The sequence below is a fragment of the Xiphophorus couchianus genome, chromosome 19 (assembly GCF_001444195.1).
Source record: "Xiphophorus couchianus chromosome 19, X_couchianus-1.0, whole genome shotgun sequence".
Taxonomy (NCBI): domain Eukaryota; kingdom Metazoa; phylum Chordata; class Actinopteri; order Cyprinodontiformes; family Poeciliidae; genus Xiphophorus; species Xiphophorus couchianus.
The window spans coordinates 11592964-11653911 of record NC_040246.1 but is presented as its reverse complement, the minus strand read 5'-3'; the positions used below and the strand labels follow the sequence as shown (position 1 = coordinate 11653911).

Below are 60948 nucleotides of genomic sequence, written 5' to 3'. Positions count from 1 at the left end.
AGTTTTTATTCCAGCTAACATGTCAGCATTTTTTTTTGTTATGCGGTTTCAGGAAATCTCACTGTCCACCTTTAAAGGAGCTTCCTACTAATTTGCACCCTTTGAATCACAATCAGTTGTATCCTTGAACATCTGATTGTTGTTCAAGGATTCTTAAGAGTCCAAATGCTGTTGCACTGCTGCCTGTTCTTTAATGGAGAACTGCTGCTCTGCTCTGACATTTTGTTGCTTTTGCAGATTAACAAACCCTAAAAGCCTTGGTATTGTGTTGATTCCTACCAGCCATAATGTAACAACACTATAAAAAGATTTTTCTTTTCTTTTTTTTTTTGTTTGTTTGTTCGCAGGTTTGGTTCACCAGGTCATCAGTGCTGGCAAGTTAACCTGCACTGTCAGCCATAATGGTGACAAGACAACTTACACCATCTCTCCAGACCCTGGTACGCCTAACATGGATATGTCTAACTGGGATTTTTCTTGGATTAACGGAACTGTAAGTTATGACTAGTAAAATTTCAACATTTGAACTTCCTGCTCAAATTACCTGTTCTCCCTCTGCTGTTATTACTGTTGTTTACTAAAAAATCAATGAAAAAAATTTCATTGATTAACTAACATGTTCAATATTATCATTTGATAATATTGTGTATATATATAGAATATATAAACATGTATATATATTTTTTTATACTTTTTGATTTTAGAACTTCACAATTGCTGACAACTCGGGACAAATTCCTCCAGTGTTGAGTGGCAGCATCTACGCTCTACATACCTCAAAATGTCTCGAGGGCATTGTTAGCACTGTTTCAAAGGTAAGCTTTACTCAAATTGGAAGACAATGCAGCATGCTTTTCGTTCAAGAACTTTAGTTTACATTCAGATAATGTCTAAATTAAAAGTGTGTGCTGATAATATTTATCTCTGTTATGTGTTTCCCTCAGAATACTGGAGCAAAAGATGAATTCAGAACCATCTGCAAGGGTATCCCTCACTCTGTTAATACTTTCCCCCATTTATCAAAAATAAAATGATTTTTATTCATTCAGTAATTTTAATGAAGTGGATCCTTTGTTTTTACAGTAACCTGTTCTGACAAAGACTTCAACCATGGAAAAGAAGGTACTAATCCATGTATATTGATCAATGAATAGAAAATATATATTTTTAATTTAGCTAGACCTGTAAAACTTACCAAGCCAAGAAAAAAGATCAACAGTTTAGTTGTGAGTTTGTTATTTGGTGGCTGAAAATGTATCACACCGTATTACTTAATTTTTACTCATGTTAGGGGTAAGGTTTGATTAATCTGTCAGAACTAATGTATTTTTTTTTTTTTATAAAGAATGTAATTTTTTTATGCTGCAGAGTAAGAATATTATCAGAAAATAGCATTTCTTCAAGCACTGTATCAGGCTAAAAAGAAATGTTTTCTTTTTTTATGGTGGTTAACCCTATAATGCTGTTTGTTAATAGGTGGACATTCAAAGATTTGGATTGCAGTTGGAGTCACAGTCATAGTTATACTTGTGCTGGCAGGTCTTGCTTTTCTGTGCTACAAAATGTGCAGGTATGTCTTTTTTTATGTTGACTCAAAAAACTATTTGTTTTTTTACCTCATCTGAAGACTCTGAACAAAGCTCTATTTCCATTGTTTAGGAAAAGCAAGGGCAGCCAGTGTGGAGGACGTTACCTAACGGTGAAAATGAAACCTGATCCAACACCTGGTGTCTAGATAAGAAGCGGAGACGGAGAAAAGCCATTTAAAGGAATTTCCATCCATATATTGTATCAGTCTTATTTCCTGTAACAGCTTGATTGTGTTTGGGACTGTTGAGGGGGATGGTTACATAATTTATTACTTTCAACATATTTGAGGCTCTGATCTGTTCAGCAAAATTTTATTCTGTGGTTTTATGTGGTCTATATTTGAGAAAGAACTTGTCTGACTTCTTTATTGAGGCTGTGGAAGCCTCTTTGCTGCACCAGAGCGTGCACTCTGAGAGCCATTAGCAAAACATTTCAACCTAGACCTCATTAAACCCATTCTACCCCCGCAACTGTCTCACACACACACATGCTCAGGAGTAAGACATATCGCTGTGGAAGCTAGAATAATACTATCTATATACCTTGATCTGGTCATAATGTTATGCCTGATCAGCATATATTATAAAGTCAATACTGATATTGATCTATTAATATGATACTGATATAACTATAATAAAATATCAGCATTAATGTGAAGTATATAGTATAAATTATTATAAATACAAGTGTATTGTATAACCTTAAACTTCACAGTAGCATTTCTGTTTTTAAATCTATGCAGTTTTATTCTATTGTGATTACTTGCTTGGTTTGCTCTTTGTGCCTTATATAATCCTGCACAAATCATGCAGTAGCATTTGCAGTTTTAAATCTATGTAATTTTATTCTATTGTGATCACTTGCTCGGATTGCTCTTTGTGCCTCACATAATCATGCTTGCTTGTTTCTCTATCTATGTGTAACTTCCTTTAAAAAAGACAATAAATATCAGCTTGAAACAAAAAAGGTGTCTTGATGTAAGGGCTGTGGATGTTTGGGCGGGGTTTAAATGTCGGATGATTGTATTCAGCCAGTGAGGATGAAGGAGCAGGGTGACGAGAGAGTGCTGAAACTAAAAGGAAATAGTTGTTTTTTTTGCTTTAATACATCACATCACCTCGTAACATGACACCCAGAGTGCAACTATTTGTGTGGTTGTACTTGTTTGGCATATAGGAATGCATAACCAGTACCTAAATAAACCAACTGCTCCAATTCAGAATCACAAATTATAATAGTGGATGCTGACTAGGTTTCTAGTATAGATTGATTCTACTGTAAAATGCTGTTGACACTTGAGTTTGCTGATGCTATTAAAAAGCTATGTGTGGTGTGATCAGTTTGAACCAATCAGAAACCTGGAGCAGAAAACCATCTAGGATGATGGAAAGGCTTTTCACTTGTTCTTAAGCAGAGAATGGAAAATACCCAAACACAGGAGTTACTATAGGTCATTATGACGGGGAACAAAGTGAAGTCCCTCCTGTGAAAACTTTGTTTACCAACTGTTCCCATAGCAACATATACAGTATTCACTGGAAGATGGTTATGATTCTGGGAATTGAGCTCAGTTACCGTAAGAGGTGCAGGAATCATGTGATTTCTTTTCTTCTTTTTTTTTTTTTTACAGTCTGGGTGTTTGTGGGGGTAGGTTTCAGAGTTGGTGTGCATGCTGAATGTAGACTAGTGAAAAGTAACAATAGGGACATGAAATTTATAGTAGTTTGGCCACTCAATGTTTAATTTGAATTGATCATGGAGGGAGGGTCTTGTTATGAACACATATTTTATTATGTAGAAAGAAGATGTAAAACTGTGTATTGTAGGTGTCTTCTATCTCAGACAGGGTAAAAATTGCACAACAGCAGAACCACGCCAAAATGTGATAATGTTTACATAACGTCTGCAGTAGTTAGAGATCAGATAGGAGGGCATTTACAGGAAATAGTAGTGTTTATCATAAGCTTTGATTAGATTTTGCTTTCACTCAGCTTTGCAGTTTGTATTGAATCTTTTTCCTGATAGCTTTAATAAAGCTTTCAGGAAAGCCTTAATGAAAGTTCATCTCTGACTTTTGATGTCTCACTTGGAGATCTCTGACTGTAAGATGGGCTGTAATCTAACTGCCATGCAAGAATTGACCCAAAACTAAATGTTATGTTGGTGATCAGTGGAACTTAACAATACTTTGTTAGTGATCAACAAAGTGTTGGGCAAAAGCTGTGAACAATTATGCAAATGTGATTTTTTTAAAAATACATTTGCAAAACACTGAGAATTTGTCCAGTTACACCAGTTCTGTCAGGAATTGGCATGAATTACAGCAAACTATTAGGAGAAGCTTGTGGATACGTAAAACATTTCAAACTAATCATACAGTTTAAAGGCCGCTACCAAATAGCCTACTGTGTAAATGTGTGTATACTTCTGATTTCTTTTTTTATATTCTGTCTGTCTTAGTGGCATTGGCAAGAGTTTTTTTTTATGATTTAACTTTAAACAGCAAAAAATAATTATAATGAGAAGCATAACGATAATAAATGTAGACTGTATAAATAACAAGAAAAAGAAAAAAAAAAAACACAACAAAACAAAACAAAATGGTGTAACCTGTAACCTTTAACCTTCGCGTGATCATTTTCATCTGAACACCTGTGCTCGTGTCAGTGTCAGAAAGCTAACAGGCGCGGGCAGAGCTGAGCAGTAGCTCGCACTTTTGTCTGGTTGGTTTTCCAAAAATAACAATAAAAAAGGTAAGTTAATTTCATACCAGAGGTGTTACACTTCAATGTTCGTCTTTTCCAGTTCAGCTCAATCGTAATTTTCCAGCTGAGTCTTTAGAATTTTTTTTTTAAAGACGACAACGTAAGTTAGCTTCTGTAGCTGAAGCTATGCTAGAAACTGATGCTAGTTCAAAAATAACCGCCAAGAGGGATTTTTGGCACAGGGGATAAATAGCATTTAGTTACAATTTCCTTTATCTGCGTGAGATAAAATGGAATGGGCTTTGCACATGTACAGATTTTGAAAATAAAGTTTTGTTTGCTTTTTCACCTGAATTGTTTCACGATTTCAGCTATTATTAGCGAAGAAACGATCTTGTTTTATGGAGGGAACTTTTCACCTTAAGGTGGGAGCCTAAAAAAAACCCTTTGTTGTCTTCAATAAAACTGCGCTTGTCTTAATTTTAATATACCTTCAGTGAAAATATCTGTTTTTAGAACTTATAGCAGTTCGTGGTGTTTTGTTTCAAATCCGCTCAGATACTAAATTTACCTGCTACTTTTAAGCGTCTAAATTTCAATATTTTTTATACTTTACTCATTTTTTCCCTTTATTTAACTTTCTTTTAGAAAAATTTTGCAAATTCTGTTTATTAGAAGTTTGTGTGGGGATTAGCAAAAAAAAAGGGAATCTTACAGCCTTCGCTGTAGTTTTGTATAATTTGATTTCTACATTCTTTGTTTCCAAAATGCAAAACGTTCTTATAATATTTCAGTCTTTTTTTAAATAAATTTTTTAATAGATCCCCAAGCGTTGATGGTCCTTTTTAAAAATTTTGTTAACCTTACAATTTGCAACATTTTCTTTTAAATGTCTATTTGAATATGAATATGGATATGTAAATTGCATTAGGCTGTGTGTTACGAATTATAGAAAATTAAAGAAGCTTCATTACAAACACTACACAAGGTATCTGAGAGATCAGCTAATGGCTCTTTAGGTATCATTATGCTGCTACAGTACTATTTCCTGTGTATATTTCATGAATATAGCTGAAGAAATGAGTCCAGTTAATTCTGTGACCATGAACAAAGTCTCTTAATGTCAAATTTAATTATTCTTTGTTCTGTTTTATTTGAAATAAGAAGAACTTTTTTTATGTTGGGGAGCCTTTTTATCCCACAAGTCATCCTGAAGTGGGAAAAACAAAATACTTTAATAACAAAGCATTTATCAGTAAAGCAATTTGGATACAACTATAGTAAATAAAGTTCCTTTGCAAATCAGTGTGTAGCCTCTCCTGATATTTTCATGTTAATGGAAAGAGTTTCCTTAATCTTATTTAAAAAAACAAACACAACTAAATGCTAAGAGCTATATGCCCTTTTATTGCAGACAGATTAAATGGATAAATGAAAGGCCTGCTCAATATTTATCTTACAGACATCCAAAATAAGCCAAACTTTTATTTTTATTGTATTTGGTGCTTCACCTGGTAGGGGAATTTAGAAATCAGGAGCAATGCAGTGTAATTTTTTTTCTGTTTTAGGTTGATTCCTTCCAAATAAGTAAGTTTGACAAATATCTCTCTTGAGGTACTCCGGTAATGTGAGGGAAATGTTTTATTTGGTAGGAAATACAAAGGCTGTAAACAGATTTCAGTTGATAGAGAAAGTGGTTGTGTTGACTCACTGCAGGACCAAATGGCATAAGTCAGAATAATTGAGCTGTATTGTTGGCCCTGGGAGAGAGAGGGTACGTTGTGTCCTTCTGTGCTAATATAGCCTGGCATGAATTTGATTTGACACTCTGTGCATCTTTGATACAGTTTTTTTTTTTTTGTATGATGTTGAAGAAAACTAGACATTTAATGTATTTTCCTTTTCTTAACAGACATGGACAATGAATCAAATGCAAACACAATATTCAGTCGCCAAAATCCACCAAATACGAACCACCTGAAGCCTCTTTCTGTCTGTTCCCGGATGGTCATGTGTGACCAACATAAAGGTCCTCGTTCCCCAATGGAGCCTTCTAATCCTTTTGTCAACTTAAAAATTAAAATAGTTAATGACTCTGGGAAAAAAAGGAAACTGGGGGATAGTGGCACGATCAATGACTACAACAGTCCATGTAAAAAGCAGTGTAGTTCCAATGCTCTGTCCCCAGACCTTGGCTGCTTTATGGACTACTCTAGCCCTCTTGCAAGGAACAATTCACTATCCCCCTTTGCAGCACCGTACCCTGTGCTTAAAGAAGAGACTCCAGCTGGGAGAGAAACTAAAGAAACGGTGAGCTCTCGGCTGGATTTGGAGCATGTTCAGTGTCGGTGCTCCAAAAAGGAGGTAGAGAAGACTGAGAAGATCGTCAAAAACATCTCACCTGTGTTTGACAATGACGTTGATGACATCTTATGCCTCAATCCACCAAAACTGGAGATGGTAGAACCAACCATTAAGGAGGAAAAACCTGACGCTGGACTTGTGGAGGATGACAGAGGATACGTTTCCTCTATCTTGCATTCAGAAGAATGCAAGACAGAACATCCACCAGAGCAGCTGGGGCACGAGCAAGCTTCAACATGTGGTCCGCATTTTTCTTTTTTAATTAAGGACAGTAGCGAGACTGTGAGTGGACCACTGCTGGGACCTGTTAAGTGTGATGGAAGCTTTTTAGAGGGAGAAGATGAGGTTTTTAATATTGGACAGCCAATATTTGAGTCCTCTGTATGCCAGCCATCTGCTGAAGTAGAGCAGAAGAGTGGGCTGTCAGAAGCTCTTAAGATGCCTGTAAACATATCCCAGACCTACAACTCTGGAGACTACACTGTGGACACTTTATATGAAACCACATTGCCTTTACAGGTGCAGGTACGTTGCCTCAGCTGTTCTAGTATATAAAGATCAGTTCCGTTCATTCTGTAGTATTCACTCTAATGATCTTTGCTCTCCATTAAGGTGAAATCAAAAGTGGTGGTTCCAGGTCAGAGTGAGGGGACCTGCAAACCAGCATCCTCTACCCAACCAGAACAGAAAACAAGCTCTGCAGACAAAAAGAGGGATAAAACTGTCAAGCGTGGAAGGGGTCACAGGTAGTTCAGTGTCTAAACTGACCTCTAGGGGGAGCTGTGACTTCTTTCATGTACATGTATTTCTGTTTTTTAGACCCAAAATCCTTGACAACACTATGGAATGGGAACATCATAAAAATCAGTACATATTTTCTGTCAAAAGCCACATGACTGAAAATCCAGGTAGAGCTCAAGGTAAGAAACTATTCCCAGAGAAGGGAAGAAATTCTGTTTCAGACCTCCTAGTTGTCTGCATTGGTGAAAAAGACATCTGCTTTCTGCTTTACTAGAGCTCTTACTGCTTTAGCAATGTTCAACTCAGGATAAATGTTTATCTACAGTAAAATATCAAATGTTTTCAGGAACAGAGCACATCAGTTGTTGTGATAATATGAATGTTTCTGTCAATGTGCTGTGATGGTCTTAAATTTCATTCCATAAGGTATTAAAAGATCTCAGTTTGCACTTAATGTAACCTGAGCCAATATTCTTACATGTTATGGTGTTTCCTCCGCAGGACCATTTTCACATTTACCAGTTTTATGGAGCTATTCATTTATCTGTGTTGTTCCCACTGGTGGAAGAAAATGAGATTAACAAGGACAATATGGAGCTAACATGGTACTTATTGCAATAATAATACAAATTATGATTAAAAAGTACTGAAAAATTATTTTCATGGAACCAGCAGTAGGAAAGAAATTTATACAAGTACTAACCGCAACAATAATTTGACATAGGTAATTGATTCTTGAAGTCAGTTTGGTTGGTCAGGCACTTGTTTTTTTATTTTATTTTTTAAATTTAACACTGTTTTATGCTTTCTCCATTTGTGTAAAATTAAAGCCATGGAAATGGTTCTGAAGTCCCCTCCCGGCTGATAGATTAGTATAACTTTTTTTCCAATCTGTTTATGGGCTAGTGGAAATGTACTGAGCTTCCCAAAAAGTTTGGTTATTCAGTTAATCCACATTTTAACAAGTAGAGCAGAGAAATTTTTTTCCACAGGTAGTTTGATCATGTTTTTCAGTTAATGAATAAAATTCATAATTTAGGCACTATTTTGTATTTTCTCAGGTTGTCTATGAAATAGAAATTGGTTGACAATCTGAAACATTTTAGTCTGTCAAACAACACACATAACAGCACTATAATTCATGATCTGCAAAAAGCCTTTTTGTTCTGAAGGACCCATGACTGAACTTCTGGACTTGATGACGCATGTTGCCGGTCAGACGGGCTCTAATGGCTCTCAGTGGCAGCACCCCTCGGACCTCACATGCAGGTATGCACATCTTTTGCTTAAAATACACCGGATTGATCTGTGGTTTGAGGTTGTGCCGCATTACTAAGAAAACTTAGAAGATGGACAAGAACCCAAATAGATAGACCTGTAGTTTCTATGTTGTCCACCGTCACTTTTAAAAACCTGTTGAGTTGCCTATAAAAACTTCCGCCTAGATACGATATTGCAGTGACTTTACGTACATTTTCTCAGTAATAGACAATTTAAGATGCTGCTGTTTTTCAGAAATTACCAGAAACGCTTTGGGAACGAAACACCAACCATGACCTTGAGTGAATGGCAGGCACAGAATAATACTCACCACAAGCGCTTCTCCAAAGTCCCCAAAATTTTCGAAAGAAGCCCCTATCCTTGAATGTTTACTTAAAGAATAACCACGCTGTATTTGCTCTACGCTTTATAAATCTGTATTGTATTTTATTAGACTATATCAATGTTGGCACTGTTTTCTTTCTTGATTTTGTTGCATGTAATCTTGTGTGTTGGCTTTAAACGTTGCCTTTGTTTTTCTTAATATTTTGCATGTACTTTCTTATATTAACGCATGTTGTAAGAGATTTGGATGTTATTCATGGTAAAGATTTATTTCGTGTGTTTCCAGGAAATAGGTGGACCTACATATATGTGTTGTGTATATATATATATATATATATTTTCTTTTTTACTAGAAATGAAACAACCATAGTTTAATACTCTTCATCTGTTGCTATAGATTTAAAGGATTAATCAGGGGGCTGTGGTTTTGTTTGGCAGGGAGACCAGTAATGATGTTTGGCCTGTTGAGTTCATGTAGCAGCTCTGCCTTTGTGTGATTGTCAGCTTCATTCTGAATTCTCCTCCTACAATAGTATCTGAGCGCTCTGCAGGTGGATGCTGACAGATTTGACGTGTGAATCTTATCAGTATGGGTGTCCTGCACTGAATAATCTATGCTGTTTAAGTCGAGACTTGTGCAGCTATTTACAATACAGCAGTGTATTTCCTTCCCTGTTGATGAGCAGGATCACTGCAGCAGAAGAGTTGTTGTTGATCTGGCATGCCATACAGTTGCATAGCTGTGTTTAGGGTATCCAAAAACAGGGGAAAAATATACTTAATACTAAGAATTGTGTTATTTTGAAGCTCAGTCTGGTTCCAATGTTGAGAAATTGATTTCAGAAGTTTACTTACCTTTTCTATTACAAGTTGCTGACTTTTCTGTAACTTGATGAGCCAGAAATCAGGTTGCTGGGGGTTCTGATATTGGATGATTTTCTTAAAGATTTAATTACTCTCCTAGTTCAGAGGAAATCTTTCGTTTTAATCAAAGTTTTGTAAACCTGTTTACCTTTAAAAAAAAAAAAAAAGAAAGTGAGTCACAGTCTTGACTTTCTTACCCAGAAAGATTGTGTGCACCAAATTAAGAGCCCATTAAAAACTTTTTTTGATTGGAAAATATTAGAATTTTATTTCATTTAAGCATTTACAAGTAAGCATACACCATTGTCTTCATAACTGAAGTGTAAAGATTGTGCATAATAGTTCAACCATGCTAGCCCTCATAACCGCTGTACAATGATCATAAATATGAAAGCACTAATAAAGCAGTTCATTTTTTTTTCTAAAACATGCTTTTGATTCTCATTCCTGTTTAAAAAAACAAAAAAACAAACACAACCCATGGGACAAAATCCACTGTCATTTTTGACAAGGTTTTTCATCACAGTCTTCTACCGTTACCAAACACATTTTAAATACAGTTCAGTACACTTATCGAATGCCACACTGAAACTAAACCTGTGGTTTGACCCCCAAAGTGCTCGGTTGGAATGTTGTTTTCTTACAGTCGTTACCATTTGTGGAGTGGTTAAGGAACAGAAATGTGTGCGCTATAAATTCTTGACATATTCACAATCTGCTTAAAAATGGAGGATCTTTTGAGTTATTTGTGGGGCGGTCCACAATTACATCAAATGAAAAAAAAAATCAGTAAAGCGGTAAAGTAGTTTAGTTCGATTCAACTAGAAATGTGTTGGTTTTTTTGCCTTAAATTGCCAGGTTAGTAAGATCAGTGGGTCAAAGCTGGCATCCAAATTTAGTAGTGTCAGTTCACAAGCATTGTCTAATATAGTACGTTTCAAACAGGCATGCTAACAATGGTGAAAAGTTATCATTGGGGAAAGAAAAGCCCCAAACGGGACTTATAACTTTAATGACAGAATTCTTTTTACCAACCCATTGACTCTGAGTTGGGATGTCTCTTGGTATGTTTCTATGATTCATTTCAGAAAGTTTCCTCCACAGTCTGGAAACTTTATCGTGTCATTTAAAGATTTAATATATAGTCTTGTCTGTCTATTCATGCATTTCTCCATGATCTGTCTTTTCACCTTTTTGTCTTTTTTTGCTTGTTTTAAAATTAAATCTTCCTTGCTGAAGAAATACTTGCCATACGCTCATCATGAACTTTTGTATTTGTGCCTTAAATTTAGGATAAAATTACTGAAAATTCTAGAAATGCAAGTCTGAATTTTCCAGAGTGTAGAAAAGTCTGTATTTTCAGACCGTTCCCCATCTCCTTTAAAAGTTGCTTTCACCCACCAGTCCATTAATAGAAATGGGAAATGTTTTCCCATTTCTATTAATTTCCTGTTTCTGGACACTGCATATGTGGTTCGACTTTACAAATTGACCTCATGTAAATTTCATGCTGGAATTTTATTTGAGGAATATTCCAGGTTCAACAAGAAAAATAAAATTGAAAAATATTTGTAAATTAAGACTTACAACCAGCATTAGAAGTCCAGTAGAACCGTTCATCCATCAACCCATTTTCCCCACTATCAATTCACTTTTCCTTCTTTCCATCTTTTGTCATTTCCTCTTTAATATAGCTTGTCCACTGGCGTAAAAGTGAATAATTTTAGTCTCGAGTCTGGGAAAATGCATCTCAACATGAAGAAAGAGGAAAATTGTTGTTTTGAATTAGTCATGATGATTCATCAGGATTGACAGGGGAAATTAAATTGATTTTATTTTTCTATATTTAAGGAAGTTTGTCTTAAAACAGGATGGTGTAACAAAGATTCGTCTGCAAAAACCTTCCACCTTGTAACTTTACGCAAAGTTGGACAATTTCAAAAAAGCATTTCTTACGACATCCATCAAATTCAGTAAATAGAATTTTAATATTTACACAAAAGGTTAAGATGTACACTGATGTTGACCGCATTTATAGGAAATGTGCTCCTTTAAAAAGGTTGAGACTTTCTGTAAGTAGTCGTGGTATATTGGTGATAATAATAAATAATGCTGGTAAATAAGTCAAAGTAAGCATCCGAGTGTCTGTTATTGTGTAAATGAGCTTTGAGTCGTGTTAAGTTTGCTGTGAAGTGCTGATGTGGCTGCAGAGCACCGAGAAGTTTGACTAACGCTAAATGAGTTTAATTAGATGGAAAGTCCCAACGAGCCTGACTTTAAAATCACACTCTGACATCGGCCTCTGCTCACTGGAGGAGCACGGTCTTGGACTTTTTCTAATTTTTTTCTAAGAGCTGTGCCAAAGATGCAAGAGTGAGAGCCGGATAACGGTGATAAAAGCCTGCCATTAAATTAGTCATCGTTCTGTCCACTCCACTCAACTGTAACCTTCACTGATCTCCATTTACTTCCTCCTTTTTCTTTGTGCTCAAGACTGAAGGGGCATCAGTGTTTGGCATGTTTTGGACTATTTGCAGCCCATTTTCTGATTTATACAAGCCAGAGCTTTTTCTTTTTCAGTACTCGCTCCTACCAACTCCTCCTTTTGAACATAAAAGGCATAATGACATAATAAAAATTCATAAGAGTAGTTGAAGTCTTTGTTTTGTCTTTTTGAAAAATGCTTTCCATAAAACTGAACAGTTTTGACAAAAATGTGAACTCCTAGCTTCCCTACAAATTGAGACATTTACATCAGCCTTATTCCACAAAGCCTCTCTAAACTGACTGTACTAAATAAGACATTTAAAATATATTTACATATCAGATACTTGCCAACTCCTTCAAACCACATGTTACGTTTCCCTTCACTTTGCACAAACATTTAAATACTGGGTGAGAGGTAAATATAATGCCACAAAAGTGAGATACAAAGCCAAACATCTTATAAGTTATGGGATACAATTATTGTTAAGGCAGTACTACTGAGTGTAAATCAGCCCTCAAATACATCATGTATGCGCTTACCACAATAGCTATTCTCATTACCATGGACTTTAAACGCATGTTAATAATAATTCAAAAAGTCTTGAAAGAAGCCCTTCTGTCTCGACATCTGTTCAGGATGCTGTAAAGAAGTCTCAGGGTCCCCCAGTTGGGCCCGATTTAAAAAATATTTTTTTCCATGCTTGCCAAGAGAAATATTTTTATTTATTTATTTATTTTTTTCAACAGAGCTGAAAAGGGTTTTTTGAGGATCACTTAAAAATGATACCCAGGGTTTATTCCAGCATACTTGAACGTCCAGTTTGTTCATCTATGACATGCTGACAGTTTTCCTGTGTCAGAGGATCCAGAGTTTAAGTCCTGACTTCCTTCGTTTCCTCTGAGGGGCTGTTATTGCTGATTGAAGGGATCTATTCTCCTCAGACATCCGTAGAGTCCAGCCCCATTTATAGTTAATTAATTAGATGAATGAACTCCATTAGGGGAGTTCTGCTGTTCACAAAAATGACGTGAAATCCATCACGCTCAAAAAGAAAGACACCAGGAGGTACTAAAGGGCTCGTTGAGGGAGAGGAATGTTACATTTTAGAAGTCTATAATAAAAAAGACGAGAGAAATTACAGGCCAGACTTGGAGAACTATGCCGTATATATGAGTTAATAACAGTGAGTGATTTTAGCCGACTGATCCCTCTAAAGCTGCTCTGGTGACATTGCAGCCTGTACTGGAAATGGCTCTTTTGTTACCCGGCTGAAGTCTGGATTCCCTGAGGGGGGAATACAAATGTACCAGAACAGCAAAGAGTCTCTGCACTTCGAGATTTACTGAAAAAGCCCAAACAGATACCAAAACATCAAACATACTGGGTAAGCCCATGAGGAAATAAGCGTTAAAAGAAGTTTAAAGTACCACCCAGAAAAGTTAAGTACAAATTCTTCCGGTAACGGTTTCTGGCTCTGTTTGATCAGCCTTGGTCCCTGGAGTTGGTTCGTCTGCAGTCTCTCCACACCACTAATAACCGTGAACCCAATGTACTGTCACTGAGCACAGACCTGCTGCTGAACTCTTCCTGCAGTCTTTCTGCTCTCCTAGAAAATGAGGCCGAACTCAGCCTCATTCTGCCACGTCCTCTGGAGTCCCTGCAGCTTCACCTCCACACCAGAACCGGTGTTGAAGAGAAAGCGGCGCCTGCACGCCTAGAGTCCCTCTGTCCCAGCGTCATCCTGACAGCTGATAGACCTAAAAGGGGCTCGTTGTTTGCATGAAGTCTTCTGAGTAAAGAAAAGACTTAACGGCAGTCACACCTCAATGATGTTGACAGATGGCAACCTGTTGTTGTTGTTCTTGGGGAACTGTTGGAGGGGAAAAAAAGACACGTAAAGACTCGATAAAAAAATAAACTTTAATGAGCATGAGAATGCCTCTGAGAATTTGCTTGGATCAGTAGTTTTCTGCACAGATGAGTGTGATATGGGGCTCTGCAATGTTCCAAGCAGGACAGTGCTAAGGTTTAATATCGCAGCTAAAATCTGCATGTTTTGCTTTCAAGAAGCCAGACTTTCTCACAACTGGTTTTAGTGGCCAAAATACCTGAGATCTGAGATTTTTAGTTTTATGCCATTCTCTGCTTAAAAGCAAAAGGTTAAAAGTGTCTCTTGTATGAATTATCCTATTTTGGTTAATTCATATATTATGTAGATTTTAAAAATGATTTAACTTGAAGTATTGTTTAATGTCTCTTGAGAATGCAATTTTGTGGAATTGGGATATATTTTTGAAGCCGTTATGTGAGAACAGTTCTAGTTTTTCATCTTCCAGGATAGATCATTTACCTTCTTGGTCTCTCTGTACTTTCACCAATGTAATAATAATGTAGAAACCATCCTCACAATTGGCTGTGTAGCACAATATGGCCTTCTTCTGATTAGTTTATCAGACCACTGGGGTTTTGGATTCTCCTTACTTTATTGAATTTAAAATAAATACTGTTTGACGGAGAGGAAGGAATTGCTCCAGACGGATTTTTTGCATTTACATTTCAGTAAGTTATTTCTTACTCAAATGTATTTAAGCACAGTTGATCAATGTTAAAATTTTAAAGTCATATTCATCAGCAGTTCCCCAAACAATCTGAGGATATTTCTGTTTTTTTTTTGGTTGCTTATGCACAAAAAATATTACAAGAAAGTCTGACTCTTTGGAAATGATGTATGACTCAACACTTTGTTACAGTATTAGAAATCATGACTCGAGTCCTGTTGAAGCAGAATGCTGCAGTCATGCACAAAATGCCACCATGTTTGAGCAGCGATGCGCTGATGCTCGGATGATACCGAATGAAAGCTAATGACGTGTCGGTGGAAAATAAGTCGAGAAGTGGCCGGGACCATTCACCTGGCCAGCGTCGCTGAGAGGGGAGGCACCCAGGGAGAGGAGAGGGAGCAGAGGGGTGGGTTATACCTTACTGCGCAGCAGCCCCCCCGTCGGGTGTTCAGGAGTGCTGCACTCTGAGGAGTTTTTGGCTTTGTCCTTGTTGTTGTTGGGCTCGTTGTCTTTGATTATGTCATATTGACGACAGAAGAGGGCAATCACACCTGAAGGGAGAAAACAAGTAGAGTGCCTGTTGTTCCATTTTTTTTTTTTAGGAAGCAGTGATGGTTGATTTGGGTTGTTAAATAAGCCTGTTCTCACCTGCCCACATGATGAGTACGACCACAATGATGATGAGCTCTCCAGCCCTCAGCTGAGTCGCCTGACCCACCTCCTCCATGGTCACTTCGTCTGGAAAGGTCAAGAGGGAGAAGGTCACTGGCTATACAAACTAAAATTGATTTCCTACAGTAACAAACGGGGATTTCTCATTAATCATTTTAATAACTTAGAAGATTTTCTTTAGGTACTCTATTCATTAAAAGAGCCAAGGTCATCTTATTTGTGTCTAGAACAAAAGTAACTCTAAGTCTTCTTTTATTTTTGACATATTCATTAATATTCCCTTCACTATAATGAATTTTCTATACATCTTGAGGCACCACCATTGTTATCCCCAGGGTCTGCCTATCATGTACTTTAAAAAGTCAAGACTTATTAAATTAGTAATGAGAGGGAGAGTTCAGAATAATCATGGGTGTTGATGAATTTGTTTAATAATATAGATAATTGTGATATTACAGATGTTGGTCACAATAAATTTCACTCTATATAATTTAGAATGATGTGAGAAAAAATGTTAAGATTCTTGAAGTAGAAAAGTGAAATAATGTGAGTGTAAAAACAGACAGGTTTTGTCTGTGTAATCAAGAGTGTGTGAATGTCTTGCATTATGTTGACCACTGTTCTTTGTTGGGAAAAACTGGACGTCAGGAAAAGTTTTGAAATTTTCTACAAATATTGCAAAACAAAGACGAAATTCTTTTCATTTAATTTTTTTTTTAATTCATGGCAACTTCGTCATTTCATGTTTTTTTTCTCTTGAAAACCATGACTGTAGTATCATTATTTCGAATGCTGAAACAAAAGGTTACGATTAAGTACAGATCTGATAACATTTTAAGTTGGATGTTTTAATCGTATTTCCGGTATTTTGTCACATTTAAAACTTCAGAACATCAATGAAAACCAATATTTCAGTTCACATTATTCTAAAATATACAGAGGAGTGATATAGATTAACAAAACTCTTAAGATTCATGTTCTTTAGCCTATTAGTATAGAGAAGCTTTAGTCACTCTCATTGAGCCTGCCAGCTTCTCATAAACTATTCAGAGTGGTATTTCTTGTCTTCAAGCTCCTGTTCTCTGCAGGGATTTTTCCAAGAGTTTTCTCTCTCTGAAGCTTCAAAAAGTGTCACAGCACGCTGCTGTAGAGCCGCCGTCGACACTGAACTGCTCGACTGTCATTTAGTCCAATTGGGGTTTCACTGACAGACTTTTTCCAGACAGCTCCTGTTCAAGACCTGTATTTGTACTCAAGAAGGCTTTTTGAACATTTTTGCAAAATATGTGAGAAAATTACAGTTTCTTTTATAAAGATTTTGTAGTTGACTTTTTCCAAAAATGTTTCTGGCGTTCAGTAAATCGCCTTCTGTTCTCTTCTTTAATGGCAGCGGAATATAGCACAGGCTTAAAACAATGAGGATTTTCTACTGATTTACACACAAATTCAGTGACAAAAGCCTTTTGCCATGCACTGTTGTGTGACCTGAAGTTTACTGCGACACACAGAGCTTTCCATCCTGTTCCATCCAACAGCAGCGGGTGACATTTGGTGCGCCCCGTGTGCAGGATCCCCATGCTCCAGTGGCTTTTAGCAACAAGCAGTTCTATCAATCGATTAGTCTCACAACAGCCCAGGGCCCCTGATGCTTTCAGCTAGCTGACCAAACTGGACTGACTGGTCGCCTGGAACACCTGACAGAAGCCTGTTTGCTGTTGGGGCTTTTTTTTAATATATATTTTTATATATCAGTCTTGAATGGCAATCAATATCCTTTTAAAGAAATGGCTAACATTTTTGGAAACAATTATTTGTTTGAAGGTCACAGCAGATGTTTTTTCCCCCTTATGGTAATCCTACTTGTAGAAGAAAATGAAACCGGTTAATACTTGAAAGTGAAGCAAAAATAATCACAAGAAAACTTATAATCACTTTGACTTTCCTGACTCTGCATTTATGTGAAAGCTTTGGAGAATATTTGTGTGGATTAGTTAGTTATGTATTCAACAAATCTAGCCTTCAGGTTTCTAGATGTGCAAGGCAGGGAGGAAGCAATATAGCGATCTTTCAATTAAAATCTTAATAAAATGCACAGATGTTTGAGGGTTGCAAAATGATAAAATGTAAAAAAACAAAGTTAAAATTCAACTTTGAACTTCAAATCACTGTTTGAAGTTATTTTTAACCTGTTTTAGTTTTGCTCAAGATACAATTAGTAAATTCTTACCTTCTTGTTTTCATGATAAATAAAAATTGTTTGTACAGCAGAATTTAAGCTTAAATCCCCGAGTGATTTCTCTTTTTTTGTGTGTTGGCAATTTTGCTAATTCGTCTCTAATGCAGATGAGCTGAGAGACGTTTAAGTGGCAAACATCTGAAGACATTTATGAAGGCAAAGTCTTTGAGCCGTTATAAAGTGATGGAAGTCCTTTGTGACAAAGGAAAAGCTCTATTCCATCATGTTTTGTATTTTCTTAACGCAGTACAACAGAGAGAAGCTTCACATTTATTAAATCCAAGGAGACCAATCAGCCTTGTTTGCAGTCTGTGCATTATCCACATGTAGCATCTGATTTGAGCAATATTCCTGTCTTTCTCTTAACTCATTGCCACATCGTTTTGCATTGAGTACATGTTATGTTGGCTTCTTTTCAACCCAGTTTTTTGTTCTTTTGATCTTGTGTATCTCAATCCCATGGTGAAAAAAAGGGGAGTAATCTGGCATTTCAGGCTCATCCTTTGCTCCTTATTCTCGGAGCAGTGTGACATGGGAGAACAGTAAGGCTGAGCAGCTGAAAGAGAACCGTGAAAACCTCTTTTTATTCCTCAGGATGTTCACCCAGCATGTCTAGACAACAGCTGCAGTGAGATCTGCTCCCATTCTGCAGACTGCACCACTGTCTGCTAACAAACTCCTCTTTTCATGTCAGATTTACAGCACTATTGCTTTTCATCTTCTTAAATCTGTTCCAGTATTAAACATATCTCTGAGTGATCTATAGAAATGTTGCAAAAGGAGGTGTTGTAAATGTAAAAGAAACAAAATAAGATTATTCTGAGACATGTTAGTGCAACAGTTTTTATTATAAAACGTGTACCTTTCGAGGTTTTTGTGATTTAAAAAAAAAAATCAGACTTTTCCTAATTTTAATGTGGTATATCAAGTATTTTTCAATTAAAAACAAATATTTACATAATATATAATTATAAAATATTTAATATGTGTTATTAGTGAGGAGAGGAGCATTAAAAATCCACAGTAGTATACAGACATGGCACAATAAATAATTAGAGAGAATATCACACAGCTATGGCTTTACCAAAACTGGATATTTCTCTATATTCTGGTGAAAAGGTGAGGCTGAAATTATTTGTGGAGGCTGCCAAGAGATCAAAAGCTACACAGGTTCTGGTTGGTACTGGTTGTGTTCACCATGCACCCCAGTGTCCCATGTGTCCTACTTAAGTCTGGCCTAAGGAGGACTGAAGTCTGTTCTTCCCCACGAAAAAACCTCCAGATCCGACCTAAGTCTTTTAAACCTTGTGGAACAATGTGTTACTGTCTCATCACACCAAACTTAAACTCTTGGACACAATTACCAAACGTGCCAGAATTAACAAAAGAGCGGATACATGAGAGGTTTTGAATAGCCAGGTCAAAGTTCAGGACTAAATCTTATGAAGGTTGCTGACAAGAGACGTGTTCAAAATCCGATAGATTTGAGAACCTTTGCGAAGCCAGAGTGGGAAAATGACATCAAAGGGTAGAAAATGTTTTGAAATAATTGATCATAGTTTAATTTTTGCCCTCCAAATATCTGTCATCCTAACAAGGGAGTGTGGACTTCTTATATTTACTATAAATCTACAAACCTAACAGTCCTTTAACTGCTTTTTATTTTGAGTTTTTGCATTTAAACATTTCTTCTCCTACTCACATTTGTGTTGGAACCGAGTTGAGTTTGATCTGCGTCTCAGTCATTTGTAAAACAAGCATCGCTTTGAATGCTACTGTAGCAAGAATTTCCTGTGAATTGAATTACAAGATGTTTACTCAGAGAAAAGCTGCTCATCTGCCACAGCAAAATGTTCCTCTGTTCTAACCCAGTCGAGTTAATTAAACAGACATCCTTGAAAAAGCACTGCGGATGAAAAAGAGGACGACTGGTACTGTGCCAAACCGTGAAGAGGTGGTCTCTGAGGATGTTCAATCTTTGATGATAGGAAAAGGTGCGGAAGAGGAAATCTTTTTCATTTCCCAGTGAACAGGGGCTCGGTGTGCGCATCGAAACACTTCATTTGTTTTAGCAGCGATAACCTGAAGAGACAGTCTAGTTTGGTGAAAATTTAACTTAATCCTGAAAGCAGGTTTTCAATATTTTTAGACAAGTGCATATTTCTTTGTTTTCTTTCACTGTAATTGTATTGTACTGCAACAGTATTTGCTAATAGTTCAAACGTTTGACCGATGGATGAGTACATATAAGGAAGTCATTTAATTTATGACAAAAAGTCACCAAGTTTGACTCTGCTGGGCTAAACAGTTTCCTATCCACATTATTTCTCTATATTACCACTAAAGATGGGTTTCCACAGGGCTTCGCTCTTTACTTTATATGTGCTTTATTTGCTTCTCTTATAATCTTTTAAAGTACTTCAAACATATCTTTTTATAACTTTTTAAAGATTATATTGATATATTTTTTTATTATGTTTAGATATGTAATTTAATAATGTTGCTTTTGCAAGGCTTCTGAGTTAGTTACTAATTTATTTTGCCAGTAATGTTTTACCATTATCGATTATGATTTTTAAAAAAATCTTCTTTAGAAGAGTATAGTTCCTCCTAAATATGTTTCAACAGTATTGAAATATTATAGATCATTGAGCATTATTCATGGTCAGGGCTGGCCCAAGACTCCATGGGGCCCTAAGAGAAATTTGATTTCGGGGCCCTATAGATCTGCTAACAATGTGGACTAGATCATTCACACACCTGCTATAAACTTATTGCATCTCTGGCAGTGCTGTTTATATTATATACATGTATAATATAGGATACATTTATTGGCCAACTGATTTATTGACCAGTTGATTTGTGTCAATTCCCTTAATTTTGGGGGATTGTGATTGGCTGATACTTACATGTGAAGCTGACCCCTAATCTTATCGTCATCAGCAAAGGTTTAAAAATCAGCCTCTGTCCTCGTCTGCTCTACAGTGAGAGGTTTGACTGACAGACTGACCCACCAGGTCAGGTCTGAACGTTTGCAGTTAACAATATTCACCCCACTGTTGGCAACTCAGCGACTTCCTTGCTATATTTAGAGACATTTCAGACAAAAAAAATTCATATCAGCCAAAATCAAAATCGGCTGGTCAGGCTTTATAAAAATCGGTGACCAGGGATCGGCCAGAAAACTGCCATCGGTGCAGCCGACATTCTTTGATTAAGTAAATTTCTCTTAAGCGTAACTTCAATAGCTAAAAACATAATTTATACCAGGTGAGTCTTTCTCCCTTGAGAATGTGGATTGGTACTGGACTGATTCTGAGCCTTCAAATGATTTTAATAGAAGTTTCACATAACTTAGTTGATGTAAAAATAATGTTTGTTTTAGCCACAAAATGATTATGTTCAGCAGCAAACAACAAATCCCCAACTACTATAGAGAAGTTCATTGATGTAGCAGCTATGTAGCCTGACGTAAAAACATTTTGCTAGACAATGTCAAACATTGAGAAGTTTTAATTATTGTTATCAAACACGGCGTTTTGAAGCCAAATATACCTCAGAAATATACAGAGCCGCCAACCATGAGAATCAACTCATTTAAAGTTAAAACTCAGTTTCACACAAACATAAAGACCCTAGCATAAATGTTTGGCTGTTGAACTGAACAGTTCCAGGTCGCTATCAAGATAATTTTCTATTAGCAGCAGCTTTACAACTTTTTTACATTACATGACATTACCAAGGCACATTAAAACAAACTTTATCTTGGCTTTTTTCTATTCTCCCTCTTTCTTTTCTCCCTCCCTGAAGGATAAGTCCTTTTTTGAGACATTGTTTTGCTTACTTTTCTTCTGACCGGAGCTTTGGACGTTTGGATGCGCTCTGCACGGCAGCTCATGTTACCAGCGGTACCTACCGTGGCCACCAGGGGCTCCCAAGAGCAAATAATTTTTTTCTTTTTATCAATAAAATAATAATTTCTACATGCATAATAAAACATATATTATTGTAAAAACAAACAAAAAAAACACATCAGCTCCGCTGTGGCCCCTTAGTGGCCCTGGGGCCCTAAGCGGCTGCTTAGTTTGCTTATGCCCTGTTCATGGTACTGGAATTCAGTTTGAGATTTAAGTGTCACGTCAACCCAAGTGCTCAATGACTTTGACAAAGTCACATTTAGTTTCTTTTTGTATGACGTCTTTATATGTGAAATTTTAAGACATATTATGAATAATATGTTCTGATGTTTTAAATATGCTTCTTCGATTCCCGTGGAGTGCTATATGTTCATTAAAAGTTAACAGATCTAAATAAATCACTTTTACAGTTGCGCCATTTAAAAATTAATTACCATCCGTGTTAAAATTGTTTTTATGTGTGTGCTAAAAAAAAACAACAAAATTTCTGTTCATTTATGTGAACTATTTAGTGTTTGGAGTAACAAAAGCAACAACATGTAATTACATGAAATTGTAAAAAGATCCAATTAAAAAGTGTTTGCTTGTGTTTTGCGCGGTGATTGATCTCACTAAACTCTTCCCTGCTGCATAAATAACATTCAGACAACGAATTCAGTATTAATTAGGTCTTGGTGGTCGCCGGCACATCTCTTCAGTGTTTATCACTGATTGTTTTTATGTTCTACATGTTTTCTGGCAGCCCACTTACAGCCTCAGCAGAAGTTCAGACTCCCTCTGGCTCCAAACAGTGCGGAGCATCGCGGCAGCTCACATGAGAGAAGAGTGTAAATGAGAGGGGGAATAGATGGAGCAATGGCTCAGCCAAAAGCACATCGATTCTCCACCCCTTACAGCTTCCTTACTACCTCCTTCGTCTGTCTGATAAATGCCTTTTCTCATTTTGGTTTACAGTGGTGCTGTGCAGGGTGCACACAGAGTGGCTCTTGCGGAAAAACATCAATAAACAGTGAAGTATGCTTCCCCTGTCGGGCGTTTTGCTCCGTAGCTGTAGTCAGTAGGGGAGAGATGGAGCAGTCTGTTGTGAAATTTCATTTCATGCTTTGTGTGTCTATTGATTTCTTTTGGATTTTTAGGCTAAATCTGTCACTGTGTTGTCAAAAGGCCAAGTCCCCTTTGTACTTATGCCCTAAAAAATGAGCAGAAGAGCTTTCCTCCATCCTTCTAGCTGTAAATGACTAAACAAGTGAGTGTATTTGCATGTGGCTATTTACTCTTAGAGGCCTGTGTCTCGGCCTCCCTTGGGGTTCGGAAGCGCAGCGGTTCGCTCAGCGGGCTCGTCCCGGACATGCTGACGGACTGGACGTGCACAATGTAGTCTGTCTCCTCCTCCAAGTCCCATAATGCACAGGTGCGCGTGGTGGTGTTGACTTCCTGGATGAACCGCAGCATGCGCACGTCTTTCTTCTGTTGAAGCAGAAAACAACATGGGGGTTGACTGATGAAACAAAGACTTGAAAGCACACACAAAAAATTTGCCTTTTAAAGGTAGAGGGAAAGCCAGGGCATGCCGCTGTCACCACTGAGTACCAGGAGGGCTTTTGTGAAATTTTTATTGGATTACACATCCTTCTATCTTTGAATCTTGGCAAACGCAGAGTTGTCTCATTTGCAAAATGGATAAACTGGAAGCAAAAGGATCTCTGCAACTGATCAAAGTGGCACCATCGAGTTTTCCAGACAGCATGAATGAAAGCTCCTTGATGGTTTGATCTCTCTAGTATTCAGACGTAGCCAACTTTGTTGACATGTGTGGGGTGTACATAGCCTTAAAACATAGTCAACTTTAAATGCAGTAGCATAATCTCACCATTCAAAAATTTAAGTCTAGCCTTTAATTTCAAAACATTTAGTCAGTAATAATGAAAAAAACAACTTTTAATATTATGACTGTTGCTAATTCTATCAATCTCTTCGCCCACACCTGTCAAACCCATTGGTAAAAACAAATAGTGGGTTTAAGTGATTGCTGCCTCAGCCTTCCTTCATATCAAGTTATAACCAGAGTAATGAAAAAAATCACATTTAATATCATACATTAGCACAAATATTGTAAAAATTCCTTGCAAATATTTCTAATTTAGAACCACAAAATCTGTGATTTTGATTGAAAAATTATCAAAATCCTGGAGGGACAGCTATTTATTCATATTTTACCAGTTTAATGGGTTTTATCAATACATTCTGGTGCAACCGACCTTTTAAAAACATTAAAATTTTTGATATGGCCCAAAATGAAACTGAGTTTGCCTTAGACTGATCAGTTTCTTACAGTTTCTAATTTGTAATCCGTAACCATTTACTTACCAGAAGTTTAAATCTGATATGATGCAGAGGGTCATTTATTTTAGCCCCTGAAAAAGGCTGAATGATTATCAGTAACACTGTTTGTTTAGAAGAAAAAGGAGTATAGACTGTGTTTAACCCAATCTCCAGCATGTGGAAGCACTCACCTATCAAAAATAAATCCCTTTAGGAGAAAATGAGTTCCACCTCATTTCTTAAGTATCTTAAGATACTGTGAAACGTGATAAATGCTCACTAGCACTCTTGTCTTAACCCTGAATACATACTGTGAACTGAACTCAGTTGTCAGTCACGGAAGCAGGAGATAGCATCGTTACACATAGTTGGAAAGTTATGTTAAAAAGCAAAACTTCGGAACAGAGTCCACCCATGGGATTTAACCTCAGTATAATTGCAGGGTTACTGTCAAGGTTTAGAGGTTTCTTAGAGAGCATTTGTGAACAAACAGCAACATGGAGACCAGGGAAGCAGATGGGTCAGGGAGGAAGTTGTGCAAAAATTTAAAGCAGGGTTATTTTATAAAGCAATATACAGTCATGGCCAAATGTTTTGAGAATGATTCAAATGTTAATATTTACAAAGTCTACTGCTTCAGTTTTTATAACGGCAATTTGCATATACTCCAGAATGTTATAAAGAGTGATCAGTGTAACAGCAATTAATTGCAAAGTCAATATTTGCCTAGAACATGAACTTTATCCCCCAAAACACATTTCAACTTCATTGCAGCCCTGCCTTAAAAGGACCAGCTAACATTGTTTCAGTGATTGCTTCATTAACACAGGTGTGGGTGGTGATGAGGACAGGGCTGGAGATCAATCTGTCATGATTAAGTAAGAATGACACCACTGGACACTTTAAAAAGAGGCTGGTGCTTGGCATCATTGTTTCTCTTCTGTGAACCATGGTTACCTCGAAAGAAACACGTGCAGTCATCATTGCACTGCACAAAAATGGCCTAACAGGAAAGAAAATCGCAGCTAGAAAGATTTCACCTCAGTCAACAATCTATCGCATCATCAAGAACTTCAAGGAGAGAGGTTCCATTGTTGCCAAAAAGGCTCCAGGGCACCCAAGAAAGACCAGCAAGCGCCAGTACCGTCTCTTAAAAGTGTTTCAGCTGCGGGATCGGGCTACCAGCAGTGCAGAGCTTGCTCAGGAATGGCAGCAGGCAGGTGTGAGTGCATCTGCACGCACTGTGAGGCGGAGACTCTTGGAGCAAGGCCTGATCTCAAGGAGGGCAGCAAAGAAGCCACTTGTCTCCAGGAAAAACATCAGGGACAGACTGATATTCTGCAAAAGGTACAGGGAGTGGACTGCTGAGGACTGGGGTAAAGTCATTTTCTCTGATGAATCCCCTTTCCGATTGTTTGGGACATCTGGAAAACAGCTTGTTTGGAGAAGACGAGGTGAGCGCTACCACCAGTCTTGTCTCATGCCAACTGTAAAGCATCCTGAAACCATTCATGTGTGGGATTGCTTCTCAGCCAAGGGAGTCGGCTCTCTCACAGTCTTACCTAAAAACACAGCCATGAATAAAGAATGGTACCAGAATGTCCTCCGAGAGCAACGTCTCCCAACAGTCCAAGAGCAGTTTGGTGATGAACAATGCCTTTTCCAGCAAGATGGAGCACCTTGCCATAAAGCAAAGGTGATATCTAACTGGCTCAGGGAACAAAACATAGAGATTTTGGGTCCATGGCCTGGAAACTCCCCTGATCTTAATCCCATTGAAAACTTGTGGTCAATCATCAAGAGACGGGTGGACAAACGAAAACCTAGGAATTCTGACAAAATGCAAGCATTGATTGTGCAAGAATGGACTGCTATCAGTCAGGATTTGGACCAGAAATTGATTGAGAGCATGCCAGGGAGAATTGCAGAGGTCCTGAAGAAGAGGGGTCAACACTGCAAATATTGACTTGCTGCATTAACTCATTCTAACTGTCATTAAAAGCTTTTGTTACTCATAATATGATTGCAATTGTATTTCTGTATGTGATGACAACATCTGACATACACACATGAAAACCAGAGGGCAGCAGATCATGTGAAAATATAATATTTGTGTCATTCTCAATACTTTTGGCCATGACTGTAAGTCAATATAGTCAGTCTGACTAAGATTGAGCTGTTTTGCAATTATTGCCCTCTCTAGCTCTGCAAAGCTAGTAGAGTCCAAATGTAGCTCTAGAAAATAGTAATGGGAGTTTAAGATAAATGTACACCACACTGCTCAGAAATTCGTATTTTATTTTCACTCAACTTCTCAAAACACTTTACTGTGTGTTGGTTTGCTACACAAAATCCCAATAAAATACATTAACACTTGTGTGCAAAGGTTTTTAGAAAGCACTGTAGATCTCTGCAGACTGCCAGCACAAACATTCACCCAAACAACCATGTGGCTCCAGTCTCATATTTAATAGAGCAAGAGAACAATGCTACAGAACCTTTTCATTTCTAATTCTATGAATAATTGATCATGTAAGTCCTCAAATTCCCAAACTGTTCCTTACAAAAACAAGCAAGTGCGTTATTGAAACACTGTAAGTGCATGTATAATAAACATTATTGTCCTAACTGTTGTTTTACAGACAGAGGCTCTGCTGTACATCCCCTGGCTGTGGAACTGTATGTGTGGATGTAAAATGAGGTGAATGAAGTTAAATTATTTGCCTGTTTAGACTGTTAATACACCTTGGCGTCTTTTTGTAAATCCGTATCTTCTTAACCTTGTTGTGTTTTGTCCACTGATGTCTCCTACACAATCTGTTACTCACCTGCTGTGTGATGGCAAAGCCAATGACGGGGTCTCCCTCGGGGATGTCCCATGCCACCACAGCAAAGTTTGCTTTCACCTCTTTGATGGTCACATTGACGGGAGGCGACAGGCTATCTGCAAACAATGAGACAGGAAGAAAAGCCTTTTGTTCACGCTCTAATATAAAGTAAAGTAAAAGCTCAGATTCTGTGTTCTGCTACAATGTCGGGAAGCCAAGTTTGTTGGTGTGAATAAATAGCTCAGAGGAATCCATTTTATGAGGTTGGGATTCATAGTGGGGAGTAGGAAGAGGAAAAACAGTGAAAAATACTATTTATTTTCTTTGGTTGTACCCCCAAGAAATAAGGGAGACTGTAGCTATAAGCTTACTTTGTGTATTAGCGCATATTAAGGTAAATTTGAGGGGCATCAACAGCAAAAGAAAAATATATATATTTTTTGTGTAAATACCATTGCATTATGAAACCGTGGCAGTTATACAGTAGCCACATGGGAGAAAATCGAATAAAATCAGTCCTTTGGTTAGTTTAAACTTAAGTAAGTGTGAGGAATGAAACACCCGTATCATTGTTTATAAATAACACATTTTTAATCAAAGAAAATCTTAAAAATAGTACAATTAATTTCTTTATGTATTCATCCAATTTGTATTTTGATTGCAAGCTATAATATTTAGCAAGTTCTTATTAAATTTCCCATTTTCTGTCTCTTTGTAAGTATTTGAAAACAAGAGCAATAAAATGCTCCAACACAAACCAATATAAAGAGACGCTAACGACTTTGGACTCGTTATCAGAATACGTCTAATGACTAAACAACTGTGTGTCTCCTCGTTGTGCTTTTGGTTTGGTGTCGAGTTCCAAACACACCTCTGGTTTAATTAGGGTCACACTCTACAAGAGCTGCGAATAATAATTTGCCTTCATTACATAATTAGTGGTGAGATTATGTGTTGCTCTGGTTGCACTTTGGTGGCCTCAGCTGCTGGGGACTTGAAGTCTGTAATTATGAAGCTCAAGGCTGCACACGTCTGATGTGTGTGGATCGCACTATTAAAGGACCGGAAAGCTAAGGGAAAGAACAAATGATCTGTTAAAGGCTCTGATTTAAAGCAGGGGTCTCATAATGAACTTTTAGACTTTAATGCCACAAAGAATGACTGAAAGTCAAGATGAGTGTGGGCCTTTTTATTTCAACGATTATGCCCTCGCATCTGAACTCTATTGTTGTGAAATGCTGGATCCTTCCTTTAAGAAGCTCTGATTGATATTTGCTTTGTGGAGCTGAAAGGTGAATAAAGACGAGAAGTTTTAAGCGAGGCCGCTCCGAGGCTTTGACGGGTCATAAATCTTACTCAACCAATCAAATGGAATCAATGAGTCATTGAATAGTTTAACGCTCACTTGCCCTCAAACCCGCACCAACCTCACAGCTGGTAATTACAGGACAATGGGCTGCTCTAGTGCTTGTGTACGTACTGTACATTTAGAAACAGGGGCTGCAGGTTTTTTTTTGCCTTTCTTTTGTTTTGCGCTGCCTCTTGGCTTGATGCCTATGGCTGACATCTTGATGAATGACCTGACTAACTGCAGATGACAGGATGGAGACTCGCTGCATCTCTTCATCAGAAATGAGGGGGGAAACTTTGATGTTTGCAGTGGATGTGCTTTTGTTTACTGTCTGCTGTTTACTTGGTTAGCCTGGAGGATGGGCGTCTTGGGCTCCGGAGCCAAATGAAAGCGTAGGAATCACAAATGAAGCTTATCATCTCTCTGTTGGTGCTCACTTTATTTTCTGTTCTCCCTCCTGGAGCACATTTATTTCTGTCTGTGACACCATTGCTTACTTTACACGTGCTAAACTGCTGTTTAAAAATAATGAATACAAGTTCTCCTGCACACTGTGGGAACAAACATATTCATGTAGCCTACATTTTTATCTTACCTATCGCTTCACATTACAATCCTCATTCATATTTTAACATTGAGGAAAGCTGTTGCATAAAGTGCGAGACTTTGCTATTAAAGCAGAGTTTCCCAACCTTTGTTCTCGTGGTTTTGGCGTTTAACATTTAACTATAAGTACTGCTGACTAACAGGCATACAACAAGCTTAAATCATTTTAATCAGCTGTGTTTCGAAAAAAAAAAAAAAAAAAACATGTGACACAGACAATGTTTTAAAGAGTGATTAGTTCTTTTCCTGACTCAGTCAGACAAATGTTGTTCTTGATGGATTTCAAACTCAGCTCCTTGAAAGAATACACTTCCAGATTAAGAATAATCACAAGTAAACCTATAATAATATGAGAACTATGACCACTATAAATGAGTGGATGTTATAATTATTTGTAAAACTTTTCTTTTAAATCAGAGAGAGATTCCTCTAACCTCCACAAATTGAAATGTCTTTCACTTCGGTTATCTGATTACTGAGGCACATTGACATGCTGACGCTATCCAAGCCTTACTCTCAACATATTTGTTCCAGCTAAATTTGGATAGGTCCAGTGGCTAACAGAAGATAAATAAGGATAAATATTAAAGATAAATATAAATAAAGATAAATATTTGATACATATCAAAATAAAACTTAAAAAATGTCCAGAGTTTAAAACTAATTTTGGATATTTTAGAGCTTTCCAGATTTCTAAATTAAACAGACTTTGAACCTTATTAAAACCTTTTATTTGTCGTGTCCTAGAGGGACCTTTACAGTGGGCTACTTTCATATAAACAGGCAGAACTATAAGAATATACAAAGTAGTAAAAACACATTTTTAATAATCTGGCTAACTGTGTGGATCAGAGGTTGTTTGAAGTGAATCTAAAGTCCAGTGTGGTCTTTTGAAGTGATGTAAGGAAAAGGCCTCAGCTAAGTGGAAAATGCGCTTATGTTTGGATTTTGAATCAGAATTTCCTGTCCTATTGGAGAAAGCTAACTTTAATCTTTGATTGTCTCACTCTCTCAGTGGTTCTTTTATATTTTCACTCCATTGTTTAATATTCTGGGTGCCTCTTGTGTTTTGTAAAAAGATATCCGATGGTCCCACATTTCTCCTTCAGAAAACAAGTATTGATTAAAGTCTTTTAAATTGAATAATAGTTAAACTTCAAAAGAAGCAGTGCAAGGTGAATATGCATCAAGTTCAAATGTCCATATATTGCGTTTATAAACCCGCTCTCCAAGTGTCCTCGTGTCCCAGAGCTTTTGGAAACTTTTTCTTTTGTCTTTGCCCGTCTCCTCTTCGCATGTGTTTCTCTTTGGGGACAGACAGAGAGAGAAAGAGAGAGGATGCCGGGCCGTGACCGTGTTCCTTAAATATCCACATGACACAGGAGTCAGCCCTAATGAAACACCAGACAGATGTCTTCATAAACTCTCAGTGGCACACAGCCCGCTTCGCTCTGAGACAAGGCGGGGGTGACTTTGAGCCATGACGGATTTCTCTGTTGCGTGTGCATCTTTGTTATCCTGATGATGATCAGAGTGACAGCTAATTGTCAGTCCCACGCTGAGCCGTGTTGAGGATGACAGCTCCTTATTGCTCCCTAGCGTTTAAAAGCTCCCTGAGACATTGAACATGTTAAAACGTGGACAGTTCAGGGGGGAATGCCGAGTGGTCCATCATTGTTTTATTTGTGCTCTCCTCGATTCTCCATCGATCTGAGTCGGACAGAGTTTGTCTGCCACATGTTACCAAGTGTGCCGACACAGAAGCGTGGGCTGAGTTGGAGGGAGATACTGCAGGTAGCCTGAGAATATGTAATGTGGAGCGTGTGCTGTTGGGTACTATAAAGATCAAATGATTTTTCTTTTCATGTTCCCCAGCTGTAGAGCTCTGCTTTCCTGAGTGGTCTCCGCGGAGCTATTTCTGCTGCCTCGAATCATTTTGTGTGGGCCCATTTGAACATGGCATAAACATGCAGTCAGCCGAGTTACCGGAGGTTTATTCTGATTAACAAAGAGGCCTTAAAGTTCACTGCAACCTCTCTACACAGTGCAAATACTTTAGTAAGAATAAATCTGCAGTCAGTCTGCCTCATGATATAATCTGATGTATTCTTTTTAAAGTGCTGTAACCAGGCTGTCTGAGAATTTATCCAAAAACTTGATTTTATATGAACAGACATCTAAAAAAAGTAAACTTAATATTAGCATATTCATTCAATTCCATTTTATTTATTTAAAATGGATCAATGAGTTCCAGGAAACATGCACAGCTAAACTCAGAAGCATTGAGCCAGGATTACTTTCACTGAAAAAAATAAAACCCAAAGAGAACGCTGAATTATTGGCAGAAATAGCTCAATCCAGGAAAGAGATGGAGCTAAAACAGCAATGCTGGGCCAAATGTGCCATCAACAGAAAGAAAAAACACAGAGAGAACAAAAACTACTGCAGCAATAACTGCAATTAACAGAGAGGTGGATCATGGCTGCAGAAAATCCATCAGGATCGACCTGTGGATACATTCATGTCAACACATTAGAACTGAAAATAACGTAAGACATATACGGTTTTTAAAAATCCCCCAAATTCTGGTGTTTATTTAGACTGAGGTGAAGTATAACTTGTTTGTAAGCATATGAAGGAGTGTAGATGTAGACAGATGGAGAGTGTGACAAGTTGATCCAAAGAGTATTTAGATAAACTAATGCAGCTAGATGCAAAATAAATGATCACATTGCATTTAAACTGACCAAAAGTTTCAAAATAGCCCATATTTACTTAGTGTCATGAATTCAAGCATTTCATCATCAGATTTTAATGTATTTACGGTGAGAAGCACTCGTGTGATGATGTACTGAAGGTGGAGTGTAGGAAAGAGTAGGATCGTCTTAAAGAGACAAATACAAATTTCGTGAAATTTATGTTTGATATGTACAGCATTTTTATCTACAACTGCAGGTAACACAGTTACTTGATTGTGCTATAAAATGGCACTATGTGTCTAGACAATGCATACTGTCCCTTTAATCATGTAACAGTTCCATACCGTGCTGTGGAAGTGTTTTCCTCTACAGATTCTTCTTTTTGTTGTTTTTGTCACACTTAAATGTTTTAGATTTTCAAACAGACAAGGATGACATTAGTAAACCCAAAAAAGCAGTTTTCAAGTGATGGTTCAATCATTAAAGAAAAACACCTAGCTCCAAACCAAGCTAGCTCCATGAGAAAAGCCAATGGGCCTCCTTGTTAAATCATGAATTAAACCTAACCCCTAAAACTGCATATAGAAAGAATATTAGATAGCATACTTGTATAACTGAAAAACTGTAACAGATGTCCTTAGAGGACAACGTTTTTATAAAGCCATACATTCTGAATTCAGCAAAGTCCATGAATGTAACCGGTTTAGCGACAGTACACCCTGTTGTCATTCCTGAATTAAAACCACAAGCATACAGGGTGGTGTTCCTGCCTCCATCCAGCCCCATGGGGAGACATGGATTTGTACCACCTTATTACAGCTCTGCAGTCATTAGAAATGCCTCTCTCCCAGATTCAGGCCCCTTGGCTAGTTCTGCTCCCCAGGTTGCTAATAAGCTAGTCTGTGGGCTTGTGAGTTAGGGTGAAAACTGCCTGCTATAGCTCCATCATGTTCCAGCTCTATCTGGCCTTTTAAAAGGAAGCACCGGCCTCAGGTGTTTAGAATCACTCTGCATCATGGTGGGCTACTAATTCAGATTTAACAACGTCCGTCTCTATAAACCATGTTATGGCGCGTAAACAGTCACCCTATGTGAGCTGCAATAACCTGCTGATGGGATAACGTATCAAAGCAGTGTTAATTTGAGGAAACATAGATAAAACAGCACAACTTTTAAAGAGCACATTAACCTGCGGGGGAAATAGCAGCTATAAATTAAACCATAATGATGAGTATCTTGTAGGAGAACAAATTGCAGAACTGAATATAAGCGTGTTATGTAAACCTGTTGAGACATGTAGCTCATATTTCCTTTTTTTAAAATTAACTATTTAAAGAGAGATTAGAGTTCGGAGACTCAGAGATTAAGTGATAAGAAACAGCTTGATACTGTCAATTTCACCTGAAAGCCAAAAACATGTCAAGGCTCTACACGCCCCAACCTGAAGTCTCTCAGCTGTCAGCTTGAACTTTTCTCTGTCAAGTCTGAGGTGTAGTGAGGAGTTACACTGACCAGACATGTGGCAATCCACACCAATTTTTGGTTTCCTTTGATGTTTGCTGCAAAGATTCAGACACTCTTCTAAAGAATGTAGCACACAATTGGAAAAAAAATGCAGCAGCTTTGTTTCATAACGTTGATGTTTGTGAATCTTTTAGAAAATGGAGGAATTACAATTGCAGCATCAAAGCACATCATCTTGTTCAGTAAATTCAAATAAGGATTCCAGCAAAACTCATTTGTCAGATTAGAAGTACCTTTTGCAAATAATAACCTTAAAGGAGGTATTACATGCCTTTCATTACAGCTCGCATTTCTGTATTCAAAATGTTTTATTTGGTCTGATGTAATATTCTTATTTTAAATGTTGTATTTTTCATTAGCTGTATGGAAAGAAGCTTGTCCTAATTAACAGAAAGCTAGTTGTGACAACATCAGTTTGTGTGTAATTAATTTATAATGTGTTTCAATTTGTGATTGAGTTAAAGAAATTAATGAACTTTTCATTAACATTCTTGTTTTTTGAAGATGACTTCACATTCCTAAACTTTTATCTGTTTTTAATGCTATTTATTACTGAACCAATCGACTGAAAACCAGCCTTTCCAGTTTCTCACCAGTTGATTGGTGTATTTTTCCTGCTGGTTAACATTTTCCCTGCAAGATCTCTTCAAAATGAAGGGATTTGTTTGTTCACTTTACATAAAGAGACTACATGTGTTTTTGCAGCGCTCCAGATTCTCTGTAGAGTTAATATTCACCAAGTTGATTCAGTCCTTCGTCTGCCTAGCAACAGAGCTGAATTAATTCTGATAGGCTGAAAAGCTGTTGGTTAAAAACAAACACTGAAATTGTTTACCCTAACCCTATCCCTAACCTTTGGGAAACATTTAAGAAACAATGAATTATAAGATTCAAAATTGTGAAATGCTAAATTAGATAGTGAATTACAGTGATGTAGTAGACATTGAGCTTCTTTTTAAGCTTACTGAATAAAACTGCTGGAGGCATTTCAGACTTTATTAGGAAGCAGAAACATCTGGTAGTTAATTAAGAAGTGCTAGCTAATTTGTGTATGATCACACTGCAAAGCGTTGTCATGTTTTATAACTGATTGCTGGTAATGTGTTCGTTATTGAAGGCAGCCAGTTGGTTCACAGCCACACTTCTTACTGTCATTGCTTAAAATATAACCAAAAGCCTAAAAGAAGGCGCCTCATGAATGGAATCCCCCTTTTCTTTGTTCTTTATAATTTATTTCAGTGTCTTGCCAGATCCTTAGGATTTACAGCTGCCAGAAGAAAACCATATATCTGTATTAAATTGTTTTCCGAACCTATTTTTCCTGACTGATACGGACACTTGCGGTAAAGCCTCCCCCTCGCAGACACCCGCGCTGTCTGTGTTTTTTTTTTTTTTGTCTCTCCTGCTTTTCATCCACGTCTGTCTCTCTTCTCGCTGTATTTCTGTGCCGTGCTTCGGATCTTTTGGCAGCCCCTCCATCGTTTTCTGCTTGTAATTGACACTTCAATGGAAATCCAGCTACAGTGAGGATGTGGTGGGTGAAAAGGGGAGATGGTGACTCACTCATATACTACTTTGCTATTGATTAATCTCATCCTTCAGTTGGTTTACAGTGTAGGTTGAGAAAACGGCTGTAAAAAAAGTGTTTTAGCTTTAAATGTGGGATTATTTACAATTGGATCACTTCTTATTCGATAACCTATGTTTTTATTTGTTTAGACTATGCTGTATTTTTTTATGCATTCTCTACGGTCCCCTTTGCTTCAGTACACAGCTCTGTCAAATAATCACGCTTAATTTTTTTTCAGTCCCTCTGTGGAGGAATGAGTTATTTACTCGTGGGAAATGAATTTTCCAACCCTGCCGGGCAAAAGTGCACTGAGGTGGAAAGGGTGCGGTTGCAAAACACCATATTTCTACTTGATGAAATGTGCACACCACCAACATTCCTCTAATTAAATGTCAAAAAGCTGAGTTTGAAAATCAATGCAGCATTGTGTACAGAGAGAATGCAAGCCAGCTAATTTAGAAAGGCAAAGGAGCGCCGTGAGCCTGATTATTTGACAACCCCATTGCTAATGAAATCTATTCTCAAATTAGGAATAAGCCTCCCGCCCCGCTTTCTCCTGGCCCCCTAAGGCAAACAAGTAATATGAGATGGAGATGATAACTCTAAAAGACCTCGCAGCTTGATGTGAGGTTATGAATGTGAAATTAGCACTTTGTAATAGAAAGAAAAACTGTTAAAAAATGGAAATATTCAAGCAGCGGCGATCCCTGAATTAAAAAGGACAACTGAAAAAACGGAGATACTCCTAAATAAAAAGAAAAATAGAGTTTTGTTTAAAAAAAAAATCATGATTAAATAATAATATAAAAACTGATATAAAGACCAAGCATAAAAAACAGACAAAGCAGTTTACATGATGCTTTGCTGCAGACACAAGAGATGCAGTGAGCGTAGAGAAGGGATATTTCAACCAGTAAATCTAGTTGCTATTTGGACTTATAGTGCTGCAAGAGAGGCTCTTTAAAAAAACAGTATGAGTACGGTAACCTTCAGCCATATTTATGACCTCCTCAGCATGGTGCGGTTTCCTGTTGAGCTTGTTAAAAGGATTTTATCTGAGGGTCTAATTATCCACTGCAGCACAAATAAAATACTGACAAGAAACTTTATGCCTGCAGGTAGAAAAGCAGCTACAGATTATGACACAGAACTTGAATAAAAGCCTTAATGAGTATAAGATGTGCAGATATGCTATAAGCTTCACAATAATATTTTTCAAAACTAGTTTAAATAACTGAAGGTCTTTTCTCTGTTCACCTTAATGCTGGCGCTGGGTGTTTGGGATGTAGACTGGCGTTAGTCCATCTCATCATTTATTAAAGAGCAACCATCAAATTTGTTAATTGCTACTTTCAAAATGACTAGAAATGATCTCTGGGAAGTTGTGAATTAGTTCATTAAAGATTTGATCAATTGTAGGACTTTTTCCAAACATTTCCTACAGTAAGCGCTTTATTGAGACACAGGGATTAATTCCCAGGACTGAAATTTATAGTTAAAACAAATTTAATGGTACACAGAAGATGTCCAGTATATGTGTTGTTGAGACAGTCAATGTGCTATGAAAAGATCAAACTTTTAGCAACTAATTCTAATAATATTAACCATATTAAAATCAATATTTTGTCATTTAAAATTCCTTTAAGTCCTAAATGTAGTAATGTTGATATCTGTGACAAATTTGTACACAATAACTACAATAAAGTTTAGATACAGCAGCATTCCCTTAGATGAAACACCAGCTGAACTCTTGGATCCTCATCATGTTCATTTTGTCCCTTTTTTCTGAACTTCCAAATTATGAATCAGAAAAGTTAACAAAACTCCAACAGCCAATAAAATGATCTCTAGCCTATTTTTATTAGACAAAACTTCTAATATAGAGAAACTTTTTCAGAGGGAAGCACATAAGAAACGGGGAAAATAAAGCAAGTAATCTCCTAGGGACACACCTTTTCTACAAACCACTTAAATGTAAAACACACCATCTGGGCCACCACACAAAAAGCAGCTTTTAATAAAAAAGGATCCACACACTCCTGCATTTAAGCTATGCTTCCAAGTTCCAATGTTTGACTTTTTATTTTTATTTTTTGGTAATTCAGTCTTACTTAAAACCACAAGTGGCACCTGGTGGACTCATGTGAGGATAATAGCCCAGAAAATACTTGTTTCTTTTTCACAGACACTAACAGAGAATGCTGCTGCTTTAGGTGGAAGCACATAACAAGGAGAAACAAAATGAGGCAACTCGGCAACATCAAGAAAACCAACATGAGAAAAAGCCGTGAAATAATCAAAGAAAATTAGTGGTTGTTATTGTCGACTGCTGAAGGACACGAAGATGATGATCAGGCAACTAACTGAAAACTAAGGACCAAATTAAAACATTTATTTTAAATAAAACACGCAGCAAAGCAAACAGGGCAATGGAATTCATATGACAAAAATCCCAAAAGATACAAATGACAATCTGTGGGGGACATGCATACTTAGGCACTCTCCACTGCTGTTGATACTTTGCACAACCATGTTTCCTTGCTTATAAAAAAAAAAGTCAAGTTTCCTTTGAAATTCTGGGACACTGACATGGCCATGAAAGAAGGTCGATTCACGATTTCTCTATTTATCTATTATATTAATTATCCAGGAACTCTTTACTCTTAGAGTTTAGGAAACGCCAGACATTTTGGAGCCATTTGCCTTATTTGTATGTGACTTGCTCTTCTCTTTCCTATTTTGAAGCATCAGCAATAGAAGTGAACCTCTGTGTTACGTCATATATACACCCCAAGGAAAAAGGTAGACTGAGAATCAAAAGAACCAAAACACTCTAATGAACTCAAAGTAAAGTATAAATGGAACATAATTAATTGATAGTTTTGTAAAAATAATTACTGGTAATTTCCTTAGTTGTGACCTATGAATAAAAGATGATCTGAAATTCAACAAATCAGTGCTGAAAAATAAGCAATGTTCTATCTGGCTTTTTTAGACTTGTGAAATATTTGCCTTGTGAGACAAAATATATTTAAACTGATATTTATACAGAGCTACTGGTCTACTGAAAAGGATCATCGGATCTGGTGTGTCATGTCTCTGTGTATAAATAACATGTCACAGATGGTGAAATTATTCACCGCTAACTTCCTAAAGGTCAGATGGAAAAAACATTTACATTCTTGGAAAAAAAAAACAAAAAAAACCTCAGACCCTCCCACACCTGGGACATTTAACCGACAACGGCGTGCGTCAGAGCGCCACCATCGCCACGTCAGTCTGCTGGCATCATCGCCTCTTTCTCCCATGGGCTCAGTGTTCAAACGACGGTGCCAATCTGTCCCGATGTATCGCACAAACAACACCATCAAAGAAATGTGGTGCTAAAATCAATTTCTGACGTAAAGAGATGGCAATCTAAATGATTCTCTTTGTGCTTGAACCTCCCGCTGATCCTAATCCTCGTGTTGCTGCCTGATCTCATAACTTTTGCAAGTTTGAGTCATCGCTATTAACCACAAGGCCATTGCTCTTTTCATCTGCCTCTTGCTAAGCTCTCAGCGAGCTCAAAGAGGCTTTATAAAATGAAGGAGAGTGTTACACGGTGCCAGAGGAAAGAACAGCAGCAGATTGATACAAACACTTGGCTTTACTGTTTTTCACTTCGTCTTGCTCAGCTCGTCATGGAATGATTAAAACATAATACGCAGTGAGGGAGAGAAAATATTTTTTGAAGTCAAATATTTTATAGAAATTACAGCTTCCTCTTTGTGTTTAAAAGTATTTTCGTCTATGACTGTTTTAAGCGTTTTACACAGTTTTAGATCAAAATAAGTGCTGACTGAGGTGAAGACTTGTGCAGTTGAATATTTTGAAGCAAGGTGAAAGGAAACATTGCTGCATAATTTAGTGCTTTTCCGTCAACAATTTATAAATGTGAAACAGAACTGTGTGGAACGTTTGTATCTTTACTCATTTGTTTATTAAGGACTTGCTTTCTACTCCTTGAAGTAATCTTGAGCAATAGTGCTATTTTTCTGAAGGTGCTTTTATAGTTATCTTGGATTTAGTTTAAACTTTGGACACCTTTCCTTTCATATGCAAAAGCAGAGCTGAAATTATCTGCAGTTTGATTTCTTCTGCTAAAGAATAAAATATGTACTGTCTACTTTACTATAATAAACGTTGGAGTAAAGGGAAAGTTGAATCGCTTTGAGAAATTAGAAAGGATAACGCTAAGAAAAGATCAGCCATTATGCATTGCTCAATAACATTCTTACCTGCTCCCATTCCCAAAGATCAACATGGTTAAATTTTGTTTAAAGTATTTAGTGGGAATTAGGTTGGCTTGGTTTAATTTATAAAAATAAACTGAAGCATAATTTCCAGATGAACTGGACCAGGAGTCCTGAATGTTCCTCTAAAGCTGACAATGGACCTTTCCTGTCAGTCAAGCAGCAATCCCTCGTCTAAAATGGAGCATGTGACTAAAAGGCAAAGCAGAGAGCATATGAGTTTTTACTATACAGTAGTAACGTATTTTGTGGGAGTTCTTTTTTAGATAAAAGGTCATTTTCCGCCTTTTTTTGCATTTCTCCAACAGCACATCCACTCTAAGGCATTCATTAAAATTACATGCTTTACGATCGCTTACTGTGAGAGACGGAAGGTGGGACTTTAATACAAAAATGTATGTATAATGAAAAGTATGTTTAAGACTTGCTTAGATTAATTACACTCATTCGGAGCATAATATATTTTTTTAAATGATTAATTAATGATTATTTATTAATCATTTTTAATGGAGCAGAAAGAGAACCTGACTCAGGGAGACATTTTCTAAAATATCCTCTTATTGAGGAGTTTTCATTTTTTGACTCTAAACAGTGATCAAACACCAAAAGCTTCCGGATTTTCTTCATGCTCATAAAAGGCATGAAAACCAGAAGTTCTCATCTTTAAAGCATGTAAACGAATCAACAAACAAGAAGCTGTTTGATGTTGTTTTTTGTTTGAAAGAAATCAGATAAAGGCTAGGGGCTTTATTACATAAATACAGATAATCTTTTTATTTCTTTATTTTCTATTTTATTCAGAATGTCTGCACCCGAACAGGACGTCTGCAGAATCCTTTTCCTTTTGTTGTCAGTTTCTTTTGTTAAATTTGCACAGCTATGGTTTAATTTAATCTGTTCTGGTTTTTTTTTCCGCATTCTGCTTTTTTCTTCATACTTGCTCCAAACTTATTTATTGTTACACCTGTCCTGTTTCTTTCTCTCTCTGTTAATTTAATCAAGTTTTTCTCCAGTTTAGGTTCTGCCTTAAACCTCTGCAGCATGTTTGTTAATGTAGAGCTTCTTACATGTCTGCAACACATTTTTATTTGTTACAAATGTTTTTTCTGTAAGAATTGCATTGTGTTTAGTCCGTTTTATTTTAAGAGATGCTCTGAAACACAAATTACCATGTTTGCAACAACCAAGAGGAAGCAGTGTGACCTAATGTGTCACATAAAATCTCCCCTAAAACTGCAGAAAAAAAAAATCCATACAGCTCAGATGGACGTTTGAACAGCTGGTGAAGAGGAGAAGCAAAAAAAGCAAAACATATAAAACGTTAATCACATCCAATCAGATCTGGTGGGAAGCTTTTGGTTAACAGCCTTCAAGCTATTGAGATGAGAAAACTATTCAAACGATTCAAGATGAATTGGAACAGATTCTTTCCATAAAGCAGTGAATCAGCACCCAGTGCCAGGACAAAACCCTAGACTTTGGCAGACATGACCACTGAAAAGTGCTGCACGTAGAATCCTTTTTTTTTTTTTTTTTTTTACTCTGCTCTGAAACATGGGGGACTTTTCACACTTTGCAAATACACACCGAAATCCTTTTGGTTGAAACTTTTAGCCCTGTGTTCTCCAATTTTAATGTGACACAAAATAGCTTTTTCTAATTTAACCACATTCACTTGGTAGCTCTGATAAACATAAACCGATCTGCAGATTCTTGAGGTTTAGGGCACATTAATGTGGCGGGGAGGAAACTGGAACTGAACCTTTGTCTCTTTGAAAACAAGGCAGCAACACTTCGCATGGAGCCACTGTTGCCCTGCTTTGTAAACCTCTGTATGATTCTTTACTTGATGATGATTAAATAAGGAATATTTAGTTTACTGGTTTCAATCTATAATCTACTGGGATTTCAAAGAGTTGATGATGCCGTGCATGCTAACCCAGTGTCTTTGGAAAAGTAGCAGTCCCAAAGCATTACAGATCCTCCACCTTACTTTGTAATATTTATCCTTTGTTTCACAACAAGCCCATATGAGTCGGTGAAAAAGCCAATTATAGTATAATCTGACCAAAACACATGGTTTCAGATAAAGAGTTTAGTAAAATCCTCTAGTTTATGTGTAGCAATAGGACCATACCGCTTATTCAGTGTGCTGGAGAGATAATATAACCTATGGTCAACAAAAAAAAAAAAAACCTTCATTTTATCATTTTATTTGTAAGTCGGTTATACAGAAAGTTGTGGATTTCTCGTCAAATTGCGCTGCTTGTATTTTTGTTTAAAAAAAAAAATAAAATATATATATATATATATATATATACACATATATATATTCTTGATGTCGGATTTCTTCACTGAATAAATGTCTGATTTATAATACATGTATTTTTGTGTGTAGTATATTTCATATACTAAATAAAAAAAAAAAAAAGTTTAATCAAAAGCTTCTTAAGCTTTTCTACCAGTGCATCTGTAAAACACAGTCAACAAAACAAAGTATTTCTAAATAATATGCTATTGTAAATTAAATACCATGTACATTCGCGGCTGTAAAATGGCCTCAAAGAGTGGTTTCCCTTCATGGAAGCCAGGCATTACCCCAGGAGGTCCAAAGGGTGGGGCACAATTAAATTATTTGTCTCAATAAACTGTGCAAGTCTGTGTGTATCAGAGAGCAGCAGCCTGGTGATCCATCATCAGTGGTGAGGGTGTGAAAGTGGGAGGATGATGAGCGAACCAGAGGAGCATGCTGACGGCAGGAGCGAAGAGAGGCTCTCCATCTCTGCGAGCGCTCCAGAGTGCGGCATAGTTTGGGCTTTTAAGATGGATGTTTAATGGATGCATGTTGGAAAAAAAACAGCACTCACACTGGATGCGTTTGCGGCATTTCCGTGCAGCAGCAGTCCCCTATTTCTAATGATCTGGAGTCTTTCTTGAAATAACACATACGATATTTAATTTTTGCTAAGTCAGCTCTGATTGGCGATTGCAAGGTCAGATACTGAAAACCTCCTTTTTTTGTTCATGCATCAAAACTGAAAACTTCCACCATTTCCTGTCTGTCAAAGGAAATGTGTCGATAGACTTTTTTTCTCATCTAGACCAGCTTTCCACAATCATTGAGCTAGAGGACGGGCACACCCTGGACAGGTTGCCAGTTTGTGACAGAACAACCCCCAGTTGACCTGCTATCCATATTTTTGAACTGTAGGTTGAAGCCAGAGAACCTGAGAACTCACACCTACACCCTGAGAACATGCAAACTCTATGCTGAAAGGCCCTGACTGGGATTCAAACCCAAGACCTTCTTGCTGAAAGGCAGCGGTGCTAGCAACTGAGCCAGATCAGACCACCTGTGAGAGATTCTTTTTATACCTGATGCATAATAATTGGCAATCTGTTTATTCCTTCAATTTGAAAAGTACTACCTCAATCAAAGAATCTGCAATACATTTTATTGTCTTTTTGGTATTGTTGCGCATTTAGTTTCATGAAAAAACCAGAAATAGCAACTTATTTTTCTCTCGTTTATGTAGTGTAATTGAAATACTCCACAGTCCTTCATTTGTGTGAGCTGTAGAGCATTGTTTTCTCTTATGACTATTTTTATTACAGGTTCTCATTTTTCTCTCTTAAAGTCCTCTGAACATTCAACACATTTCTTTCTTTTTTTCACATCGTTGTCAATTAAATTAGAAAAAGAAAAATAGAACAATTGGTTAGAATTTTAAGCCAAATTTGTGAGCTATTGGCCAGGAAAAGCCTAATCATCGCATTTTCATTAATGAACTCAAAGGAAATTCCCCAGAAAATGCAGTTTTTCAACACTTTGGTCAACTGAAACAAAAAGAGCCTTAGTTGTCTAAGAAATTTACGATGTTTGCCTTGATGCTTTTGTATGTTATGAGCTTCACAGCTCAGGTTTATTCCCATTAACACACAGAGGCAGCAGCAGCAGCAGCAGCAGTGTGTCACAGGTCAGTTCCGTCTCCACATCACTCCACATGTTCCTCCATGTTTCTCTGACCAGCTGCAGAATGTTGTAAACACTCAATGAGAAGCAACTGCAACCCAACACACACCAGAGTCAGCATCACCTCGCATGCCGATGGAAACCCCCCCGCAACGAATGCTGCGTTCAATTTCGCAGTAAATGATCACCACCGCTCAGATTCACCTGGGGTGAAAAAAAAAAAAAAAATCTCTCCCACGCCACAAAACTTACCCGCCGTGACTCGAGAGACGCCGAGGCAGCCGCTGAGGACGAGCAGGAAAAATCTCTCCATGATATCTCAAACGCTCGGACGACGTGCGGTCCCATTTATTTACTCGGGCCGTGTTACGCTGCTCGGCATCCACGGCTGTTCACGCGTGCAGTCTGGACGGGCAGCAAGGGGGAGCGGTGGGGAGGAGGGGGGAGAAACACGGCGACTCCTCAGCACCCTGGGCAGCACCTCACGGCTCACTCAGCTGCCTGCGATTGTCTGCAGAGCTGCAGCCAGCATCATCATCTTCATCATCATGGACTGCGCCGTTTCACATGCGTCCAAGATGTGCACCAGTCAGATCCCTCCTCCAGCTCAGCAGCCTTCGGCTGCATCTGCAGACTGAAACGCGCTGGCTTTGTGTGTGAGGTTCCTACGGCTTAGAAATACAGCCGGGCTCGACAAATAAAAAATTTTAGCAAAAAACCCCCCCAAAAAAACAAACAAACAAAAAACCGCTTATTTTCTCTAGTCATGCCGAGGATTTGGCAAAGCTTTCCCCGTCGTATGGGTTTGAAATTGCAGCCAAAAGTTGCCGCCAAACACCGAACCTGACCCCTAGAGCGCGGCGCAACCGTGTGGGATGAGCAGCTGATCAAGTGAAAACTTGTCACCAGCAGCCCTCTCACGCCCCTGCTTCACTTTGCCCACTTGGTGAGCCAGATCTCTCCGAATTATCGCTGCCCACTCTTCTATTAAATATGCATACACTTTCCCACGCAAACAGTCGCCTCTGTGGAAACGCGTTTCTCCACTTCACAAGCAGACACGTGTCTCTTGACTTCGCCACCGAGTTGACACCCGCCTCTCCACCTCAGGTTTGTTTGCGAAGCGCCCGGAGCGCACGGCGAAGCGGGCGCAGAGGTCCGCGTTACAGTACCTGATAGGTTCCCCGCAGCTCGCTCCAGGGCTCGAAGCTCTCCGGGATGTTTGTGTGTTTGTTTCTGCCCGTGTGCGTGTCCCGAGTCAGGAGACAGCCCACTGTCCCCTAGCAGTGTCCCCAAGAAGTGCTGACTTCGCCTAGCTGTGCGCCTCGATCCACAGCCAGCCGCTGCCTCTGACGTGTTACCAGGGAACAAAGCAGGTGGTGGAGCGAAGGGGTTATTGTTCCGTTTTTAACATGCTTCACTCTCCTCTCCCCTCATCTGCACGTTCGCATATAAAAAGGAGACAGTGAGATTGTAGGAGCAACTATTGCAAGCCATGAAACTTTATCACATTTTGTCATTAAACAGTCTCTGACTTGAATGTATTTTATTCCGATTTTGCTACTTAAGATATGCTGTGGTTTTGCTTTTAGTCATTCTTGGCTCGGGATAGCACTGAATACAGTCAAATACAATCAATTACTTTTCTATCAGTGAAGCTGTACACGTTTACATCTAAACGAGTTTTATAAAACAATTAAGAGAGACCAGCTAACCCAACATACACTTAGGTTGCAAAACAATTTCCCTATAGCTTTGAACACATATAAATGCAAATTAGTAGGTGAAATATGATATTCATGCCTATTGGTGTATGGAATGTTTGTCCTGCTCTGTGCTGATAATCATTTAAAATAGAGCTGCACAATTTCAGAAATTAGTTCTGAGAGTTGAGACTATTAGAATAAACGTTCTAATGACAACCTTTGTCAGATGAAACATACGAGGCCACATTTGTGTATTATAAATATTGTTTTTATTGGTCTGATGCAATATCCTGATCTTAGATGTCATGTTTTCAACTTACATCATAATTAGCTAAAATAAAGGCACAAAAACAGGAATTTGTGTGTAAATAATTTATATAATGTGTTTCTCTGTGTGAATTGAGAACCGGAAATAAATTGACTTTTTCATAATACACTAATTTATTGATTATGACTGTACATCCAACTGGAAAAATCTATTATCAATACACCGAGAGTGTACACATAACATTTGAAATATTTTACCACGTATTAAACCCATGAAGAGCTTTGCAATTACAGTATTAGACACAATTTAATTGTGATTCAGCTCTAATTTAAAGTGCTTTTTTATAAATAGTTCTTTAGACTCCCTGAAGGTTTTTCCAAGTGTTTTACTTAAGCTTTACCTGCGGCTTTTTAAATACCATTTTATATCCCATTTATGTGCATTAGTGTTAAAATACCACATGTTGTAATCCTCGCGTTGCAAAGTTAAATCTGCTTTTATTGTGGCTTTTATATTGCTAAAACTGCCTGGTGGATAAATTCAAACGAAGCCCCACGATATGATCTCCCGGTTGAATATTACAGAAACTGAGCTGCAGCATGGAGGAGCATCCAGCTTACTCAGATGTTCTGATTAAATTTGAAGCTCAGACACACAAGGACTAAAATGTCAACCGTTTCTTTACTTTGTGAGGGTGAGACTATCGGAGATCTCTCAGCCTCCCGGGCCAACAGAATGTTAATGGCCTTTAAATTCAGCACTCAGCAAACACATAAAGGACTCAACCCAAGCGGGTAATTTGTTCCTGGAAATTGGCCTCTTTGATACTTTACATTCCTCACAGTTAAATGCAGATGAAGCAGAAAGTCAGCTGTAAATCTCATGTCTTTGTGGCTGTTCAGGTTCTCCTCGGTGAGCGGAGGCCTGGTTTGTCTCAAGTGTGTCTGTTTGTTCTTTGCTGAGGGAGAGACATTTGTATGCTGTCCTAATAAAAGTGGGAGCAGGAGGCCATGACGTAGAACGTCAGTGTAAAGATAGAGTTTACTCTCACCCTGCACCCCTTTGAAGCATCACTTCTGTTGATGCTGATGTGAGCCGCTCTCTGCGGGCTTAAGGCAGAGTCTCCATCCAAACCTGCGAGTGTTTGACGGTCAAAAGGGATGAAAAAGTGGCTTGGAGATGAATTTTCTCACACTTAGAGTTTCATTTTCAAACATTCAGCAAGTCAATTGGCTTGGACAACGTTTTCCATTTCCCCTAGAATATACTTGAGCAAAAACTTGCTGGTGGAGTTAATCTGAGGCCATTTTATGGAGATAAATGGGCGGCAAAGATCTAACATTTTGCCCTTAATTACATTAATAAAGCAATTCACTTTTATAGCTTGTGGTGTGGATTGTGCAGCTCTCTATGTGTTCTCTCCTTGTAAGGCCTAACATTTTAAGTGTTTGCCCATGTGTTTACAGTTGAGCTTTACTCTTTCAATGTTCAGACGATGGACTGATCAGAGTCCTGTGAGATCTTCACAGCTTTGGTTATTGTTCTGCAGACAAACTCTTTAAATGTCTCTACAACCTTCTGCTTTCTGTTTGTTCACTAATATCTTCTAACAAACCTCTGAGGGTTTTACAAAACAGATGTACTTCTAATGGCTTTGAATTAGACACAAGCAATCTTTATTTACTACTACTGTAAGTAGTTGTTTACACTGGAATTTTGATTGGGGTATCATAAAGAGGGCTAAAACAAAATCAACCAACCTTTTGAGATTTATACTTGTTTCCATAAATATATTGAATTTAACATAAAAGTTATGCACTATTTTATGTAGGTTTATCATATAAAATCCCAACTAAAAACCAATTTATATTTCTTATTGTAACATAACAAAACGTGAAGAAAATCCAGTGTTTTAAATTCTTTGAAGAAAATGTGACCTTTGTGGATTTAGTGTTTTCTTAATCATTCAGTTTGCTTAAAAGTCAGAGTTTATGGATGTTGGAATAAAAGTTATAGTCATGCCCCAACAACCTACTGCTGGGAATAAAAACTCTTTGATTGGTCAGCAGAAAATCTTAATCCCGAGCCTCCGTTATGGGACATATATTCATTCTTTAACTGGAAAATATAAAATCCTGTGCATATTATAGCTGGGAGCATCCTCCCATGGCTGTTAGAGACAATTGACAAAAAATTTAATGCATTTAATTTAAAATTGCTGAGGCATCCAGTGATAATCAATTTGACTCACATAGTACGGGCATCACCAAGCATTACAACCAGAGTAGATTATTAAAAAAAAAGAGAAAGATGAGGGCTGTGACACAGTTGGTAAAATCCGCAACTTGATTTGGCATTTCTTTCTTTAAAAACAGAACAAATCAGCATGTAGGACACCTTGCCATGAATATTTTACACGCATCAATATTTCTCGACTTGACACTGGAGCTTACGGGGACTTTTCTGCCTCTCAGAATGATTTTGAATTATGAGCTCTGGCAGGTTGCTCAGAGGTGGCAACCCGGACCAGGATGCAGAGAGGGCAGGATGGCAAGTTTTGTTCCTGTCTCAGCCTGATAAGATTGGGAATCTGGCCCAGAGAAAGGAGATTCAATAAATACAAAGCTGTGCCAACTGGAGTTGGAGGGAGGGTGGGGGAAGGGCTGGGCTGGGCGGAGAAAAATGATAATTTATTCATAAAGTTTCAAAAACCCTCTCCGACTTCTCTGCTTCTCTTTAGTCTCAGTTTGAAAAGTTTGATTGGCACTCAGTGTTGACACATTAAGACGCTCCAGTCCATTAATTCTGCTGACACGTGGAGCAGCTGTAGCTGCAGATGATTGAGTTCTTGTTCGTAATCCCATTACAGCGCAGCAGATTCAGAGTTCATTTGCAGCTTTGTGCGAAGACATGCTTCCATCTGAAAATGGGACAAATCAGAATTGGCAGTAGCTCGGCGACTCAAAGCTCCTCATGGCAGCACATCAAGGGAGAAAGTTTTAACGGAAAAAATAACAAATATTAAAGTAATTTTAACTGGCATCAAAAAAAAAAAAAAAAAAAAATCTAACAAATTTGCTGTAATAAGAAGAGAGACCATTCTTCTGTGTTCAGTCTATTAATACTCAGAGGTCGGATGAAGAGATACTTTATGATGAATAATAAAACTATTTAGTTGCATTTGTCAAATGGTCGTCTTATTTTAGTCCAGCTGAAAACGTAGGCAGGTTTTTCAAGCTTTACTGCTAATTATCTGCTCTACTGTAAAACTTGATTAAGTCACATTTTTAAACTAATTAGTCTTAAAACTTATGAAAGGATAGGATTCAGTATTTTATTGAAGCCAACATAAAATTTTACACTTAATTGACCCAGCAGATAACAAATACAATACAAAAATTGAAACTAAAACTACACACAACTGATAAAAGAAATTTTAACTTGCTTGAAACATATAAACTATTAGGAGCTTGCAGGTCTTCCAGAGGCCAACCAGAAAATATTTTTAGATTTATTGTCAATTTTTGCAATTTTTTCTGATCTAAAAGGAAAGAGTTGAAAAGGGGACTGGCGTCAGTTTTCTGACAGTAGCCAGAGTAAGAAAGTACAGTGCTTCTCCATCAAATTCTGTCTCTGTGGACATGATCGTTCTCAAAGCCATCTCTCAGCTTGGATGCTAGCTGATTTTTTTGCACAAGCAGCTCTCTGATTGGGCCGTGCTGCTGCTGCTTCTGGCACAACTTGTAGATATTCAGAAGTTCTCATTTGGATCACAACCAGATTCCTTATACACTAACTACACTCAAAATAAGGACAATTTATGAGGCTGATATAAACTGAACATTTAAAGTTACTGAATATGGGGACATGGGCGATGAACTTCTTTTCTCAGTGAGAAAGGTTTCTGATGAATAAAGAGTTGAGTCCACAGACATGAGCTCAGAAAAAAAGTTAAGTTGTGGGCTGGAGTAGAAGTAGATCAGACATGGACTACAGGGTAATCATGCAGTGTTATGCAGTCATCTTCTGTATTGCCTTTTAAGATGAGTCCTAGAGTAACATTTTAATTAATAGCTCTGTAGAAACTCACACAGCCTTATATAGGTTGGTTTCTGTTAGAGACTGAGAAGGTCGAAGGTCAGAATTTTTGAGAGAGACAAAAATCAACACCTACTGAAGTCATAATTCTGATGTAGAAATTCAGTGCAACTGGAACAGCAGCTTCAAATCCATACAGCTTTGAGTGAGTTGCCCCAGAAAGAGGAATTTGGATGTGAGAATGACTTCAATTATCCTGAGTTGGGCACTTTGTAGGTATACATTTGTAGCTAGCTTCATTATCATGCACTCCAACACTGAATATATATGTTTCCATGCAGACATTGTGCATTCACCCTGTGTCTATTTGGTGCAATGGGATACAGAATGTTATTACTCAAATTCTCAACACATTTCCTGAGCACGGCAGATAAATCTGAGAGATTAAAGTTGAGTTGACTCCTGGTTTTGGGTGGACTTCTAATTGATTTGTTGGGCTTGAGACCAAAAAATCTCTACAAACAGATCATAAGATGAAGATGTAAAGTGTGATGAAACTTGACGGAACAAACTTATTTCCACTCCTGATGATGATTTGTGTCTCATTAATTCGTTTCCTCACTGTGGTTGGGTCATGAAGCAGCCGCCGTGTAAGTCAGGATTTCTGGGTTTAGGCAGAGGACAGCTTGGTTTTGAATCATGATCTCTTCAGATCCTCACTTTGAGTGTGATCTGGTGATTTTGGAGTCTGAGTCAACTGTTTTGCTGTGAGGCATTGTGAATCATCAAGAGATACTGTTTCCAGAAGGGAGTGTGTGTCAGCTGCAAAAACATTTGTCAAATATGGCAAAGCAGCAACAAGATAGATGGCAGAGAGAATCACTGCTATCCTCCAGTCTCCTCTTCCTCCCCTCATCTTTCTCTCTTTAAAAAAAATATACATATATATATATATATATATATATATATTTAAGGTTCCTTGAGCATGCATGTGCAATGGGTCAAAACAGCAGGCCTTGAGCTGTATAATCACCTTTTTGTGCTTGATTTTCCATCTTAGCCATTGTTTCTTACTGAAAACTGAATTCATGCGCCAACTCCTGACGTTCTGCCTAATGAATTCCAACTCCTGACAGCTTCCTTTGTGATGAGATAATCAATGTTATTCACTTCGCCTGTCAGTGGTTTTAACTGTGCTGCTGAGTGGCAGACGCGCATTTGTCAATTAGCTGGATTTTGTCAGAGAATATCTCCCTGACAATGTAATTATTAGGCTCTCATTCTGCCTGTTCAAAGCATTGCTGCGCTTACTTTCTCTAGTGAGGTTTTATAAGTACGTGAAATATATTTAAGCCTTCCTGCCTGCAGATAAAGAGGTGAAGGTCAGAGGACTGGAAATAACTGAAAGCGAAAGTTGATGCTGGCTTAAAACAGAAAGAAAATAATATAAGTAAGGGGAGAGGTGGATATAAAGATATAAAACACCTTCTTCTGTCTCCTCCTCATCCTCCTCAGCTCCTTGTTTTAGTTAACTGGTTCTGAGGAATTAAAAACTCATTAAACTCAGTTTCAACTCCTGACCCTTAGATTGGCTTATTTCTCTGCCCATTGTTTGGCTTTTTCTTCTTTTATCATCTTAAAATTGTGGCAGTGCTTTATCTAGCCATTCCCAGCCTATCGCCCCTCTTAGTACAGCGTTCTCTTTGAAAATGAGTTCCCGATATCATCTCGCAGCCTTTTAAGATATTCCCTTTTGAGATTTGAGACTTCAGGTCAGAGCGGTTCTGCATGCAAAAAACAAACCAAAACAAGAAAAGAACATTAAATAAACAGAAGAAGAGACAGCAGGATTCACAGCTTTGACGCTTTAACTAACACCCTAAGTGGCTATGCACTGTTGAAATGAGTGTCACGGGTGAGTCCAACTCGACTGATTTCACTTTCAGAAATAGTACAGTGCAGCCAGAGTATTTTTTCTCTCTCTCTCTCTGTGAAGACAGTTTAATTGGGCACGTTTTGCATCTCAGAGCACAACTGAAACTACTTTTTTTTTTTTTTTTAAAGAGGCCTAATTTGAATAAAACTGTCTGACTCAGCTGCCTCACCTATTCATCACACATGTAATCTCTATTGAAATGAGGAAGAGTTAATGCCTGGTGGAAGGAATATAACAAGTTTCTGTTTATTGAGTATTGTTTAAAAATGTCAGCAGCAATGAGAATGTTTTATTGCCATGATAGCATCACCAGATGGTTCTGCAGCCATCAGGAATTGAGCTTATTTGCAAGATCCAATTGGAAATATGTATATTTAACGAGCACTTTAAATGCAGGAAAACACCACAGAATTACTTTTCACCTTCTAGAACTGCTTTCCTGCCAGGCTCTTTAAATATGTCCTTCTGGACCATAGCATGAATGCTGACAAAATGACTACATGACAAGATAAATTATCATCTATAATTCATGTTTACCTGTTAAGTTTCATATTAAAATTCTTCATAATTCTCATTTCTGTCCTTGGGAATCCTGGTACGGAGAGTTGTTCGATCTGAACCTTGGTCCCATTTCCTCTTTCATTCTTGTCACAGATTAACATAGATATTAAAGTTAAAAGATAACTATCAGCAGGCAAAGTATCCTTTGCCTGCTGAATGTTGGTCAAATCTTTCATAATGTTGTATTAGTATTTTGAATGTTAAATTCTCTTTTCATAAAACTTAAAACCTTTCGGGTACAGTAAAAATTGTTTCTTTTGTTTGTTAGGGATTTGTTTGTGTATTTCTGTAGCCCAATTACTCACTAATTAATGAAAATGAATACTTAATTACACTGATTATTAGCTCCCATTGATTCTTATCAGAGTTGTGAATGAAGTGTAATTATCTCTAATTGGTTAAATACATCCTAATGTTGAGAGATAGACAGGAATCTCATTATCTTTCTTTAAATGTGTGACACAGATTACTCAGAGGAAATTTAAAAACATTTCTTGAGACTGGTTTTGATAGTGATTTATTTGGCATAGTCTGCTCACTCTACAAAACAAAAAAGATTAGATTATTCCCAATGGGACTACCAAAGCTACTGCTGATCCAATACCTACCAAAAAAAATCATGCCATTAGCAACATTTTCCCCATAGCCTTCATCAAAGCTGCCTCTGGATCCGCCTGTACAGAGAGCTCTCAGTTTGCACCGATCAGCTGAGATGAAACAACAAGGATTGATTGGGAAAACTCCCCTAAGCTGCTTCTGCTTTGTGACACTTTGACTCCAAATCCACTGAAGACTCAGTTCTCCAAAAACACATTTGTATGGATAGCGAGAAGAGGGAAGGAATGTCATAGGATGACATCATCTTTGTATATTACAAAAATATTCATAAAATACCAGCATGAGCAATGTGTTGCTCTTTACCACAAAGAGCCGCCAAACTGGTTTGTTATTTTATGTGGAGATGAAAGTGCTCGTTTTACTCATGTCTCAGTGGTCTGTGACTGTGGAGAGGTCATTGTGTCCTGCTTGGCACTGATGGAGCTGTCACATCCACTGTTGTCACTGATGCTCCCACTGAGAAACGCTCACACAGTTACCGGCTTCAGAAATGGGTTTCATGAATAAAAATACACTCATGTACTTTTATTGTGCAAGAAGTTCTGTGTCATCTGTCATTTCTTTAGATGCTTGTCAAGTGAAAAGGAAACGTGGCAAGTCTTCTAACAATCTGAAAGTGGGGCGTGTATGTCTATCCGACCCCCTTCCTTCTGACACCCCTAAAAAAAAGAAAATCCTTTACAACAAACTATATGGAGAGTCTACTTGTGTATAATTTGTGTGAAGGCTTCAGAATCTTGTTTATAGACAAACAGCTCCACGCAGACCAAGGAACACATCAGAAGTTTTGGAGATGGTTGAAGCAGGCTGAGGTTATGGAGCAATATTCCCAAATAGAAAAATCTGAGGTTGCACCATTCAACCCATCATTAGAAAACAGGAAGAATGTGACACAATTACAAATCTACCAAAAGATCCACCTCAAGTGACAGAATGGGCAAAGAGAACCATAATCAGAGAAGAAGCCAAGAGACCCACAGTAACTCCAGAGAAGCTGTGGGGATTCACACTACAGGTTGAGAAATATATGATTTAATCTGCTTTTGCCTTTCTGATTCACTTCCATGTTTCAGATAATAAAACTTAACATTAAGATCAGAAATAGGTAACATGAGTAAATAGAAAGGGAAGGCAAAATAAAAGTTATCTATAAAAAAGAACTTTGCCTTATATGAGAAAGGTATTCCCTCCATCTGTTAAATTATAAATTAACTGGTTGAACTGTCAAGACTCATATCTGATAAAGAGCTTGACTCATGACTGTAGAAGTAGGCTGCAATATCTCAAAAAGCAACAAATCATGACCTGGCCTAAAGAATTTCAAGAACAAACAGGAAATAAATTCATTGACATATTAACCTCTAAAGGGTTACCATGACATTTCTAAAGGTGAGGTAGTCCAGTGTGAGCCTTTGTCCACCACAAATTAACCCTGAACCAGTGGTGAACCTTCCAAGGACGGGTGAATTTAATAAAAGACACTGCATGGGCAAAACTCTGCTCATCTTATGACAGAATGGGGAACAGATTCTGATTAGAGTTAATTGTCATCCTGGCATTTTTAACACTTAATTGAAACCTATTTTGTTGGTGTTGTTGAGCCAGAAAAAAAAAATCTTTCTTTTTTATTATGTTATAAGGTTCTCATTCATAGGAGCTTATTAAGTCACAATTATGCAACTAATATGGATCTTAATGAACAGTTAATGGCTGATTTGTGTGCTGTAATATAAAACGCTATTCTTCTGAGATACTTGAGTTGATTTGCCATAAAACTTCCCATCTGCCTGCTTGCCAATGTTACAATCCCTTCCTGAACCTTTCCCTGTATTTGTTCTCATTGACCCTTATTCTGCTTGCACCTCCTCCTCTCTTTAAGAAATCCATTTGATCAAATCTATGGAAAAAGAAAACCCAGAGTCATAAAGAGTAAGATTTCTTTAAAGCTCTCTCCAGGCCAGCAGATGTCCATGTGCGCACCTACTTCCACGAAACATGAAAAGTTGAAGATTGGCAAAATAGATGGCCGTGGCTCACAGAAAACGAATAAAAGCAAATAATAGCAACAGGAGGATTGCTCTAGCAACGATACGCAGCCACGCTGAGCTCGCGGGGGTGGATTCAGTGGATGAAGAAATGTAATTATGGACACAACTATGTTGTCATGTGCCTTCTGAAATAGCACATTGGTTGGTGTGTTTGTGTGGTTTCACCATCATTCTGGTTGGCTTGCCTATTTGTTGGATGATGCTGCAGTTGTTCTCTGATAAGCTCCTTTTTCACTTTATTCCATCGTATTTTACATCAAGAAGTAATTTTCCATTATTGTTTACACACTTGTTGTGTTCAGTTGGAGCAGATTTGTATGTTGGCTCCAGTCTTGGTTTACTTGAGATCCGCAAAAGCATGCATGAAAAAATAAGACTGTAGGATCATATTGAGTCTTGGAAAGTATATATGGAAAGTTTGGAAATTCAGTGGCTTTGTAAATTTACATCTCTCCTTGTTGCTATGAAAGTTTTGTAAATTTTCTTCATCAGTGCTCTACAACATCCAGATGTTTCCCTCCTCTTTTTGGTTACATCCTACCCATCATCCTCCTCTCCTGTCTCTCAGTGCTGAGCTCAAATTTAAAGGTCCACCAAGTACCAGTTTGTTGGAAATAAGAACTCTGAAACAGAGGTCTGCAGGCTTATTGACTGTTACATTTTTCCACCACATTTGAATTTCAGTTTTTGCCGATGATTTCACATCTGTCTCTGTAAAAGATTCCCTTTTATGTTGGCTAAACCAATGGCTTTTTGGACTGACATGAAGAAAAAAATTGACTCATGCCAATGTCATTACCATCGTGATAATCAGCTTGAAATCATCCAGACAGCCAATTTGAAGTGCAGTGTTTAAATTGTGTGAAGCATGTGTCTGGTGACATGTCACGGACGGCTTTCTCACAGGGACTCAACACGATTTGTCTCATGAAATCAGAGTTTGCGTCTGTCAACATTTTCTACTCCCCTCACACTTGCTCTGCTGGGTTTTCTTGCATCGCGCAGTCTGCATGTCTGCTCAAGTGTCTGTATAGTGAGGAAAGGAAAGTGTTTATATTCAGGGAAGAGCTGCAGGAGGAACCGCAGCAAGGCTCTGGATCCAAAGCCTGTTCCCTGCAGGCGCCCCCTCATTTCAACTCCAGGACCAGCAGGTCACTTTCACACACCTACATCGTTTAACATTCTTTTGTTCAGCCGACAAAGAATTTGCGCTGGGCACAGCTGTTGTACAGCGTTGGCAACAATAGCTTGAACTTTAAGTGTGGAACATCTTTAGCAACAGATTAACCAGAATATCTCAGAAACATGCACAAAAATATTTGATTTCACAATGTTCTTTTATGCTACAAATGGTGTCATGCTCAGAAGTAGGGCACCACCAGGCTATTTTTGTTTTTAGCAAGGAAAAAGGGTACACTGAAATAAATATAGTGTTTGCAATACTAATATTGAAATGTTAATACCCTTGAACCTTTTGTGATTTTGTCAGATTGTAACCACTCATTAGTTTGATTTTTTAAACTGTAAAATAGAAATAAAATGTGAAATTATTGGGCTACTTTTTGGCTGATCTTCTCCAAATAGATGAACTTTAAGAAACACTTGATTATGCCACCACCATGTTTCAGTGTGGGAAGACTGTATTCAGTGTGATGTGCAATATTAGTTTCCATCACGTATGCTAGTTTGTATGTAGGTTAAAATTGTCAAAGGTTAATTTAACTGAATCTGTTTTGCTCTGTCCCCTACATAGCTTGTTGCAAAGCACTCTTCCACAGATGTGAGATTTGTCAAGTGTTGAAATTTTTTAGATTTTGCTTTAGAATCTAATCCTGCTTTAAACAACTTTCTCCCTGATCTCTCTGCTATTTTCTTTGGTCTAAAATCATAAACACAAGTGTCCGTGACATGTCACCAAGTGAACTGTGTTTATTAGTTAGTTATAACTTAGTTTCACTTGATTTTATCTAGAGGTACTAAAATAAAGGTGGCTAAGTAAACATCTGTCACACATGTGCATTTCTACTTTTAAAGGCATTTTAAATAGCATATTTGTTTCTTTTAATATTAAAATACTTATTTGAAAATTGCTTTTATATTTACTGAGGTTAACTTTGTGTGAGATCTAAAACATTTGAATGTGGAAAAAAAGATAACTAAAAATAATCTAGAAGGAGGTAAACACTTCCATGGCACATATAGAACTGTGGCAGACAGCAGACATTAAATCAGAACTTGAAAATGCTCTGACTTTGGACTTAACATGTGGAAAATTTGATATGAGGAGTTGTATTTTAATGTTTTTCTTTTCTTTTTGAAACTGAATTTATGACTTCCAGATATATCCCAAAAGCAGTTTGCAGAGCAATTAGTTCAGTTGTGTGAGCCATTTTACTGCTGACTAACCCTCCAGTCTGCAGGAACAGTTTCCCCAGTTTTACTGTTAATGAGCAAGAAATACTTCCAGTACTGATAACTAAAACATTCATTTGTGATGGTATCAGATATTAACTGATAACTGATTTTCCTGTTGACATGTTTTCTCTCTTTTTGCTGTATCTTTACCAAAACCTTATTGAGATTCAGCAATAAATATGTAATTTATGCTTCATAGTGGAGTCAAATACACAAACAGGCAATTTTTTACCTCTCTGTTGACCCTAATTGTTGTCTCTTTGCGTCTCCCTTGTTTTCTTTCCCCCCCTCATTGTTTCTGTGTTGTGCTGATTATTCCTGTTAGACATTATTCAGGCTGACAAAAACCTGCCTGCTGCGAGCTGATACGGCCACAGAGCACTGCTCCAACCTCTCCTCTCTGATCTGATGCCACACACATAGTAAATCCTCTACATATTTAGCACACTATGAGGTGTGTGTTCAGAAACTTGGTCAAACCAGTAAGAATAGAAGCATTAACACCTAAATAGTTTTCTTTTTCTTGGCCAGAGAACAAAAAGAGAAGTATTTTGTCCATAAAATATTACTGATTTTGTCTGGCCTTAATGAGATGCATTGAGAAAATGACGAAAATGAGAGTGATGGATGCACACAGGCAGTAGGTGACAGTGAAAAATAGGAGGACATCAATAGTTCTCGCTGTGGCACATAACAGATGAGGATGTCTGCAAAGCAAAAAATAGACAAAATGGTGTCAGAATATTTTTGCACGGCCTCAGTGGAAGTCAGTCCCATATAAAGTCTGCTGCATGTCATTATTCCACTTAAGCAACCATGAGCTGAAGCTGCAGTTACACATTTGAAAATATTTATGTAAATGTAGTTCAACTGGAGTGGCCTTACTTGTGCTTGTAAGGAGTTGAGGTTATGCTGAACTGCCCTGGGTCAGATGGGAGTGGATGATCAACACCATATTTTGATAAAGAAATGAAGAAAAAAAGAAGCAAATTGGTTCAAAGCTGACAATTATTATCTGAAGTATTCCAGTCAAAACAAAGAATTTTTTTTGGTATATTTTAAATCAGTTGGATGAATCTTTATGTCTAAGAATGTCTTCACTTATTGTGAAGTCAGATAAGTGAAAAGCATATATTTTTGTACAGCAAATATATGAAATGTTTCACAACAAAATCAATCAACTGCTATTTGAGATTAGTATTCAGACTGCATTTGTGCGTTCATACATTTGTTTGCAAAATTATAGACCTATTATTTTTAACAACAGAAAATATAGGAAGATTTCATAAGAGTTAAACAGAAGCTACATTGAAAAAGCAGCTTGTGCATCACTCCGGGGCCTCCAACGCGTATCATTTCTTTCAGGCTGATCTCAGTGACGCACACAGAGGTATTTAGGTCCAGCAGCAGCTGTTGTGTAGCCACCTACTCTTTACAGAAAAATGTCACATGAGCTGTAGCAAGAGAAACTCAACTTCTAATGACATTTTCTGTTATCTGTACTGCTAAAAGCATCCAGAACTCATAAACTTTTCCATATGATGTTACTCATAAACTGAAATGCTGGCGTTATTTATACATATTGTATCTGTTAGACCCACACAAAGTAACTGTGGAATGAAGGAAACCAAATAAAACACACAGGCAGGCACCACTGCATGCACAAACAGTTTTTACAAGTTTTTAACAAACAGATTCTGTCTGTTATGCGTCAGAAACAACATGATGTTTATGAAGCAGGTGATTAAACTCTCCCCTTTCCACTGAGGTAGACTAAAAGGCTTTCTGCTGAAGCGGAGTGCCGCTTGCTGTCACTTGTAGAATATACTGGGGTTTCTCTCTGACTGCTGCGTGAATGATGAGACACAACTGCAGAGTGGGAGTTGGCAGCTGAAAGAGGTTAGCCCAGAGCGGCCTCCATTAGCTGAAAGAGAGCAAGAGAGGAAGTCTAATGTAAGCGGAGCAAGTGCCGGCCACGGCTCCTAGTTCCTTGGGACTGATGATCATAAGAACAGGGAATCACTATCCTCCACTGCTGTTGACCTTAGAGTGTCAGAGTGCTGAACATCAAGAGAGCGGAGTTATGGAGTGACCTTCTGACTTTAGCGAGGCTGTTTCTGAAACAAAGAGCTAATTTTCAGATGTGTTGTCATCCTTTGTTCTGGCTGTGACGTCAAAGCTTCATCTGTGATTATTGTTATCATTTCTCTAATTTCACATAAAATAATTTCAAGACTTCACATGTTATGTGAACATTTCTTAGAATTAAGCTGAATATTTAATAGGGTTTCCATAGTTTTTTTGCTTGTCTGCACACATATAATCAGACAGTGGAGAAAAGGCAGCACACCTTTCACATAAATTGTGCTTGATGAAGGACTTTTATGCAGGCTTAGAAAGAAGAAACAAATGATGCCTCTTAAAAGAAATGAAAACATATGAAGTAAATCAAAAGGCCAAGGAAGAGCAAGGAAACAAAAACGGAAATTGACTTGTCGTCAGGCCTTCCCGAGAACAACTAAAGGCTGCTGCTTTACAAAGACCTGATAAAGAGCAGAGGTATGGATACCAGACTACAGCATTGTCTTACGACTTAATCTAAATACACAGGGAATTTGTCACAGGAAGGTTTTCCTTCATGTGAAACTGATGTAAAAAAAAAACTGTCTCCATCAGTCGATGTATAAGATGTGGTGGACACCACTGACAGTTCGCCAGTCCTTTAAAGGGCAGCACACGGACACACAAGACAAACTACTATTCACATTTATTCACACCTGAGGACAAATTAGACAGGTTAATTAAGCTAACATGCAGGGTTTTGACTGGGAGGAAATCAGTATATGCATAGATAATAAAGTACAGAGGAGAAGCAGCAATAAACAGCAAACTACTTATTCAAAGTCCAGGTTCAGTATGTAAATACTAACATTGTATTACTGATATGCATGAAAAGTGAAAAACAATTTTAACGTTTTATGATTTGTTTAAATATGTCGAACAGCCCAAATAAAGAAAATAGTCCAATCGATTTCAAATGTACACTACTGGGATTTCAGATTACAACTACTAAGAGTCTGTAAAAAATTTAGCTGGAAGTTACTTAACATTGAACACACAATGTTAAGTATACTTTTATAAAGCATAACGGTATAGGAAGTTTGCAAATAAAAATTAGAAGTGCTGATTCTCAACCATAAGTGGACTGATAGATTTAAGCTGGTCTCTAAATCCTTATAATTTATTGTCACACAAAGTTAACTGATCTCAGATAAGTGAAATAAAATGGATGGATGAATGATAGATAGCACACCATTCCTCATAATAATAAGAAAGGAAAAATATTTTTTTTGTTTTTTTGCCAAAGCACCACAGAAAAACCTCCTCTCAACTAATCCACTGGATTCTGGAGTTCCTATTTTTGCCTGTGTTTGGTCATCTAGTTCCCAGCTGACCTGCCAGTTGTTGGATTGCCATCTGCTTCAATCTATCTAATGAAGGTTTATTCTTCTCTGACATCCTGAGAAATGACTCTTCCCCACTGGCCTAATCAGCCTTCAGGAGCTTCAGCCCCTAAGGCAGCATCTGTTTCGAGTTGTGCCCAGATTTGTCATTTCATAAACACTCAGCCTAATGAAGGAAAGAGCAGACCGTTTGTACTCGTGTCTCCTTTTCTGAAAAAAATACACATGTTTAATTCTAAATGTGGTGCACTCAGAGGGCAGCCTGCAGGGTCAAGGTTGTGTTGATCCTTTTAACATTCAGTTCTGAGAAAAATGCTAGAGTTCTGAATTATTTCTCCCTTTGAGAAAGTGCTTCTCAGTCTTCAGCAGTGTCTTAAGCTTGGTTTCACTGACTGCTTTGTGTGTGCAGTCTCTCACTCCACAAGTTAAGTTTTCAGAATATGAATCATGTCTACATTCAAAGCTATCTCATTGCCAGCTGCAGCAAAAATGATTGTAAACTGGGTTTTATTTTGTTGTTCTTGTGTTTGATCCTTTTTTCACAATTGGTCGTTGCTCTTTCAGTATATATTCTGCCCATAGTTTTTAGTGTAAACTCGACCAGTGGGAAACAGAAAACAAATACCTTTTTATAAGTTTTGAATGAAAAATCTTGTGACACAAAATATGTTTTTGTCATCTCAATTGCTACTCTCAGCAATAATGCCCATTTCTGGGAATACTTTCATGGCCTTACTAACTAAAAGCTTCAGCTTCTCTGAAACTAAATGCTACCCCCTTCCTCACAGCCTTTATACTGTGTGTTTGCAGCCAAAGACACTGTTACTCTGTTTGTTATGTTGCATATTATTGGTGTTTCCCATTTGGTAGTCGTCAGCTTTGCTACAATTTTGTTTTGGCATATAATGTTTTGCTGCCATCGATACACAGAGCTATTTAAGGCAAACTGGTTGCAGTCCTTTACGTCATGAGCGTATCGTCTG

At 37.7% G+C, this 60948-nt stretch overlaps 2 protein-coding genes across 5 annotated transcripts; one reads left to right on the top strand and one right to left on the bottom strand.

The window, feature by feature from the left end:
• Positions 1–4213: 4213 nt before the first annotated feature.
• On the top strand, positions 4214–27052 carry kop (askopos). 3 transcript variants are annotated; one of them, XM_028001104.1, is made up of 7 exons: positions 4214–4342; positions 6206–7184; positions 7272–7405; positions 7479–7579; positions 8573–8669; positions 26708–26766; positions 26913–27052. In XM_028001104.1, exons 2-6 carry the CDS (start codon positions 6210–6212, stop codon positions 26763–26765), a joined length of 1365 nt encoding a protein of 454 aa, XP_027856905.1. In that variant the 5' UTR covers positions 4214–4342; positions 6206–6209; the 3' UTR covers position 26766; positions 26913–27052. The 3 variants fall into 3 exon arrangements, with proteins under 3 accessions (XP_027856905.1, XP_027856904.1, XP_027856906.1); XM_028001103.1 differs by lacking the exons at positions 26708–26766; positions 26913–27052 and adding an exon at positions 8916–10036; XM_028001105.1 differs by lacking the exons at positions 8573–8669; positions 26708–26766; positions 26913–27052 and adding an exon at positions 7902–8003.
• Positions 10706–44039, bottom strand: fndc5a (fibronectin type III domain containing 5a). Of its 2 annotated transcripts, none has more exons than XR_003593392.1 (6): positions 43164–44033; positions 26894–27009; positions 23018–23210; positions 15567–15656; positions 15270–15469; positions 10706–14227 (listed from the first exon to the last, which is right to left on the bottom strand). XR_003593392.1 is itself a non-coding variant. In XM_028001106.1 (6 exons), exons 1-6 carry the CDS (start codon positions 43222–43224, stop codon positions 14174–14176), a joined length of 648 nt encoding a protein of 215 aa, XP_027856907.1. In that variant the 5' UTR covers positions 43225–44039; the 3' UTR covers positions 10706–14173. The 2 variants fall into 2 exon arrangements, 1 of the variants encoding a protein (XP_027856907.1); XM_028001106.1 differs by having other exon boundaries at positions 15336–15469; positions 43164–44039.
• Between the last annotated feature and the right edge of the window lie 16909 nt (positions 44040–60948).

Bases quoted from the DNA above. Each gene is read 5' to 3' on its own strand.
- kop (XM_028001103.1), top strand. From the start codon at position 6,210: ATGGACAATGAATCAAATGCAAACACAATATTCAGTCGCCAAAATCCA. The intron at 7,185-7,271 runs GTACGTTGCCTC...CTCTCCATTAAG, and splicing joins CATTGCCTTTACAGGTGCAG to GTGAAATCAAAAGTGGTGGT. The intron at 7,580-8,572 runs GTAAGAAACTAT...TTTGTTCTGAAG, and splicing joins AAATCCAGGTAGAGCTCAAG to GACCCATGACTGAACTTCTG.
- fndc5a (XM_028001106.1), bottom strand. From the start codon at position 43,224: ATGGAGAGATTTTTCCTGCTCGTCCTCAGCGGCTGCCTCGGCGTCTCT. The intron at 23,211-26,893 runs GTGAGTAACAGA...CTGCTTCAACAG, and splicing joins GCTTTGCCATCACACAGCAG to AAGAAAGACGTGCGCATGCT. The intron at 15,657-23,017 runs GTAAATAGCCAC...TGACCTTTCCAG, and splicing joins CGAGACACAGGCCTCTAAGA to ACGAAGTGACCATGGAGGAG.